The following is a 69,432-nucleotide window of genomic DNA, read 5'->3' as shown; positions in this document are numbered from 1 at the left end:
TTAACCAGTGATTAGGTATTATTTAGCATATACTGTATTTTTGTTATTTAATTCGCTTTTCTTCCAATTTTGGTTAATCGCGACGATGAGGATGAACAATGATCAGATGAAATTGATGAAAGGACACTTATAAAGAACACGCATGTCCAGGTGGTACAGTAAAGAGGGAGGGGGAGTAAGAAGATGCTGGAGAAAGAACATTATGAACTAGAACTAATTATGACCCTCTTCTTTGCAGACTTCAATGGAAACGGGAGACGTATTGAAACAACAGATTCGTGCGTCAGAAGCCGAAGTTCACGCACGTCGCAAATACTTGCACCGCGTGGTTTCTATTGTTCTTCTGCTGGGGAGACAGGGTTTAGCTTTTAGAGGCAACAATGAATATGAAGATAGCCTGAATAAAGGGAATTTTTTGGAAATATTCAACCTGTTGCAGGAGTACGATCCATTTCTTAAAGACTTCAAGGCTCCTGGGAATGCCTCCTATATGTCGCCGGAGTCGCAGAATCAACTGATAGTATGTTGTGGTGAAGAAATTAAGAATGTTATTGTGCAGGAAATGAACGCAGCAGGTAAATACAGCATTATAGCTGACGAAACTCGTGACATCAGTGTGAGCGAGCAACTCAGCGTATGTGTGCGTTATGTGAACAATTCTAAACCCGTTGAACATTTTTTGGCATTTGTAAAACTCAAAGACTCAATGCAAAATCGATAGTACAGGCAATGAACGAAGTTTTAAAATCATCAGGAGTGAAACCAGAAGTAGTGTGTGTTGGACAATCTTACGATGGAGCCAATGTCATGCGTGGTCACGTAGGTGGTGTCCAAAAAATGTTTAGAGAATTGCATCCTCTTGCAATTTACGTGCATTGTTATGCACACCAGTTGAACCTAATAATAGTGCATGTTTGTTCATCTGAGGAGGCGAAAAAATTCTTTGATTTTTTACAATCACTACACAATTATTTTGGTTCAGTGTTGCCACATGGACGCCTTCAAGACATTCAGAAAGCTTTAGATATTGAACCTTCGACCATACCTGGCCTGTCTGTAACACGGTGGGCATCACACAGCCGTGCCGTGGATGCTGTTGCTAAAAACTATAAGGTAATTTGCTTAGCTTTGGAGGAGGAGCACGGACAAGCATCTGCTGAAGGACTTCTGAAGAGCCTGAAGTCCATTTTCAACGTAGCATTCTTGTTTGTATTCCAGCACATATTAGGAATTACAAGAGGATTAAACGACTTTCTGCAAGGAGAAGATGTAACTCTGGCAGATGCGCATGCATTTATTTCGTCTGTTCAGAAGACACTCCAAGATTTAAGAAACGAAGAAAAGTCACGTGACATGTTTAATAGGATAATGAAATTTGCTGAAGATAATGAAGTTCAGGTTCCTCAGCGAGGTACCAGGAAAGCGAGTTCTTCAGCCAACTCCCAGCTTTCAAATTTTTTCATCACCTCAAGTATCCCGAAGAAAGTCGGAATGAATTTTGATGAAGTATTTTTTCGTCGAAGAGTGCTCTTTCCTGTACTGGACGATATAACAAATGAATTTAATATACGCTTCTCGGATGAGAGTAAATGTGTAGTTGCTGGAGTGCAAGCCTGCCATCCCCAATCTTCCAACTTCTTAGATAGAGGCACGCTTGAAGCCTTCGCACAGAAGTTTGATATCAAATATAACCAACATGAGATTGAGGTACTACAAAACTATGTTCGTAATATAAAACAAACAACCACACTAAACAGCATTTCTGACCTGCATTCAGCTTTGCCGGAAACAATTTTTCCAATTACAGCTGAGCTGTTACAAGTAGCATTAACGTTACCAGTATCATCTTGTGCGTGTGAACGATCTTTTAGCGTGCCCAAAATATTAAAATCTTACCTCAGAAACAAATCAAACCAAGAGAGAACATCTGCTTTGGCAACCATAAACATAGAACAAGAAATTTCAACGTCATTAAATGTTGATCGTGTCATAGACTCGTTTGCATTACAAACGAAGCGACGTCATTCTTTGATAGTTCCAAGAATGTAACTTCCGGTAATGGCCTCGGTCTCAAGATTAGCAATTGCTACGTAAGTAAGCACGAACACAAATGTGTCAACAGTCCACAGCTGCGACTCCTGTATATAGTTTAAAACTGTGTTTACTAGCTTCGTTGTACTGATTTTTGCATGTCTCAGCAGAGATGAATTTTCAAGAACATCTCTCCTCTGAAAGTGCTAAGCAGATTTCGTAAATTCTGAAAAATGAATATGTGTAGGTTTGTTTGTTTGATTTGTTGTCTTCACTTTATGCACAGAAAGGCTAATCGGGACTGGACCTACAGTTTAAAGTGGGATCCGAACCACTGTGTCATTATCTCCACCGGATATCGAACCCGGGACCCCTTGATTACAAGGCGACGACCTTACCACTACACCATCGGCGAGGCCCTTTCACCTGTAGGTTTGGAAGAATCCTCATGATGGTTGCATTTGTAGCTGTGTTGAAAATAAATGTAGTAGTTTTGTCTTTCCGGAAACTTAATATGAAATATCTTGACAGACAATAATGCAATCCACAGGAGGATTCTCCAGAATAGCTTAATAGGAAAAATCCTGCACAGAATAATTTATCAGATGTCAAGAAATCAGCTTAGCACTTCCACAGTAGTTTCGATAAAATAGAAGAGGTTGTCATTGAGACAGGCAGAAAGTAAAATACATTAAGAAAACTGTAAAGTAATAGTTTAATAGTAGTACTTTCATAAATTGATTTGCTTCCTGAAAATTCTTGAACTCGAATGTTTATTTGACCTCCAGTATTCAAATATATATTATATACAGTTCGTAGTAGTTTTATATACCAATGCACTATATATGTAGCAATATTATAATGTAATATAATGTACATATAAAACATTATGTGTGTGTGTGTGTGTGTGTGTGTGTGTGCGTGCGCGCGCGTGCGTGCGTGCGTGCATGCATCACACAGAGTTGTTTAACTTTACTGTCTGGTAATATTTGCATAGGAACAAATTTCAGATTTGGCCCCCCCGAACTGATCAACCTAGCTACGTCCCTGTAGGCAACACTGGCTGTAGCTGTCCACGTGGTGATGAAACACCTGGAGCGACACGCTGCTGGAGGGCTGCTTCCTTCCAGCAGGTTTTGCATGCGCCCGGTTCTTGTTGCATGCCCAGTTACCTTGTAAGCGCAGAGCACCTTGAAGACCAAGAACCCGGGTAAAGACGCAAGTCGACTCGTTGCCGTGGGCAGGCGAGCAGGTATACCTGTCCTCGCGTGCAAGGGGGCAGCGGGTAGGTAAAAGGCAGACTATGCAGCCCTCTGGTTATATTCTCCAATTTCATCCAAAGAACGAATGGTTTTACAGTTTTCAAAATTCTAATAATTACAGTTGTAGATGAGAAGTCACACAACACACTTCATACAGGGTGTTTCTAAAGGTCGTTTACAACGCTTGGGAGGTGATTCCTCACACGAAAACAAGCAAAAAGTGTGAGTTCCCTTTTTACGACTGAGGCTTCGTTTCCGAGACAGGAGCCTCGCAAAAGGTGACAAAGTGAACGTCACACCTAACTGGGACGAATACTATCACAGATAGAGAGGCGGTTCCAAGGGAATCATCAAGGAATCGTATGTGCTCAGTCCGAAAGTCACTATGAAAAGTTCACTGCACACATGCGCAAAGGAATTGGGGATTTCCAGCAAGAACAATGCATGGAAAGGGTATGTAACGCAGCAAGAAGGACCGTGACAATGAGAAATGCGTTAAAGACAACACATCCCAACCTCAAACATCCAAACATGAGCACGGAACACAAAATCCGAAAAGTTGAGCACGGTTGCATACCCCAGTTACACGCGAGGAATGAACGAATCATGTCATGTGGCATACGAGAGACACATTACTCCACCAGGAGGAGGGAAAGAAAAACACAATATCAGATGATTGCGACAACGTGTATTTTTACACGCGACAACTACGTAATATCCCCCCACTCACACTTTTTGCTTGTTTTCGTGTGAGGAATCACCTCCCAAGCGTTGTAAACGACCTTTAGATACACCCGGTATATTTAAAGAAACCTAACATTCAAAGCCGTTTCTTGAACGAGACGTGCAAAGGTTAATATCAAAATGCATTCAGATACTAAATAAAATGAAATGAAAACAAATAATGGAAATTAGTTGTGCTGGTGTTCACTCGTTTGGTGGATCGAGTCTCCCCATTTATATAATAATAATAATAATAATAATTATTATTATTATTTCCAATAAAATTTATTTTTGTTAGCTTATAATATTTATTATTGTATAATAACATTTATAATCATGGTAATAGCCTAATACTTATTTTTCTACTATTCAAATTTTATCATTTGCCCGACCCCCTGCAAAACTTTCTGGCGACGCCCATGCCCAGAGCTTACCAACTGGCCACGGACAGGAGACAAATTTAGTTCAACAACTTTCTCTTTTCCTCTTCATCTAATGTTTTCAAGAACTGATGTAAGAAATGTAATCTGTCCAGAACAAACCTATTCATTTGCGCAAGGACAAAATCGAAATTCATGCAAAATTTGAAAAACCATCAACGTAATTTTTGTAGGTTTTTGTACGTTCAAATTAAAAAAAATTCATGGCTCAAGGGGGGTACGGGCCTGGCGTCAACACTTCTATATATATATAGGGTCATTCCATGTCAAATCGACCAATTTCATTTCAATTCCAAGTTTCCCAGTCATAGTTTGCATTTGGATGAAATTTGGCATAAAAGCTCAATCATGTCTAGAAGGTATGTATTCCAAATATTAGGTTCCTCCGAGGAATAGTTCTAGAGTTATAGCCTGTGGAAGGTGGTGGTGCGCAATAGAAAATGTGACCCAAATTTGAGAAATGAGCCTCAGAGATCATTTCAAGACTCGTTTACTTTGGAACTATTGATCACAGCCTGCAAATATTTGCACAACAAACCTCGACCGTAGGAACACGCGTATTGCATCAAAATACCCTCAGCTTGTTTATGTTAACAAATAAAAATATGCCTTAAAAAGCCTTACATGTCAAATAATGCATATTTTGTGTGCCTGCTGTTACAATTGCAATCCACCCAGAAAGGTGGCAGTAGTTGCTCTAGTAACCCTGATGTGGGCTCAGTATGCACACATCATGTTGCCGCCATATATATCACCCAAGCCATATTATACGTGGCTGAATATGCAAGAAATTGAAATATCAACGGAAAATGGCGAATTTTTTAAATGGTGTAGCACGAAAGGGGAAAGAGATATCCAAGCCAAGTTGCATACACTACATAACCAGACCTTCCTTTAGTGTGTGTCAAAAAATCCAACTTGTTATTGCCAGGCGCTAGTGCACAGTGATGGTATGGTATACCCTCAAAAGCCGAGCACGTTTTCAGCGGGAAGTTTAAAATTCCGCAAGGTTTGAAATATAGATGTATATCACCGTAACTACGAATGCTAGAGTTACAAATTATAGCTAGTTTGTTTCAGTACAGACTATGCTGAACGGCTATTGTGGAAAACCTCCAATTTTCACTCACGAAATGGAGGAAGACGACTACGAAAATTTAAAAATCTCATTTTTTTCCAAATCTCATTTTTTTCCAAAATTTAATTTCGTCGGACCCCCACGCAGGCAACGCCAGGACATGAGAGTACACAACAGAACCTACGCATTGCCCGATAAGTATTTCATTCTCTTAGCAAGAATTGCGCACTTACTGATGATACTTTCTCAGAGAAATATATTCTAATGTAAAAGCCTTGCTTTCTTTAACGGCAAATTCCAAATTTCAAAATTGTTATCTCGGAGACTATGAATCCTAGAGTTAAAAGTTATGTCTCGTTTTCATCAGTACACACTAGACTAAACTTCTATGGTCGAATATACCTAATGTTCATTTATATAGTACAAGAAGAAGACGAAAGTTAAATAAAACTCAATTTTAAGAAATTTTAATATCATCAGGCCCCCTCGTAGGCAACGCCGGAAGATGATGGTTTAAAACGGAACCTGCATATTGGCAGATATGTGTTTCATTCTTGTGGCAAGAATTGCGCACTTTCTGATGATACTTTCGGAGAAAAAATATAATTTCTAACGTAAAAGCTGTAATTTGGTTGGGGAAAATTGCCTCAAATCCCCCCTCCCGCAAATGTATCTAGAAACAAATTGAACTTTACTAATTACTAATAGGGTGCTTCATGGCTCTTTGTGTAGCACTCTAAAGATGTATCTCCGAACATTGCCTGAGTCGCAGTATGCTCCAAAAGACGAAAGAACCAAATGTGGCATTTGTCACGGTCCGGCATTTAAGGTTTAAGAACATGTATTGGAACAGATGACCACTTTTCTTGTAACAACCACAAAATTGGTCGTTAACCTCGAAACAAATCACTAAAAAGAAAGTTGACGATTATTTACAGTTCATTAGAGGCACACGCACACACACACACACACACACATTGGCAGGGTAAGTTAAAAGTCATAGGACACCCTTTCATTTCAAAAAATGAATAGAAAATTAAATATATCTGTATGAGTACCACAGCTAAAAGATGAAGGTTCCAACTGACGTCTTTGTGCCATGTTCTTACCGTATACTGCACACTTTACAAAAGAGAGTGTCCTCCGATCATAATGAAAATGAATGTGAAAACAATGACTTACAAGACAGAGAATCAGATCAAGATGACGAGGAATTTGACTAAAGTGACTGTACTGATGATTTGATGTTTCCCAAATGATTACAACTACTCTTAATCCTTTTCTCAAGCCAGGTCGCAGAACCGGCAAGAGTTATAGCCTATGTCCGAAAATGATTCCCCTAAAACCGTTGAACGAAACGCTAAAATAATTCTTGCCTTAATTTCAAAGGCTCCTATACTATATGTGCCGCAGTAGCTCGGTCATTAGGGAGTTTGATTACCATGCGAGAGATCTGAGTTCGATCCCCGACTGGGGAGAATTGGAATTTTGTCTACCTGTTCAAGTGGCTCAGGCGCCCACCCAGCGTCGTATAAAGTGGGTACCTGCAGGAAACTTGGGGGGGGGGGGAGGTAAAGGCGGCCAGGGGCGTGGTGCTGATCACATTATCCCCACCTTCGGCCGTAACAAAAAAGTGTGGGACCCTAACTCCGCACCCCCTACACGCCTTCATGGCTTGATTCAAAGCACAAGATAGCACTTTGCTTTTTCATTTACTATACGTTCCGATTTTGTCGGAACAGAACTTTCTAATTTCTACGTGGACTTTCTTCCAAGTTCCGTAGGGATGTGAATAGGCTCCAGTTTTTCTTGACACAATTCATCCATTTTATATTTCATTATAAAAACCACGGCCGATATCCTGTGTGTGGGGGGGGGGGCGCTATAATTCAAACATGTGAGGTGATACTTTTCTCACTACTTCATTCTCCGATTCTTCGTATCAGAAATAAATCTTAATTCCACACACTGAAAATGTAGCACTTCATACATCTTAAAGGTAAAGTGTTTCCCTGTGCATAGCACCACGCCATGAAGGCATATAGGGGGTGTGGGGGTAACGCCCCACACTTTCTTGACCCGGTCGTGAGTGGGGTGATGTGACCAGCATCACGCCCCTGACCGCCTTTACCCCCCAGGGTTTCCCCCAGGTACCTATGTTATTCGATGCTGGGTGGGCGCCGGGGCCGCTTCCATCGTTAGAAAAGTTCCCGGATTTTAACCGGCCGGGGATCGAACCCGGGACCTTTAGCATGGTAGTCAGACGCGTTACCGACTGAGCCACCGCGGCCACCACTTATGCATGCAAATATCTAGCAGGAAAGTAATGTGTAGGCACATAGTGGTTCGGATACCACTTTAAACTGTAGGTGCATTCGCGATTAGTCTTACTGTGCATAAAGTGGACTTTGACACCAAATCAACCAACCAACACAATCCCGTTATTGTCCAGATTATCGAAACCAAAGCTTCGTCGCGAGTAACATAAGCAGGAAGACAATGTGAAATTACCGAACAGAAACAGAACCTAAAACCTAGAACGGGTAGATTGGATTAAATCGACGATACAGCACGCGTTCTGAAATGAAGAAGAATACGAAAGTTGAAAGACCGCGATACACACACACACTTTTCCTCCCCTCAATGGTAAGATATCTTTCTTGCAGAGAAGCCTTTACGTAGGCCTTCAAGGCCACGACGAGAAAGTGTTCTACATGCAATGACGGGACCAAAACACACGTCTTGTTTGATATGAAAGCTGTGTTTCTCCTTATTTCGTACGTCATTGATAGCAGGAACACGGGCCTCGTCTGCTAACCCTAGTTTCGTAGAGCAGACGCATGTTTGCCACCCTTTGGTTCAGTGACCTTCGCTCGTAGTTAGAAAGAGTGAATGACTCACCAGATACCTGTTGCCTGAGCTTATACAAGAATATAAATTTCGTTAGTGTCTGTGAGTATTGTTTCATCTGCAGTTATATCAGTTAACGTTCCAATTGTTTCCTAATGGTTACGTTATTTATAAATTACTTCTCGAGAGTGAGCTTTCTATCTATTTGCACGGAGGTGGGGGTGGGGGGGTTATACAGCCTGCATGTATTATTTTTTTCCTGAAACAAGAAGAAATTCCAAGACAAAAAAAGAGTCGTAGAAGAGTAGTTAACAAAAAAGAAAGAAGAAAACGAAAATGTAATTGTTTAAATAAATTATTGTATAGATCGAGTGAATAATATTTTCTCACGGGGCCTCCTCGATGGTGTAATGATAACGTCGTCACCTTATAATCAAGGGATCCCGGCTTCGATGCACGGTGGATGCACGTAGTAGTTCGTATGCTATTTTAAACTGAAGGTCCAGTCCAGATTAGCTTATCTGTGCAGAAAAAACTAATAAAAAAAATTGTCACAGTGTAAGAAAATTTCATGTTCAACCACATAAAAAAGGGAATAATTTATTCCATGTTGGAGTTCACATTTATAGCATCTAACCAACACAATTATGGATCGCAACGTATTTTCTCAGATCCATTTTAATTATACGTGCATGACAAAATAACAGAAGTTGGGGAAAGAGAAAGCCAAGCGAAACACAGATGCCTTCTCCAGAATTTCAAATCTCGTCACGTAAGTTTCTGGGTTGAAGTCCCAGGCAGGCATGACTTTATTGTTCTTGCCGTTTTATCTGCTTTATTTCATCATAAATCGTCGTTATGGTTTACCTACAGGGGAAAAATAATGACAATTGCCAATACAAAGCCAATAACGAACAGAACAACAACTCAATTAAGGAGATGTCAAGAAAGAAACAAGACTTTACAGTGTCTCCATCTCTCGGTTTCTCGAATTGAAAATTGCTCTCCCGCTCTCGGTCTCGGCTAGTTAAATATAGAAATCGAAAAAGTATGTGAAGATACAAATATTTCATATATCCCGGTTCTATAGGAGATTTCGTGAGAGATGAAATAAGTAATCTTCGATCATGTTTATTTTTATTATTTTTGTTACGTAACATCACTTTTCTTCCCAATCGCGGACGAGTGACCATTACATGAAATTAATGACGAAATACTCAAACACCTCTGACAAGGACGATACTCAAATCCGGGAACTTTGGTGACGAGATCGAAGGTTGACCACTTAATGAGCTTGCCCACCGTGTCTGCTTAATGTTGCTTGTGTCAGGTAATTCGAAATAACTGTCAACATTCATTATCGTTTGTTTCATAATTTATCTTATTGATGTTATTAACCTGAAGTCGAAGAAATAGTTGAAAGGCAATAATGCAAGATTGAATGTCTCTGATGTTACTTCGTGCCGAATAATATGACGTGATATTATGATATGAATATATTAATAATATACTATGCCTAGTCATTCCATTGATTAATCCCAATTGCGCACACAAAATATGGTATAATGTCCACTCCTAACCAACCTCCGTGGTGGAGTGGTTAGCACAGCGCGCTACGACAGCATGGGTCCCTGGTTCGAATCTCGGCTTGGCCATGGGTGTTCTTGGTGAGTGTCCGTTAATCAATGTCATCATATCATCACTCATTACTCATCTTCATCGTCGCTATTTGCAAAAAGTGAAAGAATAGCGACACCAAATAACAAAAATCCAATCAAATGGAACATCACCGATTTAAAAAAATTGGAATGTTGAGCAGTTGATTGTGCATTGTTTCATTGTTTGGATTGTTTAATTAACGTCGCATTAATTAGTTTTAGACCAATCGTGACAAAGGGAATCGAGAGCACAAAGGAAGGGGAAAAGACAAGTCAGAGACCACGGCTCTCTTTACAGGTAGCATTCCGTGAATACGACTGAAGTGACTGCAGAATATTATTGATAAAATTTGTTTTGCTTTTTCCTTTTAATTCTATTTCAGTTGGCTATTTTTCTTCGTTTTTCTTCTACCACTCGTGTTAATCGTGTCGGTGAGGAAGAATTATAAACTCGTGAAATGGACGATGGGACAAAAAAAAATCTATGCCTCTCCCACGGTTCGAAACTGTGAACACAAAATATTGTCTTATTTTTAAAATTTACGCCAAATATGGTTTCACTCGTGTCTTTCGCAAGGCGTTCCATTGACTTTCCGATGGCGTAGTGGTAACGTCTTCGACATGTAATCAAAGGCTTCCGAATTCAATACCAGATAGAGGAACATTTGGTTCGGATCCCACTTTAATCTGTAGGTCCAGTGCATAAACTGGACTTAAACAATTAGCGTGTGGCAGATCTTGTTAAGAAAACAGTTGCTGAAATGTTCTTCTTGAGGCCACGTAGCACCCAGCTGTTGTTCGTTGTTGCTGGGGCATGAGTCATGTGACTCATGCTATCAATGCTCAATCTTTCCCGAGAACTCAGATCCACCAGACAAACTTAAGCGAATAATTTGTTATTTGGGTTGCATAAACAACAGGCTTTAAGACGTTACGAAATTCTAGGTCCCGTGGCCCAGGTAATTCTTTCTCCGACTGTACCTCAGCCACTGAGGAATTACCCCTAGTTTTTCTGACGTAAGCACGAGATTGGGTCTGGCAACATTGAGCCTTCTCAACGATTAAATAGATTATATGTATTTTAACTAGAGGTTATTTCCTTGCTAATGTCTTCATAAGGATTATTAGAGACTTCTAAGGTTATGACACATTTTAAAATAAGACTTGCTTCAATGATAGTTTTCTTTCTATAGATGCCTGTGATATGTTTAAATGTTTAAACTTTTTGGAAGTGAAATACTTTGAAATGAATCAACACGTCAAAGGCAAACGCCAAACTCAAGCTCATTATGTTCAATACATGCAAACTGTGAAAAAGTGACTGGTGAATTAGGTAACAGTAGTATAAGCCGGAGACGGATTTCTTAAAATTTACAGGAGAAAAGACGAGAAAGTACTTACGGAATTGCGTTCTTGAGGACTTTCTGAAGCCGGGGAAATTGTTTTTTAGAATCGTGCAACGTATTTTGCCTGTGAATAAGGTATTTTTCTCCGCTATGCATATGAGGTAAGTAGCAATGATTTTTATTTGAAAACAAACGAGTTTAATGTGTCTCCGGCTTATACTACTGTTACCAAAAAGGATATTTATATAAATGTAATTCATAATCATTGCTTACTTTTATGTGGGATGAGATATCCAAATTGAAATAAAAACGATTGTGTCTCGTTTTTGTAAATTAAGTAGCAGACTTTCAAATTTTAACGGTAGAATATTGTCAATTTCACTAGAACTTCTAACAGTGCTGAATCACATTTGATTGCACAGTAAAATTGATAAGTATAATTTATTCCCGTTATTTGATATTTGAACTTCCAAGTTTTTCACTGAATATGAATATATTATTGATTAGATTTTGAATATTTTGAATATTTCGTAGTTCGTGTGTTATTTTAATCACCGGCTGGTGGCCAAGTGTCTTAAGTGGTCGACTTTCGATAGCATCAACGAAGTTCCCGGGTTCGAGTCCCTGGTTGAGTGTTACTTGTCATTAATTTATCATATCATCCACATCGTCGCGATTAGCCAAAAGTAACAGGAAAGCGACACTAAATCACAAAAATATAAATACAACAAATATTGTATTTTGTTATCAGTTTCTAGGGCCTTTCCGATGGAGTAGTGGTAGCGTCGTCGCCTTGTAGTTAAGGATCTCCGGGTTCGAAAGGCACATAGTGGTTCGGATCCCACTTCAAACTGTAGATCCAGTCCCGTTGAACATATCTGTGCATAAGGTGGACTTAAAACAATCTCAACTCAATTTATCAGTTTCTTTTCCTTCTCTCATTCAAATAGTTCTTAGGCCTTAATATTTCCACATCTCACTTGCTTCCCTTCATTCAATTCTTCCCTGTGAAATGTGGTTTTCTTGACTGCATTACTTTTAAAAATGCATGTGTATTATGAACTATGTGCAGCCTTTATGTTATAATTTCTTCTTTTTCTTCCAAAATTGTTGGCGGAGTGGTTAGAATAGCTACGACGTCTAGGGCGTCGCGATTAGCCAAAAGTCCCAGAAAAGCTACGCTAAGTAACAAAATCACCCCCAAAATTGTTTCTCGCATTGCTTACTCTCTTCAATCTTTTTTTTTGAAGTCCACTTTATGCACAGTAAGGCTAATCGGGACTGGACTTATAGTTTAAAGTGCCTCCACTGGGTATCGAACCCAGGACCAAAGGTGATCGAAGAAAACCAGACACTACATGTCAGTTGTTGTGGATTCATCGCGGTTTCTTACTATTCAGGGACTTGAATTTCGAGATGATGAGTCTGAGAAAACCTTAACAAAGGGAATTTCTTCGATACTCTTGAAGTTATTTGGAAATGTATTGAACGTGAACCTTAAAATGCAAATTACACTTAAAATTCGATTCAAAACATATCGCGGGCAGGTAAAAGAACGCTTATTAGGATTTGCCACTCTTCAATCATTAGATGCAGGTTCGCTCTTTCTCGTACATATCAAAATCGAAGAACTTCTTCCCACGAACTCCATAGGTGCCTGTAATTGGGTAGCACAGACATACGTTGGAGTGGTAGAGTAAGAGTAAGTATTGCCAAGGTCAGAATATTTATTGAATTATGAGATAACTGTAACCTTTGTCTGATTTTTTATCCTGTGATAACATTTCCCTGAAAGGTGAAACACAAATTTTGCCCAAAACTCTTCAGCGTTACGAAGATGGTTGTCCTTAAAATCTTTGAAAAGGCTTGTTCGAAACAGGATGCTGGATGCAAACTGCCTCATTTGTCTGTTCTTGCCATTGAGAAGAAATGTCAGGTCCTGAACGTACCAAAGGTGCGCAATGTGTTCTCCAAAGCACATAGAGCAGAATTCTCCTACAGGAGAATTGCACTTCACTAAGTGCCTCACATTGTTTCTAATAGAAGATTAATTTCTTCCAACGTTACGTTTATTTTGCAAGAAAATTAAACTCTTCGAAGCATTTTTTCGTCATTTATATTATTATCTTATAACTTAAAAATTTATATCAGTAGTTTCATCTCAAGAAAGGCGATGAATTATAAAATTATGAATGTCTTTCAATACTGAAATAGGCCAATAGAGACAACGCAACTTACCAATAAAAAATAATTAATGTCTTTATTAAAACGAATCATGTGGAGATAAACTCGTAATCAAGAAGTAAATTTAGGCAGTAAACGTCCACTCTAAATAAAAGACACACAAAAAACACCATACATGAATATAATAATAATTATAATAATAATTATTATTATTATTATAATAATTATTATATAAGTATATATGTGTGTAGTGTTTTCGGGCGTTTTAATGTAACTGCCCCCTTACAATATTTTGTTGCCAGGCTTCCCCCCCCCCCAGTCACATTTCCCTGGCGCCGTCACTGGTTGGAAGTAAATTTATTAGGACGAGGAAAGTAACATTTGCTGTTGACAGTGTTGCACCAAAGAACGTGATATGTGCTACTGTTTGTATAAATGATAGGAAATTTAAGCAAAAAATTAAAATTGTTGAGACTTGAGAGTTGTTTCCTTCATTTGATCTTAGGAAGAAGTTTTCTGAGACAGAGTGGGATTATTTTACACATACATGGGAAAGGGTGGTTGTTTAAAGATAGAGACGTAGGGGAAAATGGGGTAGCCCCGGACATATTCAGACAGTGATGTGCTTCTTGGTAAGAAGATGCAAAATTGTTTTAAAACAAGCCTGAAATATTTATTTGGAATGTGATCTTTATTGACAAAGCAAAGTTATCGATAGAAATGAAAAAGAAGTACATAAACAAATGACAATACAGATCTCTACATTTTACATATTTTCACATATTGGCGGGTACCACCGGACACTTAAGATAATTGAAAAAAAATCATATTCTACACTTGGAAGGAACAATAAGAACACCTACCCAGGAAGTTTACAGTGATCACATATGTAGTGGATATCAGTTGATTCGATATCGGTGCAGTTGTCATGGGCCCAGCCATCGCAGGATTGACACTGAATCCAGCTTCATTGAACGTTTCAAATGATGCATTCAGTTGTGCTATCCTGTTCGTCTGGTCGTATGTCCTCTTTGTTATTGTCACAAGCAAGCTGATCGTGGCCCATTAGCTTCTTGCGACCTTTCCTTGCTAATACATGTGTTGAGGTCACTTTTCTTTCAAGTTGCTTCTTATATGCTGAAGATGTTAGTATCTCACTCACTGCAGTTCTTCTTGTTCGTGACGCTAAACGTCTCTTACAATTTTCTGGTAATGGTGATAACTTTTCAATAATGGAGAGCCCTTTGCTAGTTGATGGACGAGGAGATTCAGGTTCTTCGGTGACATGTAGAGAACGTGGATCCACTGCAGACGACGGAGAAGAAGCAGCCCTCGTTGCCTCCACCGCTGCTGAAGTTGAAGGTTCTGGGTCTTCACAGGTTTGTGGAGTGTAACATCTTTCAACGCGAGTCACGTTTGCGGGCAGGTAGTCAATGTCTGTGAATATATTACGGTTGAATGGATATATTCCAGTGCACGAAAATCCATTGAGAGCAATGTCCATGCGACACACCTTAAAGATGCCTCTGCAACAAGGTGTGCTACATCATAATTGGTTATCTTTACTCCAGCATTCTTGCGCACCCACATCGAACAAGCTGCATTGTCTGCGCCTTTAAACGGTTTCATAAAAGACCTGTCAAGGGGCTGAGTCTTGTGCGTGGTATGTGGAGGAGTACTGAGCATATGAATACTGTGATCCCTCGCATATTGGATCACTTTCAAATCCTTATGACTGCAATGTCCGTCAACAAGTAGCAGAACTGGAACGCTATCACACAGTGTCAAGAACTGCTACATTTTGTCCGGTGTTACCCTCCAATTGCCTGTCCGGTTCTACCCGACACGTACCATTCGACAATAACATGCCTCATACTATCACACAGTCAAATATATACTTGCGGTTTCACACACGATTTGTTCAAACCCTAACCAGTACACTGACAACTATTTGTGTTTCATTTACTTAACTTTATAATAGCAATGACCTTCCTTAAGTTACTTCGGGACGAACACCGCATACGCAGAAACAGAGCGGCTTGCAGCACGTCCGCTATTCTTCACCGATCAACCCCTACTACTTGCACGTGCAGGGGAGAACAAAGTCCTTTCTTTTTCTGCTGATACAGTATTGCTAGCTCATACCGCAGTTTCGGAACTCACACTGTCCGATGGTACCCGATGTCCGGGGCTACCCGATTTTACCCTATTTTGCACATTTTTTAAAAGTTCAGATAAAACGAGAATTTGGCCTTACTGTTATGAAAAGAAATAACGCAGTACGGGGAAATAATAACTTCACATTTTTCGCACCTGGTGCGAAAAGAGTATTGCAGGAAGTCTATGAACGAGGATGAAGAAGGATATGTGAAATTTGACTTACCTGCGGGTGAATTAGTCAATTATAATATTCTTAAGGTTGATATATATATATATATATATATATATATTTTTAAGTCCACTTGATTCGCAAATAGGCTAAATCGCGAGCCGACCTACAGTTTAAAGTGCGATCCGATCCGATCCACTTTGTGCCTCCATTGAGTATCGACGCAAGGACCCTTCATTACAAGACCTCGACGTTATTACTACGCCATCGGGGAGGCATCCAATTTACACAAATATGTTGATTCCAATAACACGTTATATGTATAATCTGATAATGATGCACTTTTGGTGCATCTAAACATATTTTTTTCAACTATAGCATGTCTAAAAGAATCATTGAAGTTGGGACTTTTTATAACTTCAGGAGACACGGCTCTGTAAACGTGCGATATAAACTTAATGCAGGTTTGCCTTCCATACGTGGTGGTTTTGTCACGTTTCTTTGCTTCGTAAAACATACATTTTTGCAGGAAAGGCTTCTTGCATCCTCCTGCGGCCTTACTCTAGCTAAACAAAAAATATATTTGTTTAGCATAATCGAGGGTTACATATTCCTGCCGAACTTACTAGAAAACAAGGATTCTATTGGGATCATACTGCTTTGAATGACAGTATCAATGAAGTTTTATGTATGCTACTACTTATAATAATGAGCATAAAATATTAATCGGGAACTTTATTTTTCGTCAACTGGATGTAACATCTTTTTTTGTTATTCAGCAAATATTCAATTCATCACCTTTTTTGACATTAATTTTCTTGCCAGGACAGCTGTTTTTATGCAGATTTTGACGATCTTAACTACACGTAAGCTAGATATTAGCTAATATTCGTGCTGTTATATTACTATTCTTCTACCATCTTTGTAACATGTCATGCAATAACAATAATAGAATTGATTAATTTACATATTCAAGTGAATAGACCTACGAATTATATTAATGCATTAATTTAAACATTTGTTTAATTGTTCTCGTTAATGTTATTATTATAATTTTTTTCTGAAACACTTGGCTCAGACACCCTCCCCCGACATATATTTCTAGATACGTGCCTGCCGAAGGATAAATTAGATCAAGCGGTGGTGGTGCCGGACTTAGGCTAAAGGGAAAACAAAGAAGTATGTGCTTCATAAGCTGGGCATAAGAAACAGCACAATATCACAAAGAAACACTTTTTGAAACTTATGTCATAGAAGATGTTTAACAATATTAAGAACAATAAATGCTTTCTATTTGTAATATACTAAATATTGAAATTTTAAATAGCCTTTTGTGTTCGTACTACACATTTAAAAACTTTTTTGTTGCTCCCCAGCGCCAAGCTTAGAATTTAAACAAAAAATGTACATTTTCATAGTGCACGGAAGTTCGACATTCAGAAAGAAAGAAGGTCTATTGGAAAACATTTCAAGACTTCCAAAAGGTATAGCAGTAATGAAAAAGAGCACTCACTTTCTTACAACCTGTCCGGCTTCCCGCGGTAGCTGATCGCTGGCTTTTCTAGCATAAACCAAGCGGTGTTGCTGCTGAAGACCGCCTGAACTCCGTGCTGGGGAAAGCCAAAGCCAGGCAGCAAATTAAAATACGCAACTTGGCAACAACGTCTATGTAAGCTCCTCTCTTCTGGCTTCCATTCGCTCCTCGCTGCCCAGCAGACGACTTTTTTCTCGTTTCTCATTGGCACCAAAACTGTCGAGCGATTGCTAGCGCGGGAAACGGGACAGATTCTATCAAACTTGGTATAAATGTACGATGGATAGACAGTTGTATAAAGCGAGAAAAACCACAAGGTAGATTTCATAAGATACCTAGCAATCAGTAACCAACAAACTGCATTTTTAATATTAATGTCCTCATGATTAACGAACCTTATTTATTCTCACCACGCATTGGATAAAATATTTGGAGCTTTATCCCACTTTCCGGAAAAATATTTTGTGTTTCTGCTACTTTGGACTTTTGTTGGCATGATATCCCGGATCACTTTTACGAGACGAGACGGGACAAAACGAGACGGGACGAGACGGGACGAGACGAGACGAGACGAGACAGAACCCTTCGAGACGGGACACGAGACGGGACAAACGAATATTTTCGAGACGGGACACGAGACGAGACAGCATTTTCACGAGACGGGACGGGACAGACCAAAGTCTCGTCTCGTCTCGTCTCGTCTCGTGGGCAACACTACAAATTATGTACTGTACTGCAAATATCTTACACGTGTCATCCTTCGAGTTAATCTGCTTTCTTGCAGTCATTTTGTAAAAAGTATTAAATTTAATTAACCATAATTGTAGCTATATGCTGACGATATACCGTCGGTGTTATAGCATCTGCACATAGGGTCAATGGAGGGGTCGCCTGACCCCTATGGAATAAGGAAAATTTGGCTACATATTCGTCATTTCTTTCATTTGTGATTTTTTGTTTCTTGTGTTTTCTTTCTATGTTTCGAGCTTGTCTCCTCAGTTTTAGTTCGTCAACTTGTGATCACTCTTTTCTCTAATCTTCTCTCCCCTTTGTTTCTCTCACTTTCTCTATCTCTCTCTCTCTTCTTCTCTGCGTTTGTCTCGCCCTGTCTTTCTGTCTCTCTCTCCATTCCCTCTTTCTCTCTCTGCTTCTCCTTCAGTCTCTCTCTCTCTCTCTTTATCATTGTCTTTCTCTGTCTCTCCTTCTCTATCTCGTCATCTCTCTGCCCATCTCTGTTTCTCTCTCTCCTTCTGTGTGTCTGTATTCTCTTCTCTCTGCATCTTTCTTTCGCCCATCTCCTCCTCTCTATTTCTCTCTCACTCTTTCGTTGAGTTCTCTGCCTCTCACTGTCCTCTCTTCCTCCCCTCTCTCTAAACCTTCAGTTTATCTTCTGCATCTCTGTTAAGCTTCTCCGCTTCTCTTCCCTTCATTATCTCATCGTTTCTCCCTCTCTGTCTATCGGTCTCACTTCTTTATTTCACCTCTTTATCTCCATCTTCCTTATTTCGATATTTTTTTCACTTTCTCCTCCCTCATTACTTTCTTTCATTCTATCTCCCACTTATTTATTTCCCTTCTCTTCATGCCTTTCTCTGTCTGGTTTCTTTAATTCCATTCTATCGTTCTCTGCCGTTTTATACTTTAGGGTACGAAACTCACAAAAATTGTTTATTGTTGCTGGTAAATGGTAACCATGGTTTCCTTCCTGGATAACTAAATTTCAAGCGAAGGTCGGACAATGTCGTATGTATTTTCAAGATTACAAAATCAAAAATTGAGCTGCTTTAATATTAACTTAATTTCGCTATCTTTATTCTGTAAAGAATGCTGTGTATATAATGTAGCGTGGTATTAAATATGACGTCGAAATCAATGTACAAAGTTCTAGCTTAGAATACCACTTGACTTGAAAAGCAGCATTAGAATATAATAATCGTACAGTTTGACATCAAAAATTGTCAAGCTTGAGTTAGGTTGCTTGTGACTTGTCAATGCCAGGTGGATACATCAAGTTTGATTCAAGTCTGGTGCAAGCTTGCAGCTTTTGCTTTTCGTCTCAACAAGTAATTTAAAACGATAAGAAAACCTTTAAATTACTTTTTATGTCCAAACGTATCCTTCATTGTGTCACGAAAACTCATGTTTGTTGCATATTTGTTTGGCACTGCCATCTAGCGTCAAGCTTTTCATGTGAAGTGAACAAAATTACTTGTTACAGAACAAAAGTAAATCAAAAGTTAAATTTCATTAATATGTTCAAGTAACGTACTTGTTACTGTTCATCGTCTTTCCGTACCACGGGTGTCCACGGGGGGATTATGGCGCAGGTTACGCCATCGAGATTTTTGTGGGGGGATTTCCCCCTTTAAATAATATAAAATTCAATTATATATATTTCTCCAAAATATATGTACACACTTTACACCTTAAATGCACTGTATTTAATCCATTAGATGAACAAAAGAAAGTGTTTAGGGGGTTCTTGGGGGGGGGATTCGGAATTAAACGTTGGGTGGACAGTAGCCAACTCTAGGTCTTAGATTATGGCGGGTATTTTAGTTAGAGAGGGATTAAATTGAAGGGTGTATCCAATTCTTGTTTTTGTGTAGGTAATATTCACTCTTCAATATCAACAGTAAGTCTAAAATGGGCATGGAAATTTTGGTGGTAGGATTGAGTATTAAATTTAAAGAGGGTGTTAATTAAATGTTAGATTCTCAAGGGATTTCTGTAGTGGAGAGAGAGAGTTCGAACATTAAATTTTGGAGACTGTATTTAGCGATATGGTATACACACGTTTTCAACCCCGAAAGTGCCAAAAGAGAAGCTGGAAAAGACTAAATATCTCGGGATCCTACGAAAGTATTACAACCCCATTAAATTAATATTCTTGAAAGCCTGCAAGGAAATGGATGTTAATTTGCTTAATTAATGATTAATTTAAAGCAGGTGCATCATTTGGAACAAAAATATATCGAATCCGCATTTCTAACTTCTTGGCACAGGAAAATTTTACTTTAACAAGTTAAATTTGCACTGACGGAATCGATGAAGCTCCTGCGAGATAGGATTTCAGAAATATTTTATCTTTCCCTGATCGTCGTGTGTGCAAATTACATATAACATAACCCACAGCGCTACAGCCCTTGAAGGGCCTTGGCTTACCTACCGACTGCTGGTCTCCCTCCCACACTGTTCCTCCGTCACCTGTTATAGCGTGGAGGTCTTAGACCAGGATTAGGGTGAGGGGTGATCAGCCCGACGAACCCCCAGCCGTTATTGTAGGTCTTCTCGACCGGGTTACACTCACTCACTCGGAGCTTCCCAATTTCCTCACGATGGTGGGTTGCCACCGGCCCTATACGTAGGCCGAATAAATTCCGACCAGAGCCGGATTCGAACCTACGCCGTCCCGCAGCGAACGATCTCAAGACGATTGAACGCCTTAACCCGCTCGACCACGGAGGAGGACGCAAATTACATATAGAAGCGGATATAAAAACTCATAGGTCTTTTGGATGATCCATTGAATATTCCTGTAGCAAAGATCTATCGTAGCTAATAGGCCAATGTTTTTTGGTAAACAATAGAGAAACATTGAACACACTTTGAACAAATACAAGAGAATATATGTTATATTTATGCGATCAAAGAATGATTTGAATATTAGTGCACTAAAATTATGTTTCTATTTGGTTACGGTAGTTAGCAAATAAGGAATAATTTATTTAAAATATTGTACAATGTTTCTATTTCCTTGAATATACTTGTTTTTCAATAACTGAAAAGGATTCAGTAAAAAAGTCTTAAACTGGTTATCAAAGGATCAACAGTGTTTTCATAAATTTACAAATGTACGTTGAAATTATTCTTTGTTATAGGAAAGAAATAAGTATACGCACATACCAGATAAATTTTTGTTGGTTCTTAGGTTTACGTTTTAGTAATTCTTTACTAAGTTGGGGAATTTTGCTACATTACCAACCACGGTAAGAATGCACTCAGGCTCGTTTCATATAAAACAACAATTTATTCCATAATTCGAAATTATACATATTTTCATACGTGACAGAGAATGAACAAAACAATTGAGCATCGACTTTCAAAGACATTGCAACATCCTAGATGCTCGATAATGTTTCTTCAAAAACTTTCAGAATACGAACTGTCCTTTTTCTACTTGTTTACGAACGAATTAATGACTGATTTGAATTGGGGAAAATGTTCTCTTGAAAAAAAATTCATTGCCCTATAGAAACATTACAAAATTGTAATATTGTAAAATACGTGTACGCAAGGGTCATTCCATGTCAAGTGTCCTAAGTTATGTTCCTGCTCGATCTCTCTTCGATTTTAATGAAACTGATACAGGTTGCGAATACGTATCCCACAAGGAGACCTACAAAGTTTCAGATTCATAAGTAATTTCGTTGGGGCGCCAGGGTTGCTTTTAGCAAATACTAAAGTTGCTATGAAATCGCCCCAAACTTTAGCAAGCTCTAACTACTGAATAAATTGCTTTTAAAGATTGCGTTTCTCCAGTTCATGGTCCATGGATATGTCGGAAAGCTGTTTAAATGGTATCCTGCCTGCTATAATCCTCTACGTCTCTTGTTTCCCCTTTAATACCAAAGAAGTGAGACGAGGATTGTCTTATCGGCGCAGTGGATGATCATATATTAGGTACTTAAAGTATACAATTGGAACTTAATATTCGTTAACCCAATATTTATTACAAAACATATTAGTACTTATACTTTCCAAATACAATTAAATCAACAGAAATGTCTATGGATTATCTCCCAGTTAACCTAGTTTAATTTGTCCCATTTGATAGTCAGCAGTCGGTAAGTAAAGGCTACACGAGTCAGAGCAAATCGCAACCCAGCCCAAATCCCCCCCACAGCCAACATGACCCGGAGCAATCCACCTAAAAAATCTAAACTAAAACAATTTCATTTTCTAGCACTTTTAAGAACTCAAAATAAATCAATGGACTTTAGGTAAATTACACCCGGCCATGAGGGCCTATAAAGGGCGATAGACTGTAATGCAATATACTCAGCCTGTCCAGCCAGTGTCCAGTACGTCAGAAGTCTCTCGTAGTCGGCAAGGATCTGCCACGCTAAACTTCTCGCTCGACCAGCGCAGAAGCCCAGCCAATGGCAGAACCTTCCAGAGTCACCTGTCTGTTGAGTCTACATCCGTCATTTATGAGCAATATTACACTATGGGCTTACAAAACAACCTCTCCCCCAAAAATTACAAGTTTCTAGCACATAGTGTACTACGAGTTACACATATCTTTTTAGAATTCACATTTCAAACATACTCTTCTTACATAACCAAGTTTCAAGCTTTAGAGCGAGGTTTCGTAATAGTTATAGGGGTTTGCGCATGTCATCCCTCCAACTCCATCGCCTGTAAATATTCAAAAAGAAAAAGAAAACAAACTGGTACCAGTACAGGTTTACAAACATAAACCAGGCATTCTTACTATAATACAGGCAACATACACCAAATCTACAATAATTTACATTTATATAATGGGAGAATCCTTAATTAACCTTACATAGAGATCTTGCCGATCCATGTATAAAATTACCTATTATTGCCTCTCCTGGGCTCCAAATATCTTTTCAATTTATGTACATGTACTTTGGAACATACCTGGTCATCATCAACTTTCTTAACCAGAACTGAATTCTCTGTTAGAAATTTACTTATGAAATATGGACCCTCGTACATATTAGAAAGGCTTTTAGTTATCTTGTCCTCTAAGGAAGATTTAATCTTAGTCCTAACTAATACTTTGTCATTGACTTGAAACGTTATGGGTGCATATCGTTTCTTATATAATTGTTTTCTCTTTTCCCATTCCCTTTGCATATTTCTGATAGCATTTTTCCATTTATCTTGCAAATTACCATCTGCTACATTAAAATCCATATCAGATAATTGCCATTGGACTTCCAATGGATCCCACAATTGTCGTCCCAAAAACAATTCCGACGGAGTATACTTCAATGTATGATGGTATGAACAATTTAAACTATACTGTATCCTTTTCAAACCTTCATGCCATTTAGTTTGATCTGCTGAATAATAACATCTTAAGGCAGTTTTCAAAGTACGTATGTATCTTTCACTTAAATTGGCCTGAGGATTGCCAACAGATAATCTAATATACTGAATTCCATGGTTAAATAAATAACTGGTAAATGCATTTGATACAAAATATGACGCATTGTCTGATACAATCTCATAACAATAGCCATAAGTCATAAAAATATGATCTAATTTATCAATCAATACCTTTGAACTCAATTTCCTAATTGGCTCAAATATACAAAATTTTGATGCTCCATCTACCACAACAAAAATATATTTATAACCATTAGATACAGGTAATGGTCCACAAATATCTATGTACAACCTTTTCATAGGAATTGTTACAATTTCAGACGTTAATATATTTTCAGGGGTTGTGTTTTTACACTTAGCTCGTTGACATACATCACAAGATTGAACTAAATCCTTAACATCCTGAGACATATGTTCCCAAGTAACGTGTCTCTGTAGACGCTTAAGTGTTTTCAACCAATTGCCATGAGATCCTGTTCGCATATTAGTGTGATAATATAATATTAAAGGATGTTTCAAATTATCTGGTACACATATCCTATAAGGAAAATTCTTGGCTTTAGTTCTTTTGTATAAGAAACCTCGATGCAATTTATAATTTGGGAAATTTATACCTTGCTCCATTTGTCTCATAATATTGGCCAATTCCTGATCTTTCAACATTTCTTTCTTCAAGGTATCGGCATGAAATGGGTTTACCAACATGGCCAAATTAACATTACTAACATAATCAGAATCTAATTCTTCCGTGTGATAATCTCTCCAATCATACATACGAGATAATAAATCAGAAGTCACATTTTGCTTAGAGGGTATGTGCACCACTTCAAACTTATAACAAGAGAGTTTCTCCATCCATCTCGCATATTTGGAATATTTCCTAGATTGTTTAACCATATAACTAAGGCTCATATTATCTAATTGAATAATAAAAGGCTGAATTTTCAAACAGTATTCAAAACGTGATATGGCTTGCATTAAACTTATAAGTTCAATCTCATAAATTGTTCGTTTTCTATCAACTTCTTTTAATCTTTTAGAAAAGAACGCCACTGGTCTCAGATTATTATTTTCATCAGTTTGCAAACGACAAGAGCCGAATCCTCTCAAAGACCCATCACATTGAATAACAAACGGTTTATTTAAGTCAGGCAATTTCAAAATTACATGTTCTCTAAATAGAGTTTTAATTTTTTCTAGTGCCTCTTGTTGCCTAGAACCCCAATGAAACTTTATTTTGGGTGTTCGGATTTCATTTAAGGGAGCTACTACAGTAGAATACTCTGGAATAAATTTAGAATAAAAATTTAAGGTACCCAATAATCTTAATAATCCTTTTAAATTTCTCGGCGAAGGGAGATTTTGAATAGCTTCAATTCTGTCTGGATCCATTTCACAATTTCCTTGCCCAACAATAAATCCCAAGAATTTTATTCTCCTTTCCAAAAAACAACTTTTATTGGGGGAAATAGTTAATCCATATTCACGTAATCTCTGCAGTACTAAACGTAAATGTTCCAGATGTTCTTTCTCATTAGCACTATGAACAATTATGTCATCACAAAATAAATGTAAAAACCTTCCCTTATAATCATGAAAAACTTGGTTCATAACTCGTGACATGCAACTTGGCCCAATACTAATGCCAAATGGAATGACCTTATATCTATACTGATTATTGGGAGTTACAAAGGCTGTTACATCTCTACTAGATTCATCCAAGTTTACCTGGTTGAACGCTCTTTTCAAATCAATAACAGAAAATACCTTCCCCTGACTCAATTGAGCCATAGTTTCTTCCATATTAGCCACTGGGTGCGCATCATAGATTATTTTCTTATTCACTGCAGAATAATCACAAATAAGTCTTTTAGTCCCCCCTGAAGAAGGAATTACAAAGCAAGGTGCTGCGTACGGTGACGAAGATGCTTCAATAATGTTTTGTTCTAATAATTCAGTAATCACTCCATCTAGTTCCTGTTGTTTAGATGGTGGAACAAAATATGGACTCCGATGTACCGGAACATTATCATATAATTTAATTTTATACGAAAAGTTCTTTAAGCGTCCTAGCTTAGAAGTAATAACATCAGAAAATTCACTTTTCAACTTACATAACTGTTGTTCAGTATCCTCTAATGCAAACTGTCCAAAAGATGCGCCAGAAACATCAGAAGCTCTGGATTCGAGTCCACGCCTTCTCTCTCGTGGCCTCCACGAAGTCCTGGACTGGCTCCGAAAGGAGTTCTCACCATTGTTTACATTTCTGACGAAGTTTTCCTGGTTCGCACCTGCTGCCTGCTGGAAAGCTACATGTTGACCTTGGTCAGTTCTCGTGCGCTGATAAGACCGAGCTCCGACACCTCGGCCTGTGCTGGCTGAACCCTGGGCAGGAGAACATACAGGAAATGAAGGACGATCTTGTCTTTGTCTTTGACCTATATTCTGTAAAACACGAAAATTTTTGCATAAGCTTGCCGATGTCCATTTAATAGGGATTTTCTCATCACTTCCGGAAAAACCAACAATTTGTTCTAAATAGTTAATCACCATGTGGCACTGTTTCTGAAATCTCACACCAAGCACTAAGTCTAAAGGTATGTTTTTGCAAACATGAAAAGTTGTGGTCCACGATAAATTTCCAAGACCAACATTTAACATAACTCCTTTATTAATATTCATAAGGTTGTTGTTACCAACTATCACTTGCATATCAAGATCCCATTCTCGAACAGTTCCCCTAGTCTTTATTCGTTCTAAGAGACTTTCACTAATTAAACTATATGTTGACGCAGAATCTAAACAGGCCAATAAATTCAGATTATTGATTTTACAGTCAACAAACACAGCAGTCACTTTAGTTTCACCACCTTGTCTGGGTCCTATGTCACTACGCAATCCTTGCAAAGCAAATTGAGCACCTCTCACATGCATCGGACACCATTGCTCAAAATGATCACTTGCTGAACATTTACGACAATATTTGGGCGTATATTCTTTGAATGCATGACCTTTAGCCTTGAATTGTCGTTCCATATTTTGTAATCCCCAAAAATCTTTGGACAAATAAGAAAGTTTTTCTAAAACTTTCAACTCGTTCTGCAATCCATTTAAAGTATTAGGTATCCCCTTTAGATACAATTTTTGGGAATACTGAGGTTTAAGTCTATCCACAAGATAACTTACAAATGTACTTTCATCAATATCATACTGTAAAATCTTAGCAGCTCGAACTCTACTGTCTAAATACTCTAATGGAGTTTCATTGTCTCTTTGATTACCCAGTACATATTTATTACATAAATACTGTCTCCCAATAGAAGTTGCATACTTATTTAAGATCATTTGAAATACATCATTCCAAGGGATATTTTCAATTATACATTTCATCCATAATTTACCCATTTCAGTATTTAATTTTGGTAAAACTGCGAGCATAATCTCGTGAGAAGGAAACATTTTCCTGTCTTTAATACCCTGCAATACATACAGAAATCTATACAGGCTTTCAGCATTAATTTCCTTAACTATAGGTACAGTAGCTATTAATTGAGTCAAATTTTCTTTGGCCATTTCCATATTTAACTTTCTCAAATCGGACCTATTATATAATACTCGTTCGTCTTCATCAGACGACGACGAACTTTCCAAAGGCTTACTTGGGCGTTTATTCACCCACCGGGGTTTACAAGGTACCTTTACGTACGTTTCTACATCTTCCCCCTCCCTTTGTCGTCCTTGGGTATTTTCTGGGGTGTGTGGTAAGGGTCCCACAAATTCATTTAACAACTGCGAAGCAGAATGTTCTCTACGAGTTGAAGAAAGTGGGGGAAAAGGCGGACCAAAATTCCTCCCATCCACTGTTCCCGTAATATCTACAGTATAATAATTCCGAGAGGTAGCCATATTACCGCACCATTTTACAGTCTAACCAAACTAGAAATATTGAATATTGATAGCCAAATGTACATAAGTACCAGAGATAGAACCAGCATGAAACCATGCTCTGCTCTTATAATCCTCTACGTCTCTTGTTTCCCCTTTAATACCAAAGAAGTGAGACGAGGATTGTCTTATCGGCGCAGTGGATGATCATATATTAGGTACTTAAAGTATACAATTGGAACTTAATATTCGTTAACCCAATATTTATTACAAAACATATTAGTACTTATACTTTCCAAATACAATTAAATCAACAGAAATGTCTATGGATTATCTCCCAGTTAACCTAGTTTAATTTGTCCCATTTGATAGTCAGCAGTCGGTAAGTAAAGGCTACACGAGTCAGAGCAAATCGCAACCCAGCCCAAATCCCCCCCACAGCCAACATGACCCGGAGCAATCCACCTAAAAAATCTAAACTAAAACAATTTCATTTTCTAGCACTTTTAAGAACTCAAAATAAATCAATGGACTTTAGGTAAATTACACCCGGCCATGAGGGCCTATAAAGGGCGATAGACTGTAATGCAATATACTCAGCCTGTCCAGCCAGTGTCCAGTACGTCAGAAGTCTCTCGTAGTCGGCAAGGATCTGCCACGCTAAACTTCTCGCTCGACCAGCGCAGAAGCCCAGCCAATGGCAGAACCTTCCAGAGTCACCTGTCTGTTGAGTCTACATCCGTCATTTATGAGCAATATTACACTATGGGCTTACACTGCACAAATATTTATGGAGTCATCCATCCTTAACCCCCCTCCCTCAAAATTTAGTTCATAAATTCCAACCCATTTTCAGAAGCCTATATCTCAGAACTGACAATTCTCATTTGAACATTGTTAGCATCATTAGCGAGAGCACATCTAAGTTGTCTAGAAACCTTGTGTTTCATTTTGACACCTTCCCATAAAAGGGACATAAACAAGGTTCAAAAATATATATTGAGCAAGATTCACAAGAGTGTATAAAGTCAAGGAGCTAGCTCCAGTTTCGTGTGGACTGAATTGTACTGTGGCTCTGTCCAAAAGGTCTTGTCGGAAGTGACGTCACCAAGTGCAGTTTAAATTCAAATTCTTTATTCTCTATTTGCGTGGACGAGGTTCAGCCTGAGGCTGTTCTGCCACCTAACCCGTGTCATCGATTACATTTAAATTTACATTTCTTATACGTATGTTATTACAGTATTAATACAGTGTACAATAAACTGTATGATTTAGTTACAAAATCTATTGATAAAGTAATTGTAATAAATGTATGAACAAAATGATACAAAAATTGTGAAAAGACAACATAAAAATAAAATGAATAAAAAATAAATTTAAAAAAAGGATGTAGACAAAATACATAACATAAACATACAAGTTACATCATAGTATTTGAACACAATCTCTGCTCTACCAAAAGAAAATTCTTTACTTCATTTCGGAAAGATTCTATTTTAGATATGCTCGACATGGTCTTAGGTAGGGCACTCCATATTTTTGCAGCAAATTATGAAAACGACGACTGATATGCCTGTGTGTTGCAGAGTGGAAGGTTAAATTTGAAATTATTTCTTGTGTGGTGGCTGTGAACACTGGTGCGAGGGATCAACATGTCTGCCAGATACGACGGCTTGCCAGATGTAATAATTTTATTTATAAGGCAATATGTATGCAGTAGTCGCCTACGGTACATATTGAGGATATTATTATTATTTATTGAAGGTAAAATATGTTCACGCCTCGGGATGCAAAATAAGAACCGCATGCACGCATTTTGGCATTTTTGAATTTTTGCTTGTAAAGTTTTATTTATTCTACCAGAGTACACTACGTCACAATAGTCGAGAAATGGATATATTAGTGTTTCAACTAATCGCTGCTTGATTTCTGAAGATAATAGTTTGTTAAATTTAAACAAGAATCTAAGTGTTCCAAATGATTTATTGATTTGGCAGCTAATATGCTCATCCCATGATAGACGAGTGTCAATTATTACTCCAAGACTTTTAACTACTTGAGCTCTAGGTATTACATCATCATTTATTTTAATTGTTGTATTAGTGTGCTCGACCGAACCAATAACATTTCGAGTTCCAATAAATGTATAACGTGACTTATTAGCATTAATTTTAATCGAAACCGTAGCATGCCGCACGCAGGCTTGAATACTTGACTCGTGCACTTGATGTTCATTTGTTTGAAATCGTGGAAGCTGAAAGTCAGCCAGATGGTGTGAAAATATAAGTATGAGAACTTTTTAAATGCTATGATTTCTGTAGTGAAAAGCAGTGATTAAACGCGGGAAAAACAACGTGTTCTTAGCTTTATCTACTGGTCCTATTTGGCGTTGCAGTCGAAGTGTCATTCGAAAGACTTTCAAGTCCAAGGCTTCAAGACTGAACTACGAAACCATACTCGAAGTATCATCCCTTCAAGTACTGTCTTTTACCTTTCGGACACGGCTAGAGTTAAACGCAATATACGAGGGCTATTAAGATTGGCTCGTAAAAAGCAATACACAACCGCAGCGACATGGCGCATGCGCAGTAGCCAGCAGTAATGTGTAATAGCTAGAGGCATGCAAATTTCGTTTTTGACGAAAACACGAAATATGAAATAACATGCTGTAATGTTCATTTTTCATGTTTCTGAAAGGTGTGAGGCGCATTTTTCTACCCTGTTTTGTCACGAAATAATGCGAAATGAACTGCAAAATGCAAAATATACTCTTAAACACGAAATTTACCGTTTATATACCGACGCGACACTTTCTGAAGTCTGAAGTATCCTGTGAGTTATGCAATTCACGGAAAATTGCTTATTTCTGCTGTAAATATTTGAGAAGTAAAAATGGACCCCTTTACACAGGAATAAACTTAATACTCTGGTAATGACACAAATGTGCTATTAGAAGGGATATGTTTATTTTGTGTAGTAAGTGCAGTTTTTAAATCAAATTTAGGATTATGTTCACAATTTTAAAACCAAAATGTCATTTTATATAGCACTTTTGATGTGATTATTCACCGTTATAACACCGAAATTGTATTTTATTTACCGCTTTTGAACCCGAAATCGACTCTGTTTTTGTACCGAAATTTTGCTTTTTTATTTACCAAAAATATGTGCCTCTAGTAATAGCACTCCACACACAACCGCAGTCCATTTACTTCAACAGTGTGCGAGTAGGAACTGGCGAACATGGATGCTCGTATGACTGCTCCCGCGAGTTGAGAGTTGCGTTGTGTGAGTCGATTCCTTCAAGCAGAAGGGGCCAACGCAGCCAGAATTCATCATTGATTGTGCCGTGTTTATCATAGTGGCGTTACGAGTGATAGTGCTGTGAAAGAGTGGTGAAGAAAAAATTTAAGGCTAGGCGTGCAGCTGTGCATAATGAGGAAGATCTTCAATTGTGACCGATGAACTCGTCCGACAAATTGAAGATATTGTGCCAGCAAAATGCCATTTCACAATTCTTCGAGGAATTTCCTGAAATTTCCAGGACACAATCGACGATGAATTTCGGCTGCATTGGCTCCTGCTTGAAGGAATCTAATCACACCACGCACCTCACAACTGGCGGGAGCTGTAATACGAGTGTCCATGTTCGTCAGTTCTTACTAGCGCACTGTTGAAGCAAATGGACTGCGGTTGTGTATTGCTTTTTACGAGCCAATCGGAAGTTGATTTCTGAATAGTGCTCGTATTCTATTAGTGAAAAAATCAAAGCAAATATTGTTGCTTGCACTGCTTGGCGTTCATAAGGTTTTAAATCAATTTATATTTGTTGTAACTTGTTCAAGTAGTGGGGTTTACGGTACGGACAGCGCAACTTTTAAGTGTAGAAAAGGCGAGGCTATTTGATTGAACAATCAGATTTGCTTATACTTAAAACAAAGCCAAGAGAGGCCTATACCCCAATTCTTCAGGTGTGATATGCTCTGATTTTTAAGAAATTCTGAGTTTCTAGTGTAGAAAAGGCGAGGGCTCAACAGATAGATTTACCCATACTTAAGACAATGCCAAGAGGGGCCTATACCCCAATTCTTCCAGTGTGATATGCTCTTAATTTTAAGAATTTTGAATTCTAGTGTAGAAAGGGTGAAAGCCTCTCAGACAGATTTGCTTATACTTAAAATTATGCCAAGTTCCCATATGATCTTATTGCTTATAGTGTGTTTTTCTGTCAAAATCCCAGGAATTGAATTTTAGTGTAGCTCAGATTGATTCTGCCATGTATATTAATATAAAGCTTATAGTTACTGGGTTCTGAGGCCCAGTGGAGTGTGGTGCATAGCCCCATGGTTTTTATTGCCTTGCAATCAGGAGGCCTCTGGGTTTGAGTCCTGATAAAATGTGAAGCCTCTCCTGATGGCAAAATGTTAATATTGTTGCTTTGTAATCGGGAGGCTTCTAAGTTTAAGTCCTCATAAAATGTAAAGCCTCTCCTGATGGCAAAATGTTAATATTGTTGTCTTGTAAACAAGGGGCTCCGGGTTCGAGTCCTCATAGATTGAAATATATACAACTGCCCACACATAAGATATTCACTGCTAGCTGATAATACAGTTGAGGTTTGTGTATTGTACAACAGGATAATAGAACAAATATCTTCTAGAACTGCTCCGTGACTCTCTCATTTCTTACATCATAAACATATGATTTTTCTCCTATGAGAATAACGCTACAAATGGTGTCTTCGGGTAAAGCCTCGTGGAATTCACAGATAATTTTAATGTTTGTTCTGTCATTGACCACAACTTGTTTCCTTTTTGAAGTGTTAATTACAAACATGGGTCTCCGTGTTTTGAATTCATCTGGTGAGTAATACATATCAGTACTGCCAGTAGTGACCCTTTTGAAAGCCGAAAAAGCCTCATATAATTTGAGGAAATCATCCTTGGACATGTCTAAATTGTAATTTTCTCTAGGAAAGACCTCATTTCTGCCATTTTTAAGATAAATGTTCTTGATGTTGCAGTTATCAAATCTACTTGAATTTTTTTCCTGATTGTTGTGTCTTCCAGTCTGAAACAATACCACCACAAAATCAGGCATGTCGTATTGAATACTGGAGAATGAATTTGTAGCATCAAACTCATAATAGGTACCAGATGCGGGCTTCTGTACGCATTGATATGTATAAAATTGCAGAGGAATTTGCGGATTTTTTAGGATATCAGCTTTGTATTTAAGAGCGTAACTGGCTTCATACTCAACAACGGGGATTCTTAACTCCATAGTCTGAATAATGCACTTGCCCTCATCAGGTAAGGTATTGGGCATAGCTTCCCCCGTAGGGTTTAATGTGCTGTACCTCATCAAAGCATTATTATCATTGGCAGCTCTTCTAAATGTAATTCTTAAACCACCCTTCCACATAATTTCTTTGTAATCCGAGAAGAATCCTGGCAACAGGCGCATCGGGAACAGCACTGTGTGGTTCTTGGATAATATCTTATCACCAGCCTCAAATCCACCTATTTTGTAGTAAGAAGCCTCGGTTTTGGATAATTTTAGAGTGGCCAAAGCCGTGGAGGTAATGCCTGGATAATCCACTCTGTTTATAACAACGCCATGCTTTCTGATCTCAATTTCAGAGAACAGATGCGGCACAAAATTATCTACCAATCTTATATTTGAATTTGCCGGATAATCTGTTCCATCGAGCTTTACAACATCAAATTTGATGTATAGATCTGCTCTGTGAGGGTGTATAAAGCCATCCCCTACATCAAGATCAACCTCAACCTCCGTGTTGGGTTGATTTAAATTTGCAAATGTCCTCCTGTTTGGGGGGAATGATTGTAGCTCATAACTCTCAATATTTTCCATTGTATGTATTTTTATTTAAATATTAATCTCTATGATAGCAGTTGTTGTGGCTCCAGCAAAATCAACTAATTCTTCTTTTTCATTAGTGACCATCAATTCAATGTAATCTATTCTGTTATGGCACACAGGAAAATATAATGTTGGGGATGGATTGTAGATGATTGGCTCCATGAATTCGGAATTAGGTTTGAATGTTGCAATGATGCCTGTTTGTTTGTGAGTGCCTATGCCATTTGATTTGGTGATCATACCCTCAGCCACATTACAGTGAATATTCAGAGTCTCTATGGCTAAGAATTTGGGTATATTCATAGCAGTGTGTTTGATGGCCGGTTCAAGTTTTGTGTTGTTCTCAAATCCCAACAGCTCTCCTATAGTACCCAGATGCACTGTTTCTGTAGCAGATACAATCTCTACTCTGTGAGTGACAGAATTTTGACTTAAAACTACACCTCTGGGTAATTGAGCATTTAGAGTGGACAGATTATACTGCCCTGGAGTGATGACAATTTTTTGATCCCCAACTGCAATTGTGTTGTTGTGGTGCGTAATATTAGGGATCAGGTACATGCCATAAAATGCTCTGAGAGCTATTGTTTTGGGATACACTATATCATCATGTAATCTGAGCTTCAATATTGAATTTTGGCTGGTGAGATGGAATACTCCCATGATGTTTCAGATACCACAAGGCTTTTTGAAAATTTTCAATTGATGGTTTATTTATTTGAGACATATATCTGAGAACAGATAAACACAAATGTCCGCAATTAACATCTTTGAAGTTTTGAACACGGGCATTATTGTAATAAAGATTGGCTGAATTTAGATATTTTACTAAATTTTCAGGTGGAACACCTCCAAATGAATCAAACACAAATGCCTCATCTTTTAAATATTTAAGATAACAGATCCAGTGAGTGCCCTGATTTTTGTACTCATCCAAATTAACAATGCCACACTCTTTGTTGAGTGGTTGCTCTGGTAAAGAATCAGACATGTACACACCTCTAAAATGTTTGATGCCCAATGGCTTGATTAAAGCTTCAATATCTTGGTTTGTAAGCGGCACTTGTTTTTTTTAAACTTATTCATGGCTCTCTTAACACCTTTGCCTTTTTTCTCCATGGCGAGGTTATGGCGCCTCTGCTCATCTAATTCTGCCCTATTCTTCTTGGCATCTATTACTGTTTTTGCTATGGCAGCTGAACCCCCGGCCAAGCTCCCAACAGCCCCGAGAGCAGCTAAGATGGCAGGGATGGTAAATATGAATCCCCCTACATGTGATTTTTTTCTTGATTGCTGTAATTTTTTTAATTGGGGGGTACTAAGCAACAATTTCATACCATGTCCCTTTGCAATACAAGAGCTTTTTTTCTTGCGCTGCTTTTTGGTCAAGAGACTGTCAATAGTTTTAAGAGATTTGAGACCTGCATAAGGTATTTGATACATAACACTCTTGGCCTTCATTGTAGGTTTATTATATACATATTTACAACCCCCACCCCAGTTTTTGTTTGGTGCTCATAGCTATGGTGGTTCCCAATGCTGCTATTTTTTCACTCAAAGAAGCATCTTTGCTTACAAATCTACCAAATGCAGCCTCTTCTAATTTCTTGTCTGCAACATGTCTTTTGTCAAGATCAGAATGTGTGTTGTATGCTATGTCATGGTCTCTACAAGCAGCATCTAGGGGATTTACACCAGGGTCCCCTCTGTTTAATCTATGGTCCAATTTTGTGCCTGGACCGCAATACTGATAGCCTGGAATGTGTAGTTCAATTGGCAGCTTGTTTATAATGTCATTAACCAGGCCCCGACCCTCAGAGACATTCCAAAATTTGGGGGGTAGAGTATTAATAATTTTTATGAGATATCCAATCCCTTTAGTGTCATTCACTATAAAATTAGACAATTTTGTACTTATCATGTCCATAATTCCAACCTTTTCATTGTAAAAATTGTGGTTCCCAGCATTTTCCTCCCCAGCTATTACCAATAACCTATCCACAAGTTTCCTGACATCATCAACCCACACAAATTCTTTAGGCAGGGTGTTGTATTGTTTGATTCCACTGCCAGTCTTGATCTGTGACCATATGGGCTTGATTAAATTATTGTATTTTGCCCCACTGCTAGACTTGACTCTTTTTTGTGTGGGATCATTGTTCTGGTATAGAGCATCTGATTTTATTAATATTTCTTTGTAATGTTCATAATCTTGATCTGTATAGCTGCCAGGCCTTTTCCTAGTCATCAGTTCCCACAATCCAGGTGTGCCGGTGTACTTAACAAAAGCACCTTTTTCTCCGAGACGAGATTCTGAATATACAATTATATCATCTCCCATAAAAGTTACTCTGAAATTACCGATTCTATGAATAATGCTGCCATCAAGCTCTGTGTCAGCATATAAGCCAAACACCTCATCTTTGTTGTCTTTAGGTGTGGTTAAATATTTTTGAGCAAGAAGACCCAATTCAATAGGATCCAGAGTAGCTTCAATTCTTCTAGGAGCAACAGGACTAGGTGTATGAATACTGGAAAGTGGGGTGAATGGATAATCTAATATGTTCCTTGCAGCTACAGGCACAAGCTCTGTGATCAAATCTTGATTTTGCTCTGTAACAGTTTTGATATTCTTACCTAAATTATTAATAGCATCAATTACAGGCTGTTCTGTTTGTTTGTGTTTTTCATAAATTCCACGGTTCTCTGATTTCCATCCCTTAAATCTTTTTACAAGATAATCTCTTAACTTAAGATCATCAATGACTGGTCGTTTCATGGTTGTTTATTTATGTCTCAACGTCTAGAAAATCGTTGATTTTATTTCTGTATTTGCCACTATTAGGTGTTCTTGTCATATCAATTGTGACAAACCCATAACTGTCCTGGTTCCAGCACTTGCTGCAAAATTTGGAAAAATCATTGTAGCTCAAGTCCCCACCTACATATTCATCGTGTATGTGTTTGAGGTTGGTATGATCCTGATGAAACACACATATAAAATTGCTGTTGTCTCGGATCAGTTGCTTCGGTATTTTAGAAAAAGTCTGTGCCAGGTAGAAGCAATCAATGTTTTTGTGCCGGCCCTGTGTAAAGAAGTTTCTAACCTTGTTTTGATTATCCAGTATAATGTCATCAAACACAACAACAGAATTATCGAGACATTCATGAAGTGGCTTAACATCCGGTTCAAAAGTGGCAATATCCAGTCCATCATATAGCTTCATGAGCTGCTGATATTTTAATTGTTCCAAGCTCTTTGAGAAAACATACAAGTGCCTGTTTTTCCAGTCTAACCAGTTGGGTGCCAATAAAAAATTATCAACCATTAGTGTAGTTTTACCACAAGCTGATGGCCCAACAATAAGACACCTAATATTATCAGGCAGCAGCACTCCATTTCTCTTATTCTGTTGTTCAGGTTCTGGCAGCCTCTTTATAACATCCCAGGTGCTCATATTATCACTTTGTCTGCATCGATCCAGCTGTTTTCCGGATGACCCAGCCATTTGACAAATAACTTGTTGCCTTTTCTGCGGATGATTTTTTCTATGAGATATGTGTCGGGCTGTTTAGTTTTGCTGAGCTCTTGTTCATAGAACCTGCCTTTGAGAATTTCTCCTCGGTGATCTTTTATTATATATGTGTTAAGGGTCCCAGGTTTAACTTGAACCACTGTAAATAATTCGGTGCTCCAGTTTCTCGTAAAGCCTCTTTTGAATAAGTGCTTATATTTGCTGATTCTTACTTGATCGCCTACCCTGTATTTGGCCCTTCTTGTTGTTGGCTGGTATCTAGGATAATAAACAGTCCTGATCAATTTTTGCTCATCAGATGAAGTTACTTCAGAGGGTTTCATGTTGATTGTGGAATGGACCGAGTTGTTATATTTATGTAGAAGTTCTGGAAGGATTGTAACCCATTTATAATTACCTTGAAGTGTAAATTGTTTATACATAAGATTTTTTAAGGTTCTGTTGAATCTCTCTACAATTGAGGCTTTGAGATCACTGTAACTCGAGTAATGTTTTATTGACTGGCTTTTAATAAATTGTTGGAACACTGAATTATAAAATTCTTTGCCATTATCTGTTTGCAAATAGCGCGGTGATCTTCCTGAATGATTGATGATTGTCCTGAGGGCTTCTGTAACACATTTTCCAGTCTTGGATTTGAGTGGCACAGCCCAGGCAAATTTTGAAAATGTGTCTATGACAGTGAGTAGATACTTGTAGCCCTTGTTGATTTTGTCTAAGTTTTTCAACTGTCCACTTGACAACTCAATCAAGTCGCTCTGCCATAAATCATCTATGCCTTTTGTGACTACTGGGAGTCTCTTAAAGTTATGTCTGGCTTGTCTGTGTAATTCATCAACAATAATTTGTCTAGACATGATATGAAAACAAGAATATTGCAACTATGGGGTGTTCAGCAGCTGAGACTACAGGATTTTCTAAATATAATTTGTCCCCTATTTGTATTTTAAATTCCAGAGAGCCATCATCTTCAACATATGCTGTTTCTAATGTATTGGGGTCTGTAAAATCCTCTAACTCTACACTGGTGATTTTCACTTTGTTGTCAGCATTTGTTATTGATAAGGTGGGGTAGTGGTGTGACTGTGGCTGATGCCAATATTTGATCTTGATTGGTCTCAGTGTGCCCCCAACAAAAAACTGGTAATAAAATTGTGCAGGGGACAGCATATATATTTTGCCACCTGGTGTAAATGGTGAATCATATTCTTTGTTGGGGATGCTGTACAATTCAAGAATTACTGTATGTTTTGGATTCTCGATTATGCCCGTTATTTCTTTTTCTGCTGTGAGCAATCTGCTTGTTACAGATTCAAGGTGCTCATTGATGGTCCTAACAACATCATCGTGGCCTGGCTTGATTTTTACGTCCACAGCAAGTCTCTTGTATTGTTGCACAATTTCTTGTAGCTGGGTGGCAAAAACAGACAGAGCATTTGCTTGATTGGATTCCATGGTCCCTAGCTGTTGTTTGATATTAGCTACAATTTGTTGCAAATTTTCAACAACTGCCAATTTTGAATTTTGAGCAGTAAGATCATGGACTTGTCTTCTGATATCCTCAAACAGGGCATGCAGTTCATTAATATGTTGATTGGTTGGAAGAGTGGCCACTGTCTGAGTGAGTTGTTTGATCTCTGTCTGGATATTCTTGATATCTTCTGATTTCAATATGCGATTCACTGCCCTCTTAATATTTTTAAGTTCCTGTGATGTAGGGAGATTTGATACTGTATTCTGCAAAGATTCAAGTGCCAATTTCACATTGTTTAATTCAGTAGCATCAGCCACATTTTGCATAGCATTTTGGAGCAGGGCTATATCTGCCTGAGTGGGTGTTGATTGTTGTAAAATTTCAAGTTTTGTTTGGATATCATCTATCAAGTGATGAAAATGAGATAGCTCAGATTCAGTGTTGAGGTTTTCAAGCTTTGTGATCTGTTGCTGGACACTGACAAGTGTGTCTACAATCCCAGGCAAGCGAGTTTCTTGTACATTTGCCAAATCACTTTGCATTGCTGCTATGGTACCTTCAAGATGGGTTATAGTACTTTGAATTTTTCCAAAATCTTCATATGTTTCAAGTTGCAGCTTGATGTTGGCAACACTCCGAGTTATTGCATTCAAAGCATCAGAAGATGGCAAGTTGTTCATAAAATTTTCAAGTGTCTCAATTTTTTCTTTAACCTCGGCTATGGCATTGTTCAGAGGGTCCAGATTAGGTATCTGGAGTGACTGAATCTGTTCCTTTAGAGTGGAAATCACTAGATCAAAATCTTCTTGTGATTTTATGCTTTTGACAATTGTTTGGAGCTGTGTCTGGACATTATTTATCTGCTCTTCCAATTGCTGTTTCAATTGCTCGGAGTTGTTAGCCTGGGTCTTAAATTTGGCTTGAAGAGCTGCTACAGCTTCTTCTAAACTTTGAAAATTATCCAATGTGGCCAAATCAGTATATTTCTGAAGCAGCAATTTGAGTTCAGAATCAATTTTAAGAAGAGGGTCCATGCATTGTGATTGCAAATTTGTAATTTCTAATTGAAGACTGGCATTGAGTGTGGTCTGTAAAGCTTGTAAATCACTTCTCAATTTCTTGACTCTGACATCAAGCATCAGAATCTCATCACTGTGATCTTCATGTCTTGTATGGCCAAATATATCATTAGGCATTTTCTTTTAATGGTTATTTATTATAGAGTATCTGATTCTTAATTCTATAAAAAAGGGTATAAGCTTGTCATAGGATCCAGGGACCTCAATATATAAGCAGTCACCAGCAGAAACAGTATAAACAGTGCCAGAAATCATGTTTGAGTGCTTGATTCTATAAATATTTCTCCCTACTGAAATTTTAACATCACCCTCAGGGGTTGTAATAAATTGCAATTGCCCACCTACAGGTAATTGGTAATGATTTAAATTATTGTTAAATATGTACAATGTTTTGCCTGTTTCATCATCATTATCTGTAAGTATGCTGTTCAGATGAATAATTAACAAGCCACTCAGTTTAGACATTACAGATTGTAAATCAGAAGAGGGTTGTGGTGTCGGCAGGTCCATAATAGCCTGTTTTTTGAACCCAAATAAGTTCATAGGCATGTTTATTTATTTCAAATCATGCTCTGGAATTGGGCATTGTTTCCCACTTTTCAAATCACAATGCCCCCAAGGTAAAGTATGTGTGCCACATGACAAAATGCATCTCTTATCATCATGTGGGTCCAGAGCCACTTTTGTTACAATATTTGAAGTCAACAAGTGATTCTCACTCTGAATTCTATTTTCTGATGTTCTGATTGAACTCTGTGATTTGATGCAATTTTTGTAATCTTCAAATACAAGCTCTTTTTCCACAGTAACTCTGCCAACGCCCTTGGCCTTTTTGGCAACAACACCACTACATGTTTCAAAACTGTACATCTTGGCTCTTAACCCAGCAAATTCCACAATAACATCACCAAGTGTCTCATCTTTTAACTTGCCAGGCACCTTTTTGTTGTGGGGTTGAATTCTTGTATGTTCACTGGTATCAAAGTATTGAAACAATTCAGGCTGAGACATATCTTGATAAACATCTTCTGTTTGAATATCAAGAATAAAACTATCCGTGTCCATGTACAATAATTTTACACGATCACCATAAAAAGGTTTCAACACCTCATAATACAATATTAACATATGTAATTTGGACAATTCCAATATCACAGCCCCTACATAAATAGGTTTATCAAACTTGATTTTTGTTTTCATCATGTTGAAAAGTGCCATGTACTCATCATAAATTCTTCTGTAATTGAAGTTGGGCTTTGCAACCAATTTTTTGCTCCGGCTGGGGTCAGTAATTATTTTAACATCGGTATGTTTCCTGACATTTTCAATTGTTTTGCCATACACTGAATTCACCATCAATTTAAACAAGCCCTTATCAAATTCGCTTTTTGCAGATGTTCGAAGCTTTGTATTTGTATCAATGTATGGTTTCAACCATCTTGAGTGCCTGAACCTCAAAACTTTTCCAATTTTGGTCACTTGGACACCATGTTTCATCAGGAACTGGAGGTTTTTATAATATATGACATAACCCTGTTTTGGCTCCAGTGTCGTCATGAGCTTCTTCTGTTTAGAGCCAGGTGAGCACTGAACCTCGGGAATTGGGGGCAGATCAGAAAATTTGTTGTGTAAATGATCAGGAATTGTCAGATCAACCTCTAAGAAGAGGCCATGTTCACTGTCATCAAAATCCTGAAGATCCTCAATATTGAAATCTTCAACCCACTCAAGCCCTGCATATGGCAATTTATCCATCATGGCGTGACCATAGAGGTTGTTTGCATCCGCATACACTATATAATTTGATGGCCGTGTTGGATCATAATCAGGCATGTATTTGTTATTTGCTCTGGCATATCTCTGGGGACATTGCACCATCCCCCCTCTTATACATTCCTCCATAAACAGATACATATTTTGATCTGGGATCAGATCCAATTGCATTTTGGTGTTGAAAAACGTTGCAGCCCATGCTAGGCCCGGGGCACTGTAAAAATACACTGGGTCCAGTCCATAATTTTGCATGGAAGATTTTCTGAATGCCTGCAATATATCAGCTAAGAGGGTGACATCAAGTTTCAAATAAGCCATGTGATAATCACCAAATGTCTGGCATTTTAAATTGTTCCACATCAACTGGGCATGGTGATAATCTTCATCAGTGATTCCAGATCCTCTGATTTTGCTATAAAATGCTTCTTGTGGTGGCAGGGAACACTCATCAAATTTAGAAAAATCTGTAACATAGTCATATGGATATACACCCTTCCGCCTAATTAATTTCAGGTCCTGATTTGGAAACAATACACGTGTGATTTTCAAGTCATCATCAGATAATTGAGAGGCCAGTGTAGCCAGGCTAGCAGGTAAAAATCTGTAAGAATCAAGAAATCTTATGTGAATAGGAACACCATCAACTTTAATTATCTTGCTAATAGATATATATTTTTCATCATTTTCAGCTAAAATATTTAAATTCTGCTTGTCAAACCCCTCGTACCTGATCAGATGATGGAAATCATAATTGGATGCTCCATGGCAGAATATGGGGATAAATCTTGGTCTCTTGATCTTAATATTACAGCTATTACACAGGGCCTGTATATATCGACCATCTGTATGAGAATGGTGTTTCACCTTGATATTTGTATCTGAAAATTCAGAATCACATACCGGGCATTTTTCTGCATTGTTGAAATCCTCAATCTGTTCCTCTGTTAAAGGCAACATAGGCTTTGATATTAATAAGATGTTAGATGCTATGTCACGGCACACATTTTCTATTCTATGTGCAAATTCTTTGATGGCATTTGGTCCCTTGTATAAGTATGGCTCACTAGCTACACCATCCCGTATAACCACAGAACAAAAGCTGGAAGGTTCATGTAGCTGGTATGGTGTAATTGCAGATTCTTCTGGATCTGGGCTACAGAATGCAATAGGTTTGAGGTTCGATTCGAAATCACAGACAATATATGCTGGGTGTTCCAACAAGGCTTCATACTTTTTGAATTCTGCTTTTTCACTTGGATTGGGCATCACCATATGAACAGGTTTATGGTTGCCACAGTATTTCAGATGCTCAATTAACTTGTTTTTAGCAATTTCTGCATTCTCTTCCCGAACCCCCTTCACCATTTTTTGACCATCAAATACAGTTAAACATCTTCTGCACAACTTAAATATTGTATGAGTTTTGTCTAGTTGTGTTCTCACTAAAGCTTCAAGATTATGTATCAGAGTGTAATGGTATGTATCATCCCCTTCAATTAAGAGCAGATCAATCGGAATAGCAGATTCATCATCAATTGTACTGATTCTGAGAGGTGCTATCGGGCAATTGCCAGTGGAACAAATAAATACATTAATAGATAATTGTTTGCCATTGATGTGCTTGGCCCTTTTTTCAAATTTATCAATATTCTGAACTGACATTGGATATTCCAAACCCTCCATTACATCGTCAAAAAGATGTTCATGTTGTTTGTAATAAGTTATTCTCTGAGGATCCTTTGAAACTGGATACAAAGCAGCTAATATACACCACAAAAAGCATTTCTGGTCGGCATTTTTTATATTGACCACGGCTCTTTTGTTTTTGATATTGGCAGGCAATGGTACATAAGTAGATCCTTGTAAAGGAGTGAATTCAGAAATATTAACATATAACTTGTGTGATGAACCGCATAGGCTCCATCCGGACTCTTTTGCTGCAAATTCAGAGTGTTTGATGTTCAGTTGATTTATCAAGCTGCTTATTATTGTGTCTGAATTTGCATTTGAATATACAGGTACAGTTTCTGTTATGTGGGGCTGTGTAAATTTTGTGCCATTTGGTTTCTTATATTGTACAAACAATTTGAGGGATAGCTTATAAGAGCCATTTTGTGCATTAAGAATTGCCTGCAGATCAGAATTTATACTGTTCAAGAAATTCTTAATGCCGCATCTTGGCTCTGATACAAACTGGTAATCCCTAAGTTGGGCATTAAAACTGCTATGTATGGGTGGTTCATAGCGTGGCTGCTTTGCTGCTCTGGCATTAACAGGTGTTTCATGCTTCCTTTTCAGACCAGATGTGGATGGTTGTGGGGGCAATGTTGATGACTGTACATAAGAATTACACTTATGCCATTTGTAATATGCCTTGCTTAATATTTTATGGCATCTTGGACATATTTTCATGGCCTTTCTGCATTTCCTAGAGTTACAAATACGGCAATGCCTAGCCCAATGAGAACTAGATATATTTTTATTACACTGATTGCAATATTTTTGTTTTGGCATTTTTTCTTGTTGTTTATTATATAAGATTTTCTGGGCTTCAATTCCAAACTTTATACTTAATAAAAATATCAGTTGGGTTCAGCAGTTAATGGCTGAGCTGGTGCTTTTATACCCAAACAACAGCAGTAACTAGGTTTTGGTGATAGTTTTGCTGATGTACAACATACAAACCTCAACTGTTTATCAGCTAGCAGTGAATATCTTATGTGTGGGCAGTTGCATATATTTCAATCTTATATCAGGACTCGAACCCAAAGCCTCTGATTACAATGCCACAATATTAACACGTCTCCAAATAGAATATGCCCATATTTTACTGGGTTCTGAGACCCTTATGCAGACAAAATTGGATTTTGAACTGCCATAATATTTTCTAAGTCTTTGCCTAGGCTCATATTATCTGAACAGAATTGCTTTTAGCATGAGGGGGGTACAGTTCATTGCCACTGTGTGAAAATATGTATCTTTATCTCAATAATCTTTGTTACACTTTTACATGTTGTCTTGCATGACTAGGAATTTGTTACACTTTTTCCCCTGTCGTGCTGAAAGATTAATGACCCCTTCAGTGAATCATACAGAAAAATCATTAATGTTCCCTTCTAGCGTGTCTCTTGCGTGCCGGCAAAGCACGCAAACAATTAACTATGCTTACCCGCTCTTCTCCTATTGTATTGAGGAGGTGGTTATAAAACATGAAAAAATAAGAAAATTCAGTTTTTTGTACAATATATTATTGTAAAACACTTTTTACCAGGTTTTCAGATCTGGGAGTTGTATATCAACTATTCTCAAAATCCCACTTGTGGACATATTATTTTGCCACATGTTTTCAATCTTAAATATTATATGAGGACTCGAACCCGGAGCCCCTTGTTTACAAGACAACAATATTAACATTTTGCCATCAGGAGAGGCTTTACATTTTATCAGGACTCAAACCCGAGCCTTTTGATTACAAAGCAACAATATTAACATTTTGCCATCAGGAGAGGCTTCACATTTTATCAGGACTCAAACCCAGAGGCCTCCTGATTGCAAGGCAATAAAAACCATGGGGCTATGCACCACACTCCACTGGGCCTCAGAACCCAGTAACTATAAGCTTTATATTAATATACATGGCAGAATCAATCTGAGCTACACTAAAATTCAATTCCTGGGATTTTGACAGAAAAACACACTATAAGCAATAAGATCATATGGGAACTTGGCATAATTTTAAGTATAAGCAAATCTGTCTGAGAGGCTTTCACCCTTTCTACACTAGAATTCAAAATTCTTAAAATTAAGAGCATATCACACTGGAAGAATTGGGGTATAGGCCCCTCTTGGCATTGTCTTAAGTATGGGTAAATCTATCTGTTGAGCCCTCGCCTTTTCTACACTAGAAACTCAGAATTTCTTAAAAATCAGAGCATATCACACCTGAAGAATTGGGGTATAGGCCTCTCTTGGCTTTGTTTTAAGTATAAGCAAATCTGATTGTTCAATCAAATAGCCTCGCCTTTTCTACACTTAAAAGTTGCGCTGTCCGTACCGTAAACCCCACTACTTGTTCAGTATGCTGACTTAGGTAATGGGTCCCTTGTCCGAGGTTGCATCACTTTACTACCGTTGCCTGCAAGCCTTCTGCGACGTGGTTATCAAATCAGAAGATGCACCGTATGCTGGCAGTAACCGAAGACCACTGGATCAGTTCCCGGCAAAAATCATCTCGGACCTGATGGAGGCTGTGGTGCTCCGATGTGGGGGCCACGAAGAGAGAAACAAGCACATCCTTTTCACCCCAGAAGTTGAGGTAGGATTTCTGTTCTGGTCGCCAGTGGATTTCGATGATCTCTCCCGTTGCTTGAAGATGAGGGAGGTTTTGTTCTGCGGTTTCATTACCCATCCGGAGTCTGTTCGTGAAGACATGAAGATCCTATTAAACTTGACTTCCATTGGGAAGCTGAGGTTCGTGCCTGCAGGGAGTGTTAGCTTCCAGGCGCTGAACCACTCTGTTCTGGGAAGACTGCCAAATATTCAGAGCGAAACTTACAATTATCTTAACAACAACATCCTCGCAAGGGAATTCTCTCTTGGACTAAAGCTCCTTTACTTCCCGAAAGAGTTATATCTTTCCAATATCCCTCTGGACGTCGTGGACATACGTGAGATCCTTCTGTACCTTCCCGGGACGAGAGTCCTGCGTCACCCGCTTCTGGTCGCGGCGCTGTACACGCTCCACAAGGATGATGACCACATACCACAATACAATTTAACGAATCTTGACTTGTCCTTAGAGCCACCGTTAGAACACACTGTCGACGACGTGGTAAAAGCTATGTATGTAAGCCTCTACGCATGCCCAGATGCAGAAGTCATATGCATGTTGCTGATGAAAGAAAAATATCTGGAGGACATCTTCAGGATGCTATCACGCCAGACGTGCATAAGAGCGCTGAGAGTTTTGACACTTGACAACTTCAAGCCGGGAGATTACTTCAAGCGCGTCATCAACACGCACGGACGAAGACTTCGTTCGCTCACCATGGAGACCTACGAAGATATGAAGCTAGGACCCTTATTGGCAAACTGCCACCAACTGGAATGCCTACACTTGGTGGACAGGATCCAGAAAGGGTTCACTGTGTCAGATTTGGGCTCCGGGTGCAACTCTCGTCTTCTTGAGCTCAGACTGGTGAGCGAAGTTGAATCTGGCACGTCACGTTTGGGAGCGTTGCTTCTTTGCTCAACTTTGGTGATGATTGAGCTGCACAATGTTCAGCTGGAGACGACACTTCTCAACAAAGTCACGGGAGGCAGCTATTGGAATAAGCTGGAGTGTTTGGACGTCTGCAACTGCCACAATTTCAGACTGTGTCACGTGATGAGCCTTTTGGAGTCCAAACCCAAATTAAAGCATCTGTCGATCAAACGATGCTGTAACTTCACAGACAAGGATCACATCTTTCTTCAGAACTATATGAAAACCAAAGCCCTGGATACTGAATACATGTTCGCAAAAATATGAAAAGCAGAATTTGATAATGATCGATACTTTGTACCTAATCCAATTTCCTGAATAAACTGTTACAGTGAGCGCAGAATAGTATTTCTTTTTCATGAAATGCAAAAACTCCACATTGACTGAATTGTCAATCATGGAGAGTTCGCAAATTTTGTGTTTTTTTTAAAAAAAAGAAACAAGCAGTTCTTGTTTTTAAACAAGCTTTAAATATTTTAAACAGTGTTTTAATCAAAGACGTTTACAACATAATGCCAAGAAGGCTTCTTTCCCCAGAATAATGGTTGATAAGAAATCTGTTAATCCATTTCTTGTCAGTACCCCTTGCTTGCATTGTAGAATTATTTATCTTGTAACAACAGTAGACTACAAGAGAAATAATATGTTAATCGTCCAAGACAAGACAGTTGTCTAGTTATGAAGTGAACATTTAACTATTTCTTAGAATAGGTATTTATGTTACTTGCAAATCTCGCTTGCAGGCTGTTCGAGAAGGTTCGAACATTGCACAGTTGCCAGGTCCCATTCTATTCAACAGCTACTCTGTTTTCCGAAATATCACATTTTATTGTGAATGTAACAATATACCAGGTGGTTATAATGAAAGTGACGGTGTTCAAAGTGGTATAGCACGGGCTGTAATGAGAGTAGCAGTCTGAAACTTCGTAGATATGCTAATGAAGCAATGCGCTCGCGAATTATGCAAAAAAAAAAAATAGTTCCAATTCTCGCCACCAGGGTACAAAATGGCGCTGTAAGCAGTCAAAACGTGGAATTTTCCGTAACTCTGACGTCAAAGCCGGTGATATTGCCTAACCATTGTGTGAGCTCCTTGGTTGTTGTTGGTGACGCTTGTTGCTTTTTCCTTTAGTAATGTTCATGTAATTCGAATGGTGAAATTGTAGCGTTATTTTATGACAAAGAGTATTGTTTTCTGCGATTTATAGTGCCTTTTCCCTGTAACTATAATACGTTTTGATTGCTCACAGCGCCATTTTTTTACCCTGGTGGCGAGAATTGGAACTATTTTCCCCCCATAATTCGCGAGCGCATTGCTTCATTAGCATATCTACGAAGTTTGAGACTGCTACTAATCTGTGCTGCTACTCTCATTACAGCCCGTGCTGTACCACTCGGAACACCGTCACTTTAATTATAACCACCTGGTACATGAACATTAATAACAAAGTATGTTAAGTACGTGACAAAACTCTTTCATGCATATACCATTCAATTATAAAAAGTATTTTAAAAACTTGTCAAGAACATAGACGTGCGTTTCAAACGTTTAAAACAAGTTGTCATTATGGAACGATTATGAACTTTTACTGAATGCTCAAGCCTGGTACAAATCTTAGTACTAAAAGATGAAAGCAGCACATGAATGGACCTTTGTTCAATTTCGATAGATCTCAAGAAATTATGTTGCAAATTGTGATCCAGTATACATATTTAACAAAAAACGTCGACGAAGGGCACTACATTTATAAAATTAATAATCCACAATATGATGCATTAAATCAGAGATCTTGACCACCTAGTCACCATATTTTATATAGCTAGGTACAACTATTTTCTGATATTATTTGTAAGCATATACGAGGGTAAATCAAAAAGTAACACAATTTTTACATAACATCTTTACTTCCATACAAGAAGAAGAACTACACATATCACTTTTCCACATATGCCCTCTGCACGGCAATGCATTTTGGTATCGTGCAAAATCAGCTTCTGTATCCCGTCCGCGAAGAAGGTTTTTGGTTGCTCACGAAGCCACGTCTGCACCGCCTGCTGGACTTCGTCATCTGATCTGACCTGAAAGGCATCTTCGGCCCTTTGAAGTAGGCGCTGCGTGGTCGTCGGTTCAGGTCAGATGACGAGTTCCAGCAGGCGGTGCAGACATGGCTTCGTGAGCAAGCAAAAACCTTCTTCGCGGACGGGATACAGAAGCTGATTGTGCACGATACCAAAATGTCAATGATCCCTTGTCAATGATGACGTCAGCTCCCGGTATGATGTAGTCCTTAGTGCATGCTGTTTCAATGAAATTCATTGCGGGATACTTTCTCATCGTCTCTGAAAAATAAGTGTACTATGAGTTTAGTGCTCTCTTAGGTACTTAAGCTAAGTGTTAAATGTGTCCTTAAAATCTTGAATGGCATTCTGAATGATGCAAGCTTGATACATGACAGGTGAGTCAATAGTTTTGACAGTGACGTATTTTGCAAGCGCTGGCGCACAACCACAAGCGGGACGTCGCCACCAAAATAATTTACGTTAGAAATATATTATTTAGTGCAGCAAGAACAATACACACACACAGAGATGAATAAAAATTGAAATAAACAAATAGATAGGAAAATACAGAATCATAATCATTGTCTATAGGGCTCGAGTAACCTAAATGCTGACTCACCCATGAATTTAAACTCTCTCTCACTCAGAATTAGGACAATGAGTATTGGAGAGTTTGAAAAAGTGCATTTTCTTACAGTACAGTGCATAAGAGTTTGGATTTTTGGCAGCTTTTACTTTCAGGAACAGGGGTACAATGTACTTTTCAAATTTTGTGAAGGGGCGGGCACTTCCAGATCCTTTGATCCAAAGGTATTTATTTTATTTATGTATTATTTGTCATCAGCAGAGGAAAATATATCCAGTTACATTGGCAATACAATTTAAAGGAAAGTAAAATTATGTATGTTACATGAAAACATCTCATGTACACAATAAATGCTACACTGCTACAATTCTACATTATTATTATTATTATTATTATTATTATTATTATATGAATACTCTGATACAAAATTCATGTAATTAAGTTATATACAATCATAATTAAGTGCAATAACATACCATCAAATACTGAGAATTGTATTATATCAATGTACAATAATTTCAATTGTGCATTTAATTGTACCCCTTGTTTATACTTTCTATCTCATGAATATTGCTGAATGAAATGACGCAAGCTCATGAACATTTAAAATAATTGTACACCACATGTAATAATCACACACATTATATTTTCCTTACTTGCACATTTACTAACAATAAACAAACACATGAAGAGATTTTGTGTTGATATTTCAAGGTCAGGTCAAACACATTTTATTTATTATTATTTTTGAGGGGAGCCATAACAGCTTAAAGCTTGAAAACCCCTGGTACAGTTAACTTAACTATGTAATTTTACTAGATAAATTTTAAAAAATATATTTATTCTACACGCAACTGCAATTTATAACCATTATCTATCTTTATGCAAGATAAAATGTTCAAATTTTATAGACGGTGTTGCTGCTTTGGGATCGGAAACATCCAGGGGCGGTCCTAGGTCGGTGCGGGGCCTGGGGCATACAATACACGCGAGATTAATAACTAAAAAATTTCCATGTTTTTAAAAAAATGAGAAATTTTTGTTCCTTAGTCTGAAGTACAGATGTCCTAAATAAATAATAAACAATTCATTTATATATTTCGAGAAATATAAGAAAAACGTGTTGAAGGTTAAATCCAAGAATTATGCAAGGTTAATAAAAGTTTCTTAATTGGTGTACCTATCTTTTTCATTTCCGATGCACCACTGGCGCGAAGGTTCTTTGTATTTACTTACAAAGCTGGGTGTATGCAATATGAACTATTATTTTAAGTACCGAAGTGACAATTTTAATAATATCCATATGAATTTACGTACATTCTACATAATAATTATATTTTGTTTAGTTTTAATTCAAGTTTGGCGTAGTGAATTTACATTATTTAAAAAAAGAGTTATGTCCAATTCATGATTTGATGCTGTAATGAAATGAATTGTGTATATTAACTTTTTTGTGATTGAATTATTTGAACACGATTTTTATGCGTTAGTACTTTATGTAGAATGTAATTTAAGTATTTTAAAATTTTTTAAAGTACGTATTCTCGCGTCTATAAGCCGCACTTTTTTTTCCCCGAAAAGTGGACCAAAAAATGGGGTGCGGCTTATACACGCGAATGATAAGAACAGCATGTGCGGCTTATACACACGAATAAGAAAACATTTGCGGCTTATACACGCGAATGAAAGAAAGTGCAGCTACTGCTAGGATACTAAAATACGTACGTTGATTTGTTATCTTTATCACATAACGGATTCATTAACAGCAAATCCAACAACAATAGATCTGTAGCAGGCTTTGCAACAATACGATATCTTATCTTTAATTATTTTTTTTGCAACAATATGATAATATCTTATCTTTGAACACAAATCATCCTTACTGTCGTATTGATCTGGAAACCATTCAGTAAAGTGAAGTTGTTAAAGAAGGTTGTGGGCCTGAGGTCAAGGTTGGTACTATCAAAGGAAGGATGTCTGGCAGAAGAATCAGCTACGATGCTCATTTTAAACTTCAAGCGATACGATATACTGAAGGAAACGGCAACAGATCTGCAGCGCGATATTACGATGTGGACGAGTCTAACATTCGTCGATGGAGAAATCGGAAGGAACAACTTGCTGCAACAAGTGGCAAGAGAAAGACATTTCGTGTAAAAGGAGCCAAGAAGTTTTGGGCTTTGTAAATGAGAGAAGTGCTGGCTATGCTGTAACTGTAGACATGATACGTTTTCAAGGTCGTGAAGCAGCTTCCAAGTTAGACATCAGTCGTCAAGCTTTCCGAGCTAGTGGGGGATGGTGTTCACGTTCTATGCGTAGGAAAAGTTTATCGCTTCGCCGTAGGACAAAAATTGCGCAACGTTTCCCTGCAGACTTTGATCAGAAAATTGTTAAATTTCACAAATACGTGATTCGAATGCGAAAGTACAATGATTGTAGCTTGTCTCAGATCGACAACGCGGATGAAACACCTATTTACTGGGACATGCCTATGTCCAGCACAGTTGCACCGAGAGGCTCGCACACCGTATCGATCAAGACCACGGGTGGAGAGAAACAACGATGCACTGTAATGTTGGGTGTTCTCGCGTAAGATTGTACCAAAGGAGGCATTTCCGCCGGGTATTATCATACGTTCTTTGTTTTGTGATTACATAAGCCTATTAAACTATTGATAATATCTAGACAACAATGAAAGAAAACTTCACGAAAATTCACGTCAATGCTCTAGAAGGAATTCTAAGCTGATGTAATGTTTCATATTTTGAAATATCTAAGACGTTTTTCGAATGGAGAGGAAAATTTGAAAAAATTCGCCCATTTGCATGCCAAAGGTCCAGCCGAGCCTTAATACAACCTAACCTAACCTATCTCTACACTAAGCAAACTCAAAGAAGTCCCTGCGAAGTAGTGACTCGAGAGAGCTCGATCAATGAACGCTTGAGAGTCAAAAAAGAATATCATCACTATATTGGTTACGATAGTTCCGGACAAACGTAAAGAAACTTTGGACTTACGTTCCTCACAATCTTAACGATACGCGTGTTTTTTCTCTTCCATACTTCATTACCCATTAGTAGCAGCTACAGCAAGAGATGATGAAATTAGTACTGGTAGAAATAGTCGGAGGGGAGAGCAGAGAGGAGCGACAGATGCACGCTTGAACTCGCTGTGACGCTGCGCTTGGCAGCCATATTCTAACTTTCACTTTGTACAGACAACATTTAGTCGATAATACTGAATGCAGAAAAATTGTAAATGATGAAATATTACTATATATTTATACTAAATATATATAAAATATATATATATTATATTTAATATATATTTTATATATTTATTTTATTTTATATATATTTAATATATTATTAAATATATTTACTACTCATATTACATTTTTAATATGAGTAGTAAATAGGTGGAAATGATTGTCATGTTTGTTTGGCGTCTGCCTTCTGCTTCCGTGCGATGCGCCTGCGCCCCATAGCGCGGTGGGTGAAGTTCGAGCTGACACCTGGCGGGAAAAGTGACAACCGTACTACAAGGGGACATGCAGATTCGGACGACTTGGACGTGACTTCGACGGCACGCGAGAACAACGGGAGAGAACTGGACGGAGCGCTTGCCAATCCGGACACGGCCCGTGTTCGCTTGGGATTTCCGTATGTACAGTGGGATCCATGAGTATTACAGTGCAAATTGTCCATCACCACGTTCATGCACTCTATTTGACCCAATAAGAGCTTCAAGAATTAAAATAAAACTCAAAACAAGCTGTTGACAACTTCTGCACCAGCATACACAAAGATTCATCGCTAAAAAACACATAGGATGTAATAGAAAAAAATAATGAAAGTAGTCATGGACAATTTGCACGGTAATACTCATGGTACTAGATAGAGGCAAGATAACAGCACGTGCTGTCTTGATAGGAATGCGTCTTTTTTTTTGCAAACGAACTTTGGAATGACCGTGAAGCAATGTCAAAGTCAAGAGACTGTGAAAGTTTTTAAAGCGAAAGTTGTACCTAATAATTGAAAGTGTGCATACTACCTGATGGTTCCACTATGGCTGTTTCTAAACCGCTGCCCGGTACTGCGCACTCGCAACAGTGGCGTAGCAACATATCGCGAGGCTCTGAGCGATATTTGAATCCGAGGCCCCCATCCGTTGTTTAAATCTGAAATCTCAATGTGAATAGATAGAAAATCTTCAGCAATTTATTATTTAAATAATGATGATAAATTACTGACGAATATGATATTTAATAATTTCATTCACCCTAAAAATCCATTTCTCTGTTTTTCGGGAGCTGAAATCTGAAACTCTAGGAAGGAACAAAGAAATGGCTATTATACATGTTCTCCTTGGGTTAAAAACAACGCAAGCATTTAAATGCGTTACACTAACTTCGTAGCAGTTGGAGGTGCTTTATTGTTAACATATTAAAATCAAGAGTGCAAGGTCAAGAGAAAGAAGACAAGACAGAGCGTTTTTTATTCAATAAAGGAATAAATGGGTAAAAATGTCAAGGAAAGTTATCGTGAATTTTTGCTAAAATGTTTCACATGAGAAATACTGCAATATTTTTCTCGGGACCCTTAGGTTTAGGCACCGCCCACTTGTATGGCGTATTCATTCAAATGATAACGTTTAATTAGAATTTAAAACCAGATAAAAACAATGTCTTATTTTTATTGCCCCAAAAAATTAGCCTTTTCCATATTTTTTTTATTCCATAATTACTTTTCTCGTCTAAACCCCATGGGACTCGAGGCTCCTCCAGGGGAGAGGCCCCGGGCAGTCGCCCACTTCCCACCCCTTGCTACGCCACTGCCCCGTAATTATACAGGACCTCGATAGTTGAAAATTTTTTAGTTTCTGCAGCCATTTTAAATAACAATTATTTATATACGTATGTCAAGAAGCATAGCCAAGGATAGCACAGTTTTAATACTTACAGTTTAATTGTTTTAATGATATATCTATTGTTATTAATAATCACATTTAAATTATTGTTGTCGACTTGTAATCAAGAGATCCCGGGTTCGATACCCGGTGGAGGCTTATGTAATGGTTCGGATCCCACTTGAAACTGTAGGTCCAGTTCCGATTAGCCTATATGTGCATGAAGTGGACTGAAAACAACCAATTTATTTATTTATTTATTTACTCAGAGTTTCAGATACAGTCTTATTTGGCCATTTTACACTGAAACAACATAAAGTAGAAACAAATAATAACAAAAGATAAAACACAATAACAAGATGGGATAGATTTACATGTTCTTCGTCAGTAATATACAAAAGTTACGTTCTGGAAGGAATATATCTACATTCAGGGGAAGTTTGTTGTAGATTTCTGGGAGCCTGTAAAACAAGGAGCGTTGTAGAAGGGATAACCTAGTGGTTGGGTTGTGGAAGAGTTGCAGGTTGCGCGTTAGCTTTTGGGGTACCCTAAGTGAGAATTCACTGATTAGGAGATCTGTTCTGATTTTGCCATTTATTATTTTGTATAAAAATTTCATGTCAGCTAGATCACGACGAAAGGATGGAGCGTGAATATTCAGAGCAGCCATGGTGTCTGATTTGGATACATGTCGAAAGGAAGGTATTCTATGGCGAACAATTGCAAGAAAGAAACTGAGAACAGAATCTATTCTGGTGAGATTGGTTTTTGAGGCCATTGCCCAAATTGGGGAACAGTATTCAAGGATGGGCGAGATGAAAGATTTAAAGAATAAAGCAAGAGATGATGGGTTTTGAATTTCGCTAAATCTGTATAGAAGACCGAGAAGGCGCATGGCTTTTTTAGTGGTAGCGATAATATGATAATTAAAAGTGAGTTTTTCATCCATGATAATACCTAGGTCCTTTTGGGTGGAAACGTTTTGGATTGGTTTGTTTTCAATAGTATAAGTAGACACCACTTTGTTCTTTTTTAGGGAATAAGTAAGGAAAGAGCATTTCTGAGGGTTTAGTTCTAAATTCCACTGACGACACCACTTAACAAGTTCTGTGAGAGCATTTTGAAGAATCATCATGTCATGATGCGATGAGATCTCCTTAAAGAGTTTACAATCATCCGCAAACAAAAGTATATTGATAGGGAGGGAGGACAGTTTTTCAGGGAGGTCATCCATGTACAGAAGGAATAGGAGCGGCCCTAAGACACTCCCCTGGGGAACTCCAGACAAAACGGGAAGAAAGTTAGAAGAGGTACCTGAAAGAACAACACGTTGTTCACGCTCATGGAGGTAGTCCTGGAGTAAAGAGAGAAATTTGCCATGGATGTTAAATCTGGATGATAATTTATGAAGGAGAAATTTATGATTAATTTTGTCAAAGGCTTTCGAAATGTCCAAATATATAGTGTCAAGTTGGGAGTTATTATCAATAGCTCTGGCAGCATGCGAAAGTAAGACGGAAAGATTTGTTAGGCAAGAGCTGCCTGGAAGAAAACCATGTTGTGCTGTGTTGATATATGGTGACGTAAACTGAAGTAACCTGTTTTTGATGATTTTTTCACAAATAATTGATAGTGGCGATAGAAGCGAGATTGGTCTATAGGATTTTACACATTTTTTATCTCCAGTTTTGTGAATGGGCACAATGTTGGCCCGTTTGAAGTTTTTAGGAAACACACCCTTAGAGAAACATTTGTTGAGTAAGGCAGACAGAGGAAGAGCCAAGGAGTTGGCAGTTTTACGTAGGAATATTGTGGGGATTTCATCTGGACCTAGGGACCGGTGGAGGGGCAATGAAGCGAGAAGGTATTTTACTTCCTCGGGGGATGTTTTGATTGAAGATAGTGTGTGAGGACAGACAGCATTTAAGTGGGGGAGAGGGTCGGAAAGTGAGGGAGGTGAGAAGTTCTGATGAAAAAAAACATTAAAAAGTTCGGCTCTTTCTTCTCCACTAGCAATATCAGTATTATGAACAATTTCTTTAGGTATAACTGGGCTTTGTTTTCTTGAATTTAGTAAAGTGAAGAATCTCTTAGGGTTTGTAGTACATTCGGTTGTTATGTTATTTATATGTTCACTATATTTTTTTCTGAGTAGGTATTTTGAATGACGTCTGATGTCACAATAGGTACCGTGAGTGTGAACATTAGGGTCTGCTTCCATAGGTACCAAGCCTGTTTTTTATTTTTTAACACAAAGAGAACTTCTCTGTCGAACCAGACGGGGTATTTGGTAGATCTCGGTCTCGCAGTGGGCACGAAGTCCTTTATCGTGGCATGCAGAATTTCGACAAAGTTCTCAACGGCTTCGTTCACTTCCTCTTCCATCAGCAAAAACCAAGGGTAGACATTGAGCGCCCGCTGGATGGCATTCCATGGAGCTTTTCGCCATAGGTGGTGGGGGCGTTGGTTCTGCTTGACGGATTCCTTGTCTTTCTTCGTGGTAGGCAGGTGCATTGTGACGTCGAGTGAGTCATGGTCGGAGGTTAGAAGATTTTTTCCTGTAGTTACCTGCATATTAGGCAGGGTTGCCAGTACATAGTCAAGGTTACTGTCACCACGTGTTTTATGCAAGTTGAACTGGTTTAACCCTATTCCGTGAATGAACGTATCAATAAACCACTGATCATTTTGGCAGTTTATAGTTCCCGTATTTGGGCTTTCCCAATCGATGGACAGGTTGAAATCACCAAATAGCATAATATCACCACTTGTCATTGCTGCTAATACCGAATCCCTGCAGGCTTCTAGGATGGAAATAGGAGAGTTCTTATGTGGGCGATAATACGATCCAATTAGAAGTTTTTTGTTTTTTTGAAAATTGAGTTCTATCCAAATAATTTCACAGTCTTTGATTAGGTCTCTTCGTATTTTACAATTCCATTTAACATTATCGCAGATCATCACTCCTCCACCACGACGACTTGCACGGTCATTTCTAAATACATTGAAATGCTTTAAAAATGGTAATTCACTATCCATCACCGTGTCGTTTAGCCAAGTTTCGGTGAAAACTAAGCAGTCATATTGCAGTAGCTCGCTTAAGTGAATGTCACAGTCAGAAAGTTTGTTTTTTAAACTTTGCACGTTCTGGTAATACACGGAAAAAACAGTATCATTTCCTTGGGAGGGTCCCGGGTTGACATGGATGTCACCGCACAAGAGCACGAGGCACAAGAGGTGAAAGTAACCGAGAGTGGATCGCTTACCTCGCGGTCGTTGGTCCTCGGACGTCCGTAGTCCCATCATGGCTGCGGTCAGGCCAGAAGAAGTTCCAGCGGCCGGAAAAAGAAAGTTCTTATATCCTATTTTCCACGTCTCCAATAATGAGCCACTATTGACCATAGTTACATTAGAGTTCTGATTCACACGTACGTGGTATTGAAAAACACAAATGAAGCACAACACCAAGAAAATAAAACCACAATTTGCAGAGCGAAGAAACACGCTCCCAGTACTATCCGCCATCTCAAAACATTTAAATTACAAATAATAAAATTTTGTCTCAAACTATTTGGATGTACATATTGGCTTAATGTACGTTACTTTTGATTGATTGAGTTGGTGTTCTAAGTCCACTTTATGCACAGTAAGGCTAATCGGTACTGTCAGTGGTATCCTGAGAAACCAGTAAATGAAGTGGTTAAGTTGGTATCCCAGTGCAGTGGTGTGTCAATGTCTGCAGTTTTAAGGGTTATGAAAGAGAGAATGACCGGGAGAGTAACAATGTATGCGGCTGCATATTTATCTGATGTTTTGAGAGTGGGTTCTCACATTCAGAGGCTCTTATATAAAATGAATAGGTGCGGATGATTGCGGTCATGAATCAGCTGACGCGGAGTGATACATCGAATCGGTGAGACCGTTTGTTTACAGAAGGTCTCAGGGTTGGTGATTTACACTTTAGTTTAGTGCTCTTTGTGCATAAACATGCTATATTTTGCCCGTTTGAGCTACCCTGACGTTGCGCTTCATGTATTAATTCTTACTTAGTTTAAGGCGAATGTAATTTCTCGGAAACTTATGACTTGCTACATATTCTTAAAACTATACTTTAAACCCATTTTTATTATCGATTTACATGAGAAATTCTTACCTTCGTTGACAATAACGCGAGGCATCCCATCGCGCTCCGATGTAAAGCTTAGGGCAACCAAATGACGAACGAAATAATTTAGGGACACAACAGCGGTGGCGCCGCCACCGGAAAATTTCGGCAATTAACAACCCCATTTTCGACGTTATTTATGAGATAATGTAAATCGATGTAAAGTGTCTTTAGGTTTATTTGGTAACATGTACAAAAGAAGTACGTATGTCAGTTTAATAGTTGTTAGGTAATAACTGTGTTATTTTATGTAGTCATGTTCGCGGAGTTTCCCGAATGGAGTACGTCCGTTGGTGGACGTTTTGTGATATGGCGCAAAGCGAGGGGAAAAAGGAAGGACTCCTTTTGGACATGAAAGCGGGAAGCTGTAATCCCTGTTGTTTTGGTTACCCAAACAAAAACGGGTGACATTTTCTCAGTTTATGGAGTCTGGCCGTGAATTCTATATTCAGCCCGACGTAAGCTACTCAGGGAGGAGATAAAGCAATGAGAATCTGCTGGAGGAAGCCTGTTTCACAACATGCTGCAAGATATCGTCTCGCTGAGTGTTGCTGCTATGATTAGGTAAGCGGTCTCCTTTGTGTAGTGAAAAGGAAACAAGACGTTACTTACACGTCCCGTGTTGGCATTTTTCTCAAAGAAAGAATAATACATTTATTTCAAATAGTCGGAAAATTGCCCCGTTGCATAAGTATGTTATTTCGTTAAAAGGAAGTTATCGGGAGTCGCCATCTTGCGACAAATTCAAGTACAAAAAAAATACCGATGTATTGAATGAAGTATACAAACTTCACACGCCGTGTATGTTATGAGCAACGTACTCAAGTGGCATATGTGTGTCTAATGTAAGTTCTGACGACACAAATGTGATATTTTTATAGTACGGCACCTTTCGCATGAAGGGGGTTAGGAAATAAAACAAGTTTTGCGAAAATCTGTTGATTTACTTTTAATTCAAACTCCCTTCGGCAACCAAATTTTGGTATCAAAGGCGATATTTAGACTTGACGTTTATGATCTGTCTGCACATAAAGCCTGAATGCAAGGCTAACATTCCGTGTACTTTTGCTGTATTTATGACACATTCGTTGATTTCATTTGTAAAAAAACATTGCAAGTACACATGTTGTAATCGTGAGTGCAGAAATATTTCAGTATATGTCATACCTGCAAAGGAATTATACATTTGAAAAGAAAATCCATGTAAATCTGGTTGTTGGTTAAAATTCGAAGAAAAGCATCAATTACCACGTACAGTTGAAAGCAAGGTAACGGTAGTATAAGCCGGAGACGGATTTCTTAAAATTTACAGGAGAAAAGACGAGAAAGTACTTACGGAATTGCGTTCTTGGGGACTTTCTGAAACCGGGGAAATTGTTTTTTAGAATCGTGCAACGTATTTTGCCTGTAAATAAGGTATTTTTCGTCAATCATGCATCTCCGTTGTACGATAACTCGTGACGCCATTATCGTCGACAACGTGAATCAAATGTTCCGTGCGTTCGGCTATGTAACCCCCTCACAGTGTAGCAACCACGCGGTAGTTTGACAAGATGACGTGTGAGCGAGTTTTTTTTTTTCCAATGTAAGGTAAAACCAGCTTACGTCCTTTTCCTAAGGAATACGTGTCATATATCGTTGGAAAGCTTATTTTATAAGGAATTGAACAACGTAAATCCCAAAGCGAGCAAAAATTTCCTGAAGGAGTAAATCGAGAAAAACCTATGTTGTCCGGATATGCGCAATTGAAGGTACTGAGGAATTTTTTAGATGATGAAGCACATATTTAGGGGTGAAATGAGTGCTAATGGAACCTAACCTCGTAGGCATACCTCGACCCCGTGAATGGATAGTGGGGCTATCGTGAACTGAAAGTGTAAAAAGAAAAAGGTACTTACCCGAAGAGATGCCGGGTGCCGCACAACGATCGCGCACCGCGAACGCAAAGAAGCAATCACCATGCAGATAAGGACCTAAAGTAGAGTCTAGCCTCAATTTTCGCTTAGAAACCTTTTGTGAATAGTTTGTGTGGCATTTATCGGTTCATAAGTTTGGAAACACAGCACATCAGCTGACGATACTGCATATCAGCTGACGATAGACAACGTGAGTCAAAATTTGCGTGCCGAATTAGCAACGACCAATAAATGATTATAATGTTAAAAATAACGCCTTTTTCATGGGAAAAAAAGTGTACCCCAGCTTGAAAAATCTTCCGCTATGCATATGAGGTAAGTAGCAATGATTTTTATTTGAAAACAAACGAGTTTAATGTGTCTCCGGCTTATACTACTGGTACCGAAAGCAATATTATACCGAATGTTGGTTATTGGGTACAAGTATGTGCTCTAGTAGAGAATGCTTATAATTATCTTTGCTTGTTTCAGCCGATGTATTGTTGAAATCAATGTCCATAATTAAATAGAAATACAGTAAAACCTGTCTATCCCGGAACATGATGGTTCCGAGCATGCATCTTAACAGTTTTCCTTCTTATACAGGGTTGACTTTAAATACAATATAGAGCGCTCCAGGAAATAATGGAAAGACAGATTTACATTTTGCATTACTTATAATGTAGAGTACTAATGCATGTATGTACATGAATAAAAATGCGATACAGTCGCAATAAGCATAGCAGAGATTACAAGGTATGACTTGAGATGACCGGACCCCTCTCAGATTTTCTTCATATTTGACATACTCACTAATTGAGGCCTCCTAATCACAAATCTGAAGTTAAAATTTGTCGGTCACGTCTAGAAATTGAGAACCATTGGCGCTAGCCCCACGAACCATTGGCATGTGGTTAGGTTAGTTTCGGTTAGGCAAATTTAGTTAAAATTTGGTGTCGTACTACAGGAACTTATTACGGTAAGTAGTTTCTTCTGTAGAAATCTGTCCGAAGGATAGTAAACTGGTACCCAATTATGTAACTACACAACATGTTGGTACACTTTTTACAGTATTGCAAGAACTTACAGTACGTACTTATGTATCTTTTCGAACCCGGAACCCCTGGCATCGTAGCGTGATGTGCATAGAGGGAAAGAGAAAGATTGAAAGATGGAATAAGAGAGGTGAAGAAAGATTGAGGTAAAAGTGAAGAAAAGAAGAAAGAAAGAGAGATAAGAAAAATAGAAAGATGATGATAGAACAGAGGAGAAATAAACAAAGAAAGAGGATAAGAGATGACCAAGGGGGAAAGAAAGAAACTGAATCGTAGCAGCTATGAGTATTGTAGCTCATTCTTTCATATCGACAATGTTACCGATAAGCGAGTAGCAACAGAGGGATGTTCCACTTACAGTATTGTATTGTTTTCTTGTGAGCGAAAAAAATAAAGGAAGAAATTTCAGTCTTACTGAGAATAAAAACATCTCGTTGGTCTTTAAATGGTGTTCCGTTTCCGTGTTAGGGAAGTTTCCACCTTAAGCAGGTAATTTTCAGGTATAAAATCGGTCCGTTCTGGGGACTTCTTTTGGTATAGTAAAGTAGTACCCTAGGTACACTCGCACTTGTTAGTTAATAAGTAAAGATCTTTAGAATAATTGTTACTTAAAGTAATCTTAGAATTTCTCTAGGATAAAGCTTCTGTTAGGCCGGAAAGATAAGAAAATCTTGTTCATTTGCTTCAATTAAACTTCTTTTTATGTAAAGTGCATATCTGTGACACTTCAAACTGCATATTCTGTGTTACTGGATGGTCTCACAAGAAACCAATTAGTTAGACGAATGTTGGATTTTTCTTTTTTGGAAGTTTGAGGTTTCCTGTGACGTGACTGGTTTTGGGGCAACCTCACCAGTGGCGGACCGTCACGTATGTTGGTCTCTTACTTTAAAAGAATAACTAGCATTTTGCCTCTGAGTTGTTTCGTCCAGGCCTAAAGTCAGGAACCATTTTTGTAAGTCGTCACAAAAAACACATTTGCATTTCGGCATGGTTCAGATCGCTGATCGACAGAACTTCCATTCTCCACTGCCATGTAACACTAAGAGTACAGCAGTTAAAAATTACTGTTTATTTCTGAATTCTGATGTCCTGAAACTCAAAGTAAGCCGTGGAGAATCGCATATTTTTATCTATTGTTAGAATCTTGCTGCTCACAACGAGCTGCAGTTGATGTTACAAATGCTTTGAAATCAAAACCTACGTGGCGGTGACTACAATTTTTTTTTTGTTAGAAGAAAAAGTTTCTTGTTTTTTAGCTTGCAACTGAGAGTGTTGTATTTCCTTACTTTGAAATTGAAAACTGAAACAATATTAACAAACATTTTGTTACTAATCTTGAAGTTAAACAGTTTCTACACCCCAAAAAAAGAGTATATTTCAAAAATTTTCTAAGTAACCACCTGGAGCATTTTTAGGACCCGAAAAACAGGAATTGTCTGGGTAAAAGAGAAAGTCTGGTAACCCTAAACGACTTGCTGCATGGCTTTTGCGATCTTAGCGACATCTAATCGTTAGCACAAGAGTTATTTGTTCTGGATGCTTCTCTCTGGTACAGTAGATGGCAGTGCAGACATGTTTGCCTTTTGTAGAGGGTCTCCCTTATTGCACAATACTAGACCAACCTTGTGTTCAGACGTCAGAGGCTTCTTGACTATGTTGTTAGGTTAGTTTTTTTAGGTTTGCTTCTCTTAACATAAATACTCTGCAAATATATTATTTATACTAAGAGAACTATCTCTTGGAAGCCTTACCTAGCAAGTTAATCATTTATCGTAACAATGAAAGCATTTCACGGTGACATCAGAACGGAAGATTGGCAGCGAATTGTGCAATAAGAGAGAGTCAAAGAAAATGGTATCTCCCATACTCTTTGGAACGCTCGTCGTCAATAAAGGTGCATAAATGCTGATTGTCTGGTTGTGGTAACGTAAGTAATATGTGTTCCTTTGAACAATTTTTTAGATTTAAGTTTACAGTGTTACTTGTTGACTATTGATGAATAACTAAATTGAGATCCAGAGGTCATGAAATTTTCGGATTGCAAATGTGTGCAGTCAGAGTTTTTATTTTTTCCCTACTGTTCCCGGAGCATTTGAAGTTCGAACGCGTTTCTTGAATTCGAACTCACAGTTTTAATTAGAATAAAATTTTCTCTAGTGTCGTTTCACTAGTGAATGTCAGAATAGGAACGTGAGGCAATTTGTTGGACAAACTGAAGGAACATGGAAACAAGTAGGCTCCATTGATACATATGACTTTGTCGAATATCGCCATCCGCCAAGGTATCTCACTACAACATGCAACAGAAATTGCATGCATGGCACTCGTATGGAATTGATTTTTGTTGGATGTCTTAGGACTGCAACATCCAACAAAAATCGCATGCATAACGAAGAAGAGCTCTAGACTGCAATTATGCTGCTGGAATTTTATTACCCTTCTGGCTCACTTCACCTTATTTAATGTAGCAGTGCTTACGAAGGTTTTCTTTCATCATCCTAACATATTACTGATTTCGCACAAGTTAACATACATTTACAATGACATTGCATTATTGTTAGATATCAAGAAGAATCCAACAAAACGGGATATATATTGAATACTATCACGAAAAAGTGAAACATAAATCTGCATTGGTGAATGTTATAAAAATTGGCAAGTGCATGCTCCCAACCTCAAATTTACTGGAACACTAGTATTGCGATGAATTTAACAAAACTCTCTGTCCTGTCTGTTTAAACTCGTGAGAGACGGTCATTATTCTCTCACTGAGTGAAGTTAATGTCCAATATTATAAAATAAAATACTAATAAAAAAAGTAAAAAAAAAAGTAAAGTGCTCCCCTGTGCATAGCACCACGCCATGAAGGTGTATAGGGGGTGTGGGGGTAACGCCCCACACTTTCTTGATCCCGGTCGTGAGTGGGGGTGATGTGATCAGCATCATGCCCCTGACCACCTTTACCCCCCAGGGTTTCCCCCAGGTACCCATGTTATTCGACGCTGGGTGGGCGCCGGGGCCGCTTCCATCGTTAGAAAAGTTCCCGGATTTGAACCGGCCAGGGATCGAACCCGGGACCTTGAGCATGGTAGTCAGGTGCGTTACCGACTGAGCCACCGCGGCCACTAATAAAAAATACATAAATATTTTAATATCATATTTACTCGAATCATTCAATCTTAAAAGCATATCAATTTCTTCAAGAATAGACTATTCTCTGCCAGCCCTGCTAAATTTTCACTTTCCATCTACTGATTTATATGAGGGGTGGCCAGAAAGTAATTTCCAATTAGTAGGAACATTAATTTTTCCCAAACTCGAAAATCGTGAAACAGTGTAATTGCTGTGAAGTTACGTTTATGAAAGTGCAGTGATGTCTGGACACATTTTTCGCCTGTTCAAAATATCGAATAATGCGAATTTGGGATAAAATGTTGGAGTTTTTAGCGATTTTTTTAAAAAAATGTCCTAAAACAGCAAAAAATTCCATCAAATCCAACATTCTTGTCTTTTCTAGGCCATGTTTGTGCACATAGAATGTGCAAGTTTTCCAACATTTTATTCAAGAGTAAACTATAATACTTGTTATACATGGAATAATTCTGACAGCCACATTAAATCATGTATTTCCCACGATTTTTTCATTTTTCAACTTCTATCAAAACCATTGCATCATAGAGCCAAGTGGCAGGGTTCTAACAGGAGATTGAGTGAGTATCTACCGTCATACGGTAGCCACATGTTCTGTATTTGTCGCGCGAGATGTTTTTGAATTACCAAGCTAGCTAAGTGCGCACCACCGGCATTTGTCGAGTGAGAAATAATGGAGCTCAGTCGTTAGGGCATCTGACTACCATGCGAGAGACCCGGCGTCGATCCCCTGCGGGGGAGAACCGGGATCTTTTCCACATATTAAACTGCTCCGGCGCCCATCCAGGGTCATATCAAGCGGGGACCTGGAGGAAACTTTGAGTGATAAAGGTAGCCAGGATCGTGGTGCTGATCACATCACCCTACCTTCAGCCGTGATAGAGAAAGTGTGGAACCCTAACTCCACACCCCTATACACCTTCATGGCAAAGTGCAGGGGAGCACTTTTACTTTTACTTCCTCAAAAATGTGTTCCAACATATCAAACTGTCACGAAAATACCTAGACCATGTGACCTACAATTTAAATAATAGTTTAAAAGCACAATGGAGTATGAATTTTTGGTATAATTGGCAGAGAAGTGTTGTAAAACAATAACGCGAATTTTGGGAAAGGTAACACTAACAAGTCAAAAAAATATAATGCCAATTTTTGGTGCCATAATATGTCAGTATCTGTCACGTGAGATTGATTGATTTAATTTTTTTGGGTGCGTCGCCACTTATGGTCATTATGCACCCTTCAGTATATATGGGGAAAATTCCATTATCTACAATCCTTATCTTAAAATTAAAGAGGGGGTATGGAAAATAACATTCCAAAAATAACTTTCAATATATATCATACTCTCACGAAGAGGCATAGGCCATGTGACTTACAATTTGAAACAGTAGTTTAAATACACCATGAAGGTATAATTTCAGATATTTGCCAGAAAATGCGCTAAAATGAAAATGTGAATTTTGGGAAAAATAACACCGAATAGTAAAAAAATTAAAAAATTCACCAATTTGAAAGAAAATAATGAAAAATCAAGCTTCTTACCGATTAGGCATAAATAAAACAAGAATATCAGTTTAATTTATTGCATTAGTAACAGTGAGTCCTTACCTAATTTTCAGCAGAATCACCACCGTTGTTCTGGCATTTGTCGTAGCATGGCACTAAATTTTGTATGCCCATGGTATATGTGTCTGACAGCAAAGACTGGAACTTTCTCTACCACAATGTAGCTGTCAAATCCTTGCCCTGCCAGAAACCTCTTCAGTTAAACAAAGAGATGAAAGTCGGTACATGCAAGGCCAGGGCTGTACAGGGAGTGGTCCAAGATCTCTCATCTGAAGTGATGCAAAGCGCCCGCGTGTACTCAGCTGTATGGAGTTGTGCACATTAGATTGGCCTTCCGTGAATTGTCTGCACCATCATCTGACCATACTATCACTCACGACGTCCGGTCTGCACACCTCACACGATTGTTGGTGGCTCTGTTCCAAATTCTGAGCGTGCAAAAATCTGATTACTACACGTAAGCTACATCGCAGTCTGTTAGAGACTGTATGAGAGCTGCAATCTTTAACCCAGAACTGTCCTAAAACGGCTGCATTACAACTGTACCAGATTACAGCTACGTGCCACTTCTTCCTGCCCGCATGTGTGATTTGCTCTCAGACCACTAGTGCTGCGTACAGGCACCATTGGAGCTTTTTTCAGGATGCCCTCGTATAGAAACTTTCATAAGCTGTTATTAACGGTGTGTTTTTGTTTTAGTGTGTGGTTAGCTAAATCAGGTACCTATACATTGCAATTCTATAAATTCCTTGCGTTAAATTTCTAATACCCATATACCTTTTTCGTCAGCAATAATGACAATAATTTTTTAAAAAATGTCCATGTTCCACAATTTTTTATTTTTATTGTAAAATATGTTACACTGGCATCACTGTTCTAACTGCTGCTTATCAGGAAACCTGTAAAGCATTACATATATTATTGGTAAAATTTTGTGCGTGCATGCACGCTCTCTCGGATGCGAACGAGTGTGTAGTTTTGAGAAACCACATAAAATAGGGTCATTCCATACCATTTCAACTAACCGTTGTTGTATCATATTTTTTAAAAAATATTAATAATTTAATAACTTATTTCTTTATCCTTCAAGTGTTCAAATTGACATTTCAGGCTTACACTTAGATCTGTAGGCCATTTTTAATTGGTTTCATGAGGTGATTGTACTGTTTTCAGATGTGTTATGAAAATTGCTATAATTTGTGTTGGGGTCATTCCATATCAATTCAACCAAAAAAAAGAGGTTTGGGAACCCACCATCTGAGATTTTTATGAAACTTGGTACATTCAATCCTTCCATGGTGGTAAGAAACCTCATAAAATTTTTCGCCTCTAACTCATCTGGTTTCAGAGTTATGGCCTCTCAAACTTTCAGCCAACTCTCGTTTTCCTTCATTTCCGAAGCCGCCATTGAAACCTGCAGTGCTTTACAAAAAAAATTCTATCTCGCTCACATGTGATTCAATCCTTTTGGAATTTCACAACAATATTAACCAAACAATAGGCATTTCAGAGAAAAATATGACATCACATGATATCAATATTTTAGTAAAACAAAAAATTAATAAAAAAGATATTAGCATGATTTTGTTGCCGAAAACATGCCTTGCTAAAATTTCAATTATCATTAAAAGGGAATGAATTAATACCAGCATAAGTATTTTTAAAATTAACCTGGATATGTATTCTAACTTACCCAGCAATAAAAGTTATGGTTATTTTATTCCTTCTATAAATATAATATACTTATGTCTGATATTTGGATGAAATGGCTCATTATTCAACTTGTATGGCACCCAGGAACATGAAACAAGTTTCATTCTCTTGGTAAACGTCCATTCTTTGAAAAGAAGACTAAAGTTCGGATTCTCTTCCCAAAATAGCAGGGGAAGAGGGGGCAAACTCCAGATTTTTGTTTTTGTCATTGAAATTCGGGAGTCTTGAACCCCCCTCCTCCTTGGTTCGGCGTTCTGAATTGTCCCATAGTGCAAGAGTTATAACACTTTTCTGAGCAATATGCAAATTAGCTATTTTTGGTAAAAAAAACAAAAACAAACCAACAGTGTTTTACATTTTGGCTCATTATTCAACTTGTGCTCAGGAACATGAAACAAAGTTTCATTCTTTTGGCAAACGTCCATTCTTTGAATAGAAGACTAAAGTTCGCATTCTCTTCCCAAAATGGTGGGGGAAAACTCGTTTGATTTTTTTCATTGAATTTGGGGGTCGCCCTCTGCCCAAACCCTCCTTCAGTTAGGCATTCTGAATTGTTACAGAAATCAGTTCAACTTATTTATCAAGTGCTCACATCCTGATGTAATGAGAGGGGAAGAGAAAACAATTATTACCAGCTGCTGTCTTAAAAGTGAGAATTTAATTCTAAATGGGTATCCATTGTTGACGATAATTTTCTGTACAGAGTAAGGACTTCATGTCTTCAGATAACTATATTTATTATTTTTGTCTACAAGTGCATTTGAACATTGGGATGGTGAGGCCCCTGCTTCTTAAATATTTGGGGGCGAGTATAAATATGGGTAATGTTTAGATGAGATTGGTGAAGCAATACTTGCATAGAATCCCCAGACTACGATTTGATCCCAGAAACTTTGATGATGATAGCCAATGACTTAACATGCTTTTTTCTTCATTGTTTTTTAAAAACCCTGTTATTACACTTTTTTTCTGTGTTCTTTAAATTATATTTTGCTTAGTACCTCCTGTCCTTGTCCCTGCATAATGTGGCTCTGGGGTCCACCCAGCCTCAAATCAATGGGTACCTGGTGGGGTAAAGGTGGCCGGAGTGTGGTGCTGATCTAAATGTGCCTTCATTACATGATGCTGCATATTTTGTACTTTGATTTTAATTTCTAGCATGATCAGCACGCACACATCAATCAATTCATGGTTCTCTGTTTACAGTTCAAATTTGTTCCTGCTTGTACTTTGTAGTCTAACATATTGAAATGGGATGTAGGGGTGACCCTTTGCGAAGACACCCAAGTGTCAAACTCCCATTCACACAGTACACCATGGACTGTATTTTGCAGACTACTGAAACTTTAGCATCTAAATTCATGGCCTCTGTGGTACTTGTGTTTTGTGCTGTCTTTGTGATTGTCCTTTCATCCATTTCACCTTAACACCATTCATCCTCATCTTTGGAATTAGCCAAAAATGGCAGAAAAGAGAGGTAAAACAAATACTCATTCAAATGTCTTGATAATATCCATAACTCGACTTTCATGTCATTTCCTTATAAATATTTTGCAAGTGTTTGGGGAGAGTAAATATGTCATGGTACTATCTCATCCCAACTTATTCATTTCATAAAAGTGCATATTTGAAACAGGATCCCGAAAATAATGAATGAAACAATTTGAATTTGGGGGTACTCTACTTTTAGCAACATTAGCAAAATCAATTAAGTCAACTTCATGCAGAGCTAGTCGAATCAGGAATGGACCGACAGTTTTAGTGGAATCCAAACCACAAAGTGCTTCCATCGATAAAACCCTTTACTAAAAAAAAAAAAAAAAGTAGTTTGTGGTGGTACAATGCCACCATT

The 69,432-nt window shown here is 38.2% G+C and overlaps 2 protein-coding genes across 2 annotated transcripts; one reads left to right on the top strand and one right to left on the bottom strand.

The window, feature by feature from the left end:
* The first annotated feature begins 19,130 nt into the window (after positions 1-19,130).
* LOC145996386 (uncharacterized) lies at positions 19,131-46,806 on the top strand. Its single transcript, XM_083132815.1, has 2 exons — positions 19,131-19,178; positions 45,290-46,806. Exon 2 carries the CDS (start codon positions 45,306-45,308, stop codon positions 46,740-46,742), a length of 1,437 nt encoding a protein of 478 aa, XP_082988941.1. The 5' UTR covers positions 19,131-19,178; positions 45,290-45,305; the 3' UTR covers positions 46,743-46,806.
* On the bottom strand, positions 22,480-31,111 carry LOC145996248 (uncharacterized). Its single transcript, XM_083132671.1, has 3 exons — positions 31,076-31,111; positions 25,694-26,024; positions 22,480-22,856 (listed from the first exon to the last, which is right to left on the bottom strand). Exons 1-3 carry the CDS (start codon positions 31,109-31,111, stop codon positions 22,795-22,797), a joined length of 429 nt encoding a protein of 142 aa, XP_082988797.1. The 3' UTR covers positions 22,480-22,794.
* Positions 46,807-69,432: the final 22,626 nt, after the last annotated feature.

The sequence above is a fragment of the Lepisma saccharinum genome, chromosome 12, assembly GCF_977018435.1.
Source record: "Lepisma saccharinum chromosome 12, izLepSacc3.1, whole genome shotgun sequence".
Lineage (NCBI taxonomy): Eukaryota > Metazoa > Arthropoda > Insecta > Zygentoma > Lepismatidae > Lepisma > Lepisma saccharinum.
This window is presented reverse-complemented; position numbering and strand designations above follow the sequence as displayed.

Excerpts from the sequence above, each read along its gene's own strand:
- LOC145996386 (XM_083132815.1), top strand. The coding sequence starts at position 45,306 with ATGGGTCCCTTGTCCGAGGTTGCATCACTTTACTACCGTTGCCTGCAA.
- LOC145996248 (XM_083132671.1), bottom strand. The coding sequence starts at position 31,111 with ATGGACACTCGTATTACAGCTCCCGCCAGTTGTGAG. Across the intron at positions 26,025-31,075 it reads CAGCTCCCGCCAGTTGTGAG|AATATAGGTCAAAGACAAAG; the intron begins GTGCGTGGTGTG and ends CGTGTTTTACAG. Across the intron at positions 22,857-25,693 it reads GGATACTGAACAACAGTTAT|GCGATGGAGTTGGAGGGATG; the intron begins GTAAGTTGAAAA and ends GAATATTTACAG.